At 32.6% G+C, this 72089-nt stretch overlaps 2 protein-coding genes across 2 annotated transcripts; both read right to left on the bottom strand.

Moving 5' to 3' along the window:
- Positions 1-25216: 25216 nt before the first annotated feature.
- Cyp6v1 (Cytochrome P450 6v1) lies at positions 25217-38113 on the bottom strand. Its single transcript, XM_075302305.1, has 3 exons — positions 37071-38113; positions 33478-34293; positions 25217-25689 (listed from the first exon to the last, which is right to left on the bottom strand). The coding sequence occupies exons 1-3, from the start codon at positions 37536-37538 to the stop codon at positions 25414-25416; spliced, it is 1560 nt and encodes a 519-aa protein (XP_075158420.1). The 5' UTR covers positions 37539-38113; the 3' UTR covers positions 25217-25413.
- Positions 38114-39757: 1644 nt separating this feature from the next.
- On the bottom strand, positions 39758-40825 carry LOC142231387 (uncharacterized). The gene is made up of 2 exons (XM_075301996.1): positions 40037-40825; positions 39758-39811 (listed from the first exon to the last, which is right to left on the bottom strand). The coding sequence occupies exons 1-2, from the start codon at positions 40823-40825 to the stop codon at positions 39758-39760; spliced, it is 843 nt and encodes a 280-aa protein (XP_075158111.1).
- Positions 40826-72089: the final 31264 nt, after the last annotated feature.

Here is a 72089-nt window from a genome sequence, read left to right as displayed (position 1 = left end):
TCGGAAGGTCAAATCTGGGAATCGATTTATATGGGGGCTATATATAATTATGGACCGATATGGACCTATTTTTGCATGGTTGTTAGATACGATATACTAAAGCACGTACCAAATTTTAACCGGATCGGATTAAATTTGCTCTTCCAAGAGGCTCCGGAGGTCAAATCTGGCGATCGGTTTATATGGGGGCTATATATAATTATGGACCGATATGGACCAATTTTTGCATGGTTGTTAGAGACAATATACTAACACCACGTATCAAATTTCAACCGAATCGGATGAATTTTGCTCCTCTAAAAGGATCCGGAGGTCAAATCTGGGGATCGGTTTATATGGGGGCTATATGTAATTATAGACCTATATGGACCAATTTTTGCGTGGTTGTTAGAGACCATATACTGACAAATTTCAAGTGGATCGGATGAATTTTGCTTCTCGAAGGGGCTCCGGAGGACAAATTTGGGGATCGATTTATATGGGGGCTATATATAATTATGGAACGATATGGACCAATTTTGGCATGGTTGTTAGAGACAATATACCAACACCATGTACCAAATTTCAGCTGGATTGGAGGAAATTTGGTTCTCTTAGAGGCTCCGCAAGCCAAATCTGGGGATCGGTTTATATGGGGGCTATATGTAATTATGGACCGATATGGGCCAATTTTTGCATGGTTGTTATAGACTATATTCTAACACCACATACCAAATTTCAACCGGATCGGATGAATTTTGCTTCTCCAAGAGGCTCCGGAGGTCAAATCTGGGGATCGGTTTATATGGGGGCTATATATAATTGTGGATCAATGTGGACCAATTTTTGCATGGTTGATAGAGACCATATACTAACACCATGCACCAAATTTCAGCCGGATCGGATGAAATTTGCTTCTCTTAAAGCAATCGCAAGCCAAATTTGGGGGTCCGTTTATATGGGAGCTATACGAAAAAGTGGAACGATATGGCCCATTTGCAATACCATCTGACCTACATCAATAACAACTACTTGTGCCAAGTTTCAAGTCGATAGCTTGTTTCGCTTGGAAGTTAGCGTGATTTCAACAGACGGACGGACGGACGGACGGACATGCTCAGATCGACTCAGAATTTCACCACGACCCAGAATATATATAGTTTATGGGGTCTTAGAGCAATATTTCGATGTGTTACAAACGGAATGACAAAGTTAATATACCCCCATCCTATGGTGGAGGGTATAAAAAATTAAGAATTAATAATATTATTTAAATTTAGCCCGAAAAATGCTAAATCCTATCTAAAACAAGTATATACGGCCGTAAGTTCGGCCAGGCCGAACCTTATGTACCCTCCATCATGGATTGCGTAGAAACTTCATCTAAACACTGCCATCCACAATCGAATTACTTAAGTTGCGGTAACGCTTGCCGATGGCAAGGTATCTTAAAACCTTCTAACACCATCTTCTAAATTGTATGTAAGTCCATACGTGGTATATATGAAATCAAAAAAGATCGATCCAATACGTATATAATTCAGTTTGACAAAGTAGACATAAAATTTTGACAAAATTTTCTACAGAAATAAAATTTTCACAAAATTTTCTATAGATATAAAAATTTTGACAAAATTTTCTATAGAAAGAACATTTTGACAAAAATTTCTACAGAAATAAAATTTTAACAAAATTTTCTATAGAAATAAACTTTTGACAAAATTTTCTATAGAAATAAAATCTTGGTAGATTATTTTTGGCTCGAGTGGCAACCATGATTATGAACCGAATAAAATTTGAACAAAATTTTCTATAGAAATAAAATTTTGACAAAATTTTCTATAGAAATAAAATTTTGACAATGATGAAAATTTTATTATGAACCGAATAAAATTTTAACAAAATTTTCTCTAGAAATAAAATTTTGACAAAATTTTCTATAGAAATAAAATTTTGACAAAATTTTCTATAGAAATAAAATTTTGGTAGATTATTTTTGGCTCTAGTGGCAACTATGATTATGAACCGATATGGACCAATTTTTGTGTGATTGGACCAATTTTGGTATGGTTGTTAGCGACCATATATTAACACCACGTTCCTAATTTGAACCGGATCGGATGAATTTTGCTCCTCCAAGAGGCTCCGGAGGTCAAATCTGGAGAACTTTTTATATGGGGGCTATATATAATTATGGACCCTATATGGACAAATTCTGGCACGCTTGTTAAAGATCATATACTAACACCATGTTCCAAATTACAACCGGATTGGATGAAATTTGCTTCTCTTGGAGACTTCGCAAGCCAAATCTGGGGATCGGTTTATATGGGGGCTATATATAATTATGAACCCATGTGGACCAATTTTTGCATGGTTGTTAGAGACCATATACCAATATCATGTACCAAATTTTAGGCGGATCGGATGAAATTTGCTTCTCTTTGAGGCTCCGCACCCCAAATCTGGGGACCGGTTTATATGGGCGCTATATATAACTATGGACCGATGTGGACCAATTTTTGCACGGTTATTAGAGACCATATACCAATAGCATGTACCAAATTTCAGCCGGATCGGATACAATTTGCTCTTCTTTGAGGCTTCGCAAGCCAACACTGGAGATCGGTTTATATGGGGTCTATATATAATTATGGACCGATGTGGACCAATTTTTGCATGGTTGTTAGAGACCATATACCAACATCATGTACCAAATTTCAGCCGAATCGGATGAAATTTGCTTCTCTTTGAGGCTCCGCAAGCCAAATCTGGGGATCGGTTTATATGGGGGCTATATATAATTATGGGCCGATGTGGACCAATTTTTGCACGATTGTTAGAGACCATATACCAACACCATGTACCAAATTACAGCCGGAACGGATGAAATATGCTTCTCTTAGAGGCTCCACAAGCCAAATCTGGGTATCGGTTTATATGGGGGCTATATATAATTAAGGACCGATATGAACCAATTTTTGCATGGTTGTTAGAGACCATATACCAACATCATGTACCAAATTTCAGCCGGATCGGATGAAATTTTCTTCTCTTTGAGGCTCCGCAAGCCAAATCTGGAGATCGGTTTATATGGGGGCTATATATAATTATGGACCGATGTGAACCAATTTTTGCGTGGTTGTTAGAGACCATATACCAACACCATGTACCAAATTTCAGCCGGATCGCATGAAATTTGCTTCTCTTTTAGGCTCCGCAAGCCAAATCTGGGGATCGGTTTATATGGGGGCTATATATAATTATGGACCGATGTGGACCAATTTTTGCATGGTTGTTAGAGACCATATACCAACACCATATACCAAATTTCAGCCGGATCGGATGAAATATGCTTCTGTTAGAGGCTCCACAAGCCAAATCTGAGGGTCCCTTTATATGGGGGCTATACGTAACAGTGGACCGATATGGCCCATTTTCAATACCATCCGACCTACATCGATAACAACTACTTGTACCAAGTTTCAAGTCGATAGCTTGTTTCGTTCGGAAGTTAGCGTGATTTCAACAGACGGACGGACGGATGGACGGACGGACGGACATGCTTAGATCGACTCAGAATTTCACCACGACCCAGAATATATACTTTATGGGGTCTTAGAGCACTATTTCGATGTGTTACAAACGGAATGACAAAGTTAATATACCCCCATCCTATGATGGAGGGTATAAAAATTGCAAATTTTTTGAAAATACTTGATGGCATACGTTCCAGACAAGCGTTATATTACAATAAAAATTAAAAAAAAATAAATTATTTATTTGTCAAAATATCACAAAATTTCTTAATTAACATCCAAAACACTGAATTCGCTTCACAATTCTGTGCAGCGGCTGCTGAAATGGTGGATATCCATCCAATGCCAAGCCCATGTTAAATTCATCGCGTCTACGTCAATTTGGCACCACTTCCGGACCCAAAAATAGAACATTTTCACTACATTTTTGGCGACGCCTTTTTTGCTGGGGTTATTTTAACTTTCTTTGTTTCATATACGTTAAAAACAGAGTAAAGGTAGAATTACATACCATGCATTCAATGCGTACAATGCGTCCGATGATTGAAGAGTTGAAATTTCTCTTTGAAATCAGAAGCTCGAATAGTCTGCCGCAAACAGAAAAAAATCAACCCTTCCATCAACGTACGGATTGACGCATGGTATGTAATTCTACCTTAAAGTTTAAGTTGCATACCATGCGTTAATGCGTCCGTTGATTGAAGAATTGAATTTTCTCTTTGAAACAAGTGTTTTGTTAGGGTGCTTCAAACTGAAAAATATCAACCCTTCCATCAACGCACGGATTAACGCATGATAACTCAACCTCCCAGCAAAAAAAAATTGAAAGTTCTTCCAAAGGCACAACTTTAAAAGCACTTCCAGAAGATGTACTCCCAATGATGTTCTTTATTTTAACTCCCCAGGAAGTTCTTTTAATTCAATTTTTTATAACTTGGTTTTTTCATACTTTTGTTGGGTAATTTTAACTTTTTGTGCTTCAAAGAGGTTAAAAACAGAGAATTCATAAAATGGTACAAATCATTTAAATTTTGTCGAAAAAAAAATGCCAAATCCAATCTGAAACAATTTTGAATTTTTGAAAATATTTGAGGTCAAACGTTTCCGACAAGCGTTAGAATCCATTAAAATTTTTAAAAAATTATAAAAATTATTTATTTGACAAAATATCACAGAATTTTTTAATTTACATCCAAAACATTGAATTCGGATCACACCTAAAGAAGTGGTGCAAATTCAGTGCAACGGCTGCTGAAATGGAGGACTTCCGTCCTATGACAAGCCCATGTTAAATTCATCGCTTCTGCGTAAATTTTGCGCCACTTCCGGATCCAAAAATAATATTTTCCCTACTTTTTGGCGATGCTTTGCACAGGGAGTAGAATTAACATTACAACTATGCTTGCTAAATTTGGCTGAAATCGGTTCAGATTTTGATATAGCTCCCATATATATCTTTCGTCCTATTTACACTTATATGACAAGAGAGGTCAAATTTTTAATCCAATTTACGTGAAACTTTCACATGGAATAAAATTGACACTGTAGCTATGTATGCCAAATTTGGTTAACATCGGTTCAGATTTACATATAGCTCCCCCACCCAGAGAAATGATTGGTTAGAATTCGAGTACGACAACAAATAGATAGTGGAGACCTACAATTTTTAGTTGTTTGGAATAAATGCTACACTGAAAAAAAATATTTTCGTGAGGTCAAAGATTTCATGTCTTTAAAATACGAATGCAAATTTTGCTTGGCATAGAAGACGCATTAATCTAGTATAAAGTTTTTCCTTGACCAAAGGTCTATAAACTTTTCAATGAAGTCGTATTATCCTTATAATTAAGTGATTTCACTTAAAAATGGGTATCATAACATGAAAGAAAAAATGTTTGGGGTAAGGTCAACTTGACTTTAATAATTCAAAAAAATTCTTTAAATTTAATGAAATTGTCTTTAAATTTGATGTCTTTTTGCATCTTGACTACAAAGCAAAAAATCGTTCAAATATAGGACATGTTTTTCAACACTTTATTTTAAAGACGTTTTTTACTTGAAACACAGCATAAATTCTACTGGAAGTCGAGTCTTAATTTGGAAAATAAAGTTGTCGTTAACTCGTTTTTAAAACACTTTAATAGCATATGAAGGAAAAAAGCTGAAAAAGCGAAAAATTAAAATTTGCTTCCTAGAAGCAAGTACACAAACCCCCAATTTAAAAGAGAATTGTGTCTTAAAAGTATCCTTACTTGTATTCTGCGCTTCTTTGGCTCGAAATCAATACCAAAATTGTTAAAGTAAAGACAATCTTTGGAACCGGGCATTCTTTTTTTCAGTGTGGGTATTTAAGATTCGGCCCGGACGAACTTACTTCTGTATACACCTGTTTTACTTTACATTGTGTTCCACCCCAGAGCATTAGCCGACTTAAATTTAAAGTCTATATATTTTTTTATTAATCTCCAACAGAGTATGTTTTACTTGGAATTTTTCAAAGCCCTATTATCAAAATACCCGAACGTTTTTAAAGTGAACAAGTAAGTAAAGTCTAAAGTCGGGCGGGGCCGACTATATTATACCCTTCACCCCTATGTAGGCCAAAATTTGTGTTACCATCTCAACTACTTCACATTTGTTGGAAGCTATATAAAGGAGACAATTTTTATACTTCTACAAAATCTCTAGAATTTAAAATTTAAATCGGCTAACGCTATCCAGTTAATTGGAGGAAATTTCCATTGAAAATGGGTCTAAAATGTGTAACAGTCTACCTTATTTCCCCAACTCTAGTGTACGTATATATGGGAGCTACACACAGAGAAGAGGTTGGTTGGATATCGGTTGAAGTAATGAAAATTCTACATTTATAAGTAAATATCAATTATCCCAATCTATGTACTACTAGCGTAACCCGGCCCGCTTCGCTGCGCTTTCCAAAGCGTATTTGTTGGAATATTTTGCGTTAACTTAGTGAACCACATCCTTCGCGCTGAAAACAAATTCGAAAAGATTTGAATTCTTTCAAACAAATTCGACTACGTGCGGCGGATATGCATATGTAAAACGGTTCGTCTTAAAAAATGTCGGGGAGAGGGTGTACCCCTTCCTCCAAATGTTTTAAATAATGTTCTGTATTCAAGTAGTTGGACAGTCTTCTATATTTCTTGTGAATTTTAAGTGTGGTTTGTCAAGGAAAGGTATCCTTCTCCTCAACATATGTGAAAATTAAGCACTATATTATAATAACATACATACAGAGAATTACTGTTTCCCATCCAATAAATCGGAAAAGGCAAAAGTAGTAAAAAATTTTACCACATTAACATTTGTTAAAATGTTGGAAAATGATGCGTTGGCTGCCAATTTCACGTAAATTTAAGTTATTTACTAAAAAAAGTCTGGCAGAAGCCTGTGCATAAAATATGTCATAAAATTTTGTACCCAGTTCCCATTTACAGAAAACCTTCTACTTTCAATTTAAGAAAAAAAAACGGACAAAAGAGAACCCTCTCCCCACCCCGGCTCTACTCCGACCTGATATCGGACTATCATATACCCTATATTAATTTCACAAACTATTCAATGGTCCCTATAAATTCTATCGAAGTAAATTGACAAAGTTTATTTGAGTTTTCCCCTTCCCCAACCAGATATCGAAAAATCATATACTATTTTAAAAATCATGTATACATTTAATCACCTCCTCCCACGTTCCCTGTAAATTTCAAGTAGATCGGAGATGTTTAAATTTTGCTCTATTGTTTTAAAGGGACGTCACTTTCCCCGATACAATATCGACAAACACCGTAGTGAAAGCACCCCTAACTTTCCCTGAAAATTCTTGAAACTTTCCTTCAAGTGTGGAGCAAGGAAGTTTGCCTCTTCGTTCATAACCTTCCTCCACTGCCTTTGTTAATTTCAAGAAAACTTAAGAATTTTTTTTTAGCTTTAGAGGAGGACCTCCTCCCCGACCAAATGCCGAAAAGTGATGTAGCGTATCTTTTGTAAACGTCCCAGAAAATGTCAAGCAAATTATAAGCCTAAAGGGTCGACCTCTCTTCCATTCAAATATCACAAAATCAGGTATCAACTATTACGGTTGACGGAGGTTACGATCTCTCCCCAGTCCTCTGTAAACTTCAAGTAACTCGGTAAAAGTTCAATTGTTTCTCTATATGTACTTAAGAGAAGCGGATGTCTCCCTATGCCCTTTTATTTTTATTAAAAAATCAAGAACCTGATATAAATTTCATAACCCATTTTTCCGTAAAATTTCAGTCGGGGGAGTTTAGTTTTGTTTGTACTTTGAACCAAAAAAATTCGGGCAAAGGGGTGGTCCTCCTCCCCGACCAAATATCGAAAAATAATATAGCGGATTTTTGTCTAGATGCCAACCCCAACATTCAATGAAAATTTCAAGCAAATCGCATAATTTTGTTTCAAGTTTCAAAAAGTAGGGCAAGGGGGAGGTCCCCCTCCCCTTCCACATATGAAATCATCGGGTACCCCATATTAATTAATAACCTCACCATATGTTCTCTGTAAATCTCAGATAATTTAGAGAATTTTAGTTTTGTCACTGTACTTAAAAAAAGTCGAACAAAGGGGAGGCCCCCCTCCGCCACCAAATATCGAAATAAAAAGTAGCGGATCTTTGTCTAGATGCCAACCCCAATCTTCAATGAAAATTTCAAGCAAATCGGTCAACTTTGGTCTAATTTTCAAAAAGTCGGACAAAGGGGAGGTTCCTCTCCGCGACCATATGTCAAAAAATGAGGTACCCTATTTTCAGCACATGAGTGCCCCCCACGATCTCTGAAAGTTTCAAGTAAATCGGTTCAGCCGTTTTCGCGCCAACCCGGAACATACAAATAAACAAACAAACAAACAAACAAATAAACAAACATAATTTGAATTTTATATATATATACACGCTCAAAAAAAATCGCTTCTTTAACATATGTTCCAAACATATTTTGCAGGAAGCACATATATTATTGCATACTGCCGAAACATTAATATGTTTGTTTTATGTGAACATATTATATGTTTGGAAGCATTTTGAGCCAAAAATATTATATGCTTGGAAGAATTTTTCCCAAACACGTTTGTGCTCATTCCCTAACATACTCGTAATTTTCACTTCCACGAAATTTTTTAGTTATTGGAACCTTTCTCTGTAATACAAATAATGTTGAAGAAATTATTCACTTTTATAAATTTTTTAAATTTTACCTTTCGCCTGCACGGAGAATCGAACCGAGGAACATACAGTTTGTAAGCCAACACACTATCCACTGGGCTACGTAGCTGTTATAGTCACCAGTAGATAATTATCGTTTTAAGTTACATTTATATAGCATAGTTTGCAGCGCCCACGAGCCCATGCAAACATAACATTATTTAACAGAACATACATTTGTTTGCCACGTGGAGCAGTGGTTAGCATGTCTGCCTTGAATGCAAAGGGTCGTGGGTTCAATCCCTGCTCCGACCGAACATTTTTTTTTTTTTTTTTTTTTTTTTTTTTTTAATTTACACATTTATATTTATACTATATTAATTTTTTTTAAATGAAACTTCGAAATGTGTGTTATTAAAGATTTATAGTCAGTAACAGTGCTTGATATAAACGAAATTGACTGATTTTTGGATAAAATATTATTTTTTATTGCAAAAATAACAATCTTGTAATAAAAAACTGTTTTTGTACAAAACTTTAAAATTTGGAAGGAATTCAAAAACTAACAAAAGAAGAACGTGGAGTCGAGTATAAACATACATACATAATTTTATAATATAAACATAAATTTATTTAGGAGTGAACAGTTTTTTACTAGCATTTAACACCATCGCTCTAAAATTCCTTTTATTTTTCTTTAATAATTCATTTTAAAGAAAATAAACTTTTTAAATTATTTTAGCTGTAAAACTCGAACTTAATGCCCGCTTTTATATTTGATGGTGTCCGTCAACTCCTCGTGGACTACTTTTTAATAAAGAGGAACTAAAGTTTGTTTTTTTACATTTTACTGTGTAATTTTTCACTATTTCCTCCTTATTTCATTTTACTGTCCCAACTCTAAAAAGAGTATAGTGCCCTTTCGTTATTTTTATGAAGACCCCTGATTTCTTTTAACGAACCAAGAAAAAAATTGTGCCCATAATGCCAAAATGATAAACAAAACACATGTCCACACATACATAAAATGCTGCTCTCAAGGCGAAAACATAAGCTATTTGTTTTTCAAATGTCTATTATCTTGGTTCAGAATGTATATTCTCTTTATTCAAATTAAATAATATTTAGACTTAAACATATCAAATTTTTGGCCTTATCATAAAACAGTTTTCCGAAACAACGTACAAGCGGTTTCACAGAAATTGTTCTCTTTTGACTCTTTTGCTGTGTTATATTGATATCTTTTGTCAACTCTCCCGGTTTCCATCTCTATTTCTCTCTATACTCTCTGTCGCTTTGAATAAAATATCACAACATATGTATGTTTAGTCGAAATTTGTAAATTTATATATGTTTGTATTCACACATATGACTTTTATGAAACATTGATACCCCAAACATAATATATTCTAACATATTAACATAGATGTCCCAAACATTTAGTGTTAGTTTAGGAACATTACATGTTCGCACTTAAATATATTGTGGTTTAAAATCGTGCCCGAAACACATTTTGTTTATATCGGAACATATGAAAAACATATTTTTCTAACAGTGTAGATATAGATAGATATAGATATTTGCAATCATACGTTGGTCTTTACTATAATAATTCTACTATTTCAATGGATTCACGTTTGTGATAGACGACAGACAGTTGTAGGAACTGAATATCTCTACTTTGAAAAATTATGCTTGAATTCGGATGACACGACCTGCCGTAATTAATTGTCGTAACTGTCACTTAGTTATCACCACTTACGGACGGTTTTCACAACCGAATGTCATTTGAATTATTTTACAAATGTCATTTCTATTAAAATATTAATTTCATATCTAAAGGAGACTTATTTTTTGACTTCAAATTAAAACGGCAGAATTTTCAGCTGCCGTAATTCTTTAATCATCTAAGCATGCACTAAATGATCTGGAGAATTCGGTATTTAACAGATAGGATGATAAATACACTTCCTCAATGGTCAGTGAGTCAAATATGCAGGGAAGCCAGGTTATATTACATGTCAGAATAACATCACAAATTGAAACAGCAGCTGTGTAAAATGTACCTCCATGATTGTACAAAAACAACCTTAAAAGTTGGACACACCATGTAGGTCCAGATTACATTATATGCTCCAAACCGGATTGGGATACACCCCAATTTGTAATACTGTATGTTTAATTTTTCTTAATTCCTTTGCATGATAAAACAGATGCGTTGCTACATTTCAACAGGTATTTATCCCTAGCATCGTCCAGTCCATGATTTGACCAGTGAATCAAAATCGGTTTCTTTTAATTTATTAAAATACTGACCAGAGATGTTTATAACAGAAATCCATGCCGAAGGAAATATGAACTTTCGCGATACCTGGCGAAGTCCGAAAAATGTTTTGAGGTATTTTGGACTAATTATTGACGTTCATATACATATTTATACAAAAGTTTCTATACTCCGATAAATGTATTTCAGATTTACTTCTGAACCATTCGAACCGACCTTTCTACGTTAAGATTATAGTAAGAATCAACATGATGTGTCCACAAATGGGGTGGTCCGTAAATGTTTATAATCTGCTACAGTTACAATAGTACCGATTTTCACCATTTTACGTCCAAATCAGCTAAACAGGTGCAGATGTTCATGTCATATGTTACGTGATATTCGGCCCGGCCGACTTTTCTGTCGTAATTAGTTGTTTTTTATATGAATATATATAAGAATCAATTTATTAATAAATTTTTATTTTATTTGTAGTAAAAAAATCATAAAGTGAATTTGCATCATTTGATATCAAATACATTGTATTTAAATTTATATGCACCATTATACATATATTTAAATAAAATAAAATATAATATTTATTTGGGAAGGAATTAGTTTTTAATTTGGCTATGAGTATTGTTAAGGTTGGGCAGCACAACCGAATGAAGAAGGTAGCTACAACCGATGTCGTTGGCAGACCCAACCAATACCATATGAGATATTAGTTGTGACGACCGAATCAGTCGGGTGACACAACTGCCAACTAATAGTTGCTACAACTGCCAAAAGGAGGTTGGCAATAAATTCGATTGTCACAACCAATCTGTATTCTCTGTGTATATATAATTTGAACCGATTTTGACTAAATTTGACATGTATAGTTAGAATAATAGTTCTGCTATCTATGCAATGATGAAATGAAATTTCACGTAAATGGGAGTATAACTTTGACCCCCCCTAGTCATATGAGTGCAAATCGGACGGAAGATATATATGGGGCCATATCTAAATCTGAACCGATTTCAACCAAATTTGGCACAATTACCAATACTACTAAACGTACACCCTGTGCGAAATTTGAAGCAAATCACGGCAAAACCCTGGATTTTGAGGCCATATAAGTTCAAATCGGATGAAAGATATATATGGTAGCTATATCTAAATCTGAATCGATTTTCACCATATTTGGCACATACAATAGTATCGCTAAAAGTACCGCTTGTGCAAAATTTGAAGTAAGTCAGGGAAAAACTCTGGCTTTTGAGACCATATAAGTCCAAATCGGGCGAAAGATATATATGTGAGCTATATCTAAATCTGAACCGATTTTAACAAAATTTTACACACTTAACGATACTATTAAACGTACCCCTTGTGCAAAATTTGAAGCAAATCACGGCAAAACTCTGGCTTTTGTGGCCATATAAGTTCAAATCGCACGAATGATATATATGGGAGCTATATCTAAATTTCAACCGATTTCAATCAAATTTACCAAGCATTGGTAGAATGTCAACTCTAGCCTCTGTGCAAAATTTCACGTAGATCGGTAGTAAACTTTGACCTCTGTGGTCATATGAGTCTTAATCGGACGAAAGATATATATGGGAGCTATATCTAAATCTGAACCGATTTGTCTGATATTTTGCAAGATTTTCGAGATTCATAAAATATTTGGATGTACGATATTTCAAGAAAATCGGTTGATAAACACGCTAACTATGACCAAATCGGGGATAAATATATATGGCAGCTATATCTAAATCTGAACCGATTTTTTCCAAAACCAATAGCGATTGTCTCTGTCCCAAGAAACGGCCCTATGCCAAATTTGAGGACGATGGGACTTAAATTGCGAGCTGTACTTTGTGCACAAAATTACATATACAGACGGACGGACGGACAGACAGACAGACGGACATCGCTAAATCGACTCAGAATTTAATTCTAAGCCGATCGGTATACTAAAAGATGGGTCTATGACCACTACTTCTTGGCGTTACATACAAATGCACAAACTTATTATACCCTGTACCACAGTAGTGGTGAAGGGTATAAAAATTGTAATGAAATTTTCTTTGTGTGGAAATATTTTTAAGGCGCCAATTGGTTACTTCCATTATTTGCAGCATATTCTCTAGGTCTCTCTTTCTAAACACATATATGTTTATAAGCTATTTCTAAATTAATATATGTTTGCATCTTTATTTACAAACATTTTATGTCCCAAACATAATATGTTCTAACATATTAACATATATGTCCCAAACATGTTATGCTAGATTATGAACATTATATGCTTGCACTTAAAAATATTGTGTTAAAAAATTTGAGTTCCAAACATATATTTTTACACCCAAACAAATGAAAAACAGTCTTTTTCGTCCGTGTACCACTATAATAGTTTCTTTTGGCGGACACCTCGTCGTAGCGCGTTACATGAAAGAATTTCCAGTGGATTTTATGAAACATTTTCTATAGAAATAAAATCTTAACAAAATTTATTTAAAGAAATAAAATTTTGACAAAAAATTCTATAGAACTAAAACATTGACAAACGTTTCTGAAGAAATAAAATTTTTACAAAATTATACAAAAAATAAAATTTTGCAAGTAGAATTTTAACAAAATTTTAAATAGAAACAAATCTTTGACAAAATTTTTATAGAAGTAAAATTTTGACAAAATTTTATATAGAAATAAAATGTCAACAATTTGAGAAAAAATTTCTTTTGAAATAAAATTTTTTATAGAAAAAAAATTTTTTTTTTTTTGACAAAAGAAATGAAACTTTGACAAAATTAAATTTTGACAAAATTTTCCATAGATATAGAATTTTAACAAAATTTTCTACAGACATAAAATTTTGACAAAATTTTCTATAGAAATAAGATATTAACAATATTTTCTATAGGAATAAAATTTAGACAAAATTTTCTATAGAAATAAAATATTGACAACATTTTCTATAGCAATAAAATTTTTACAAAATATAGAAATAAAATTTTGACAATTTTGATACAGAATTTTAACAAAATTTTCTATAAATAAAATTTTGACAAAATTTTCTATAGAAATAAAGTTATGACACAATTTCCTTTAGAAATAAAATTTTGACAACATTTTCTATAAAAACAACATTTTAACAAAATTTTATATAGAAATAATATTTTGACATTTTCTATTGACATAAAGTTTAAAAAAATAAATTTTTTCTATAGAAAATATTAATACAATTTTCTATAAAATTGCAATATTGACAAACTTTACGATAGGAGTAACATTTTGACCAAATTTTCTACAGAAATAAAATTTTCTGTAGGAATAAAATTTTGACAAAATTTTCTATAGTAATAAAATGTTTACAAAATTTTCTATAGAAATAAAATTTTGACAAAATTGTCTAGAGAAATAAATTTTTGACAAAATTTTCTATAGAAAAAAAATATTGAGAAAATTTTCTATCGAAATAAAATTTTCTACGGAAATAAAATTTTGACAAAATTTTCTATAGAAATAATATTTTGACCAAGTTTTATAGAAATAAAATTTGTTTTGTTATTGTTGGTTTTGTTCTTTAAGCATTGTTGTTGTTTTTTATTGCAGCTTAAAACCATACATTGACTAAACTACAAGTGTAGCTTAACCAACACACAAAAAAAAAATTTTCTGATTCAATCACCAAATTAATTGATCCAATTATTTTTTAATTGAAATGTCTTCAATCACGAAAATGATAGTATCAATCACAGTTTTAATTGGGCATAGAAAAAATTCTTGATTAAAAAATTAATTGATTTTTTCAGCAAATTTCAATTAATTTTTTAATTGATTCAATTAAAAATTTAATTGATGTTGATAACTATTTTTAATTAACTATTTTTAATTACTTTCTGAATTGGCTTAGAGTTTTTATTTGGATTAACAAATGATTGTTTGAAATACATTTTTAATTAGTCTTCCGAATTAGATTAAAAAGTTAATTTTTTAATTACAAATTTTAAAATTTTCAATCATTGACTTAATTAACTTAATGTTTCTATCATGATTAAAAAGTTAATTGTATCAATTAATTTATTAATTGAAAAAATTTTCAACTTCAATTAACTTTTTAATTGGAAATATTTTGGTGATATTTTTTCTGTGAACAGAGGAAAAGAATGTTTTTCAAATTTATTTGGAAGAGGAGGCACGCTCAAAATAAACCCAGCCAACTGAATTCAAATCGATGATTTGACAGTGGCATAGGAAAAGAGATATGTTTTTTTCGAATTTATTTCGGCATAAGCCGGCTATCAACGTAAAACCTTTTTTCGGAGGGTTCAAGTGTGGTTTTTGTTGGGTTTAATAAACTGTCTGAATTTATTCTCATAATTGGTTGATAGTTTTGCTGCAAGTAGAGGATGCTGATGAGGAATGTGGTAATTCCGAAACGTGCGTCCATCTAACCATCTTCCAGTCTATAGGGCTTTGCCCAAATAAATTTGACAAACATTGTTTTCCTCTGTTGGTTAAGCTACACTTGTAGTTTAGTCAATGTATGGTTTTAAGCTGCAAAAAAAAAACAATAACGAAATAAAATTTTGGCAAAATTATCTATAGGAAACTAATTTTGAGAAAATTTTCTACAAAAATAAAATTTTAACAAAATTTTCCATGAAAGTTAAATTTCCAAAAAAAATTCTATAGAAATAAAATTTTGACAAAATTTTCTATAAAAAGAAATTCTATAGAAATAAACTTTTGACACAATTTTTCATGAAAGTAAAATTTTAACATAATTTTCTATAGAAAAGAAATGTTGACAAAATTTTCTATTGAAATAAAATTTTGCTGACAAAATTTTCTATAGAAATAAAATTATAACAAAATTTTCTATAGAAATAAAATTTCGACAAAAGATTCTATAGGAATACAATTTTGACAAAAGATTCTATAGAAATAAAACATTGAAAAAAATTTTCTATAGAAATAAAATATTGACAAAAGTTTTTATAGGAATAAAATTTTGACAAAACTTTTTATAGAAATAAAAGTTTGATATAATATTTTATAGAATTAAAATTTTTACACAATTTTCCATGGAAGTAAAATTTAAAATACTTCTATAGAAATAAAATTTAAAAAAATTCTATAGAAATAAAATTTAAAAAAATTCTATAGAAATAATATTTTTACAAAATTTTCTACGGAAATAAAATTTATTGTTGTCTTTGATCTCAGCTTAAAACCATGCATTGACTAAACTTCAAGTGTAGCTTAACCAACAGAGGAAGAGTTTCGACAAAATTTTCTACGGAAATAAAATTTTGCTGACGAAATTATCTATAAATGTGAAAAATTTTAAAATTTTGAGAAAATTTTGTATGGAACTAAAATTGACACAATTCTGCAAGAAAAATTAAAAAAAAAATCTATAGGAATACAATTTTTACAAGATTTTCCATGGAAATAAAATTTTGACAAAATTTCCTACGGAAATAAAATTTTGAAAAAATTTCCTACGGAAATAAAATTTAGACAAAATTTTCTATAGCAATAAAATATTGAAAAATTTTCCATAGAAATAAAATTTTTAAATAAAATTTAGATCTATAAAAATAAAATTTTAAGATTTTTAAGATAATTCAAGAAAAATTAAAAAAAAAAATCTATAGGAATACAATCTTTACAAGATTTTCCATGGAAATAAAATTTTGACAAAATTTCTTACGGAAATAAAATTTTGAAAAAATTTCCAACGGAAATAAAATTTAGACAAAATTTTCTATAGCAATAAAATATTGAAAAATTTTCCATAGAAATAAAATTTTTAAATAAAATTTAGATCTATAAAAATAAAATTTTAAGAAAATTTTCTATGGAAATAAATTTTAAGAAAATTTTCTATGGAAATAAATTTTGACAAAATTTTCTATAAAAATAAAAAAATTCAACAAAATTTTCTATAGAAATAAAATTTTAAAAATACAATCTTGACAAACTTTTCAATAGAAATAAAATTTTGACAAAATTATCTATAGAAATAAAATTTTGATAAAAAGTAAAATTTTCCATAATAATATATATTTATTTGGTAGTTTTTTGTACAATTTTCTCCTAATTTTGGTAGATTATTTATGGCTCGAGTGGCAACCGTGAACTCAATCCTTTTGGCTGTTAATTGGTTTCAAAAACCAATATAAAATGATTTAAAATATTTTGATAAAGGTTAACGTTGCCCTGGGCTTCTCTCGTCTCTCATAAGAACGTAAATTCTGCCTTCAACCTGTGAGAACAAAAGTCGCGTGTCTTGTTTTTGGACACACATGAATTCCTATTTTGTTATTTTATGTACCTTGAACTCCGCTAGTTTCTAATTTTCAAAAAATATCTATCTTAGGAGTTCTAGATATTTCAACAAATTAATATAATCCCCACTTTCGATAATAATAAATAAGTGCACAATGTCAAGTGCAAAGTCCATGTTTGATTTAAATAAAGTAAGCGCCAATAGTTGACGTAGCCAGTTGTTGTTGACATGTGACGACGATTAGAAAAATTAACTGGATATTTAAGAAGCTGACATCAGCAGTTTACTAATGTATTAAGTTAACTGGTTTGTATTAGAGGTGTGCACGTGACACGAAATTGTCGTGACTCACGAAAATTTTCGTGATTCGTGCGTGAGTCGTGAGTCACGCTCATGACATGAGCGTGATTAACAAACCAAAATGTCGTGAGTGAGCGTGAGTCACGAAAATAATATCTTCGTGAGTGTGCGTGAGTAACGAATTACACTCACGAAAATATTCCTGCTCACCAACATAAGACGCTTAATAGTTAAATTCAATTACAATTTTAGTGACACCTGGGATGTTAAGAGTTTAATAACACTCTCGATTTTAATAATGCTCATGTTCGGTAAGGTAAATGAATCATAAAATTACTCGTGAGTCACGATAATTTTCGTGAGTTACGATATTTTTCGTGAGTCACGATATTTTTCGTGAGTCACGGTATTTTCGTGCGCGAGTGTGTACAAATTTTCCTTTCGTGCGTGAGTGTGTACAAATTTTCTTTTCGTGAGTGTGCGTATCGTGCGTGAGTGTGCGTGAGTATGATTTTTCTGCCGTGAGTGTGCGTGAGCGTGAGTAAACTATTACTCACATGCACACCTCTAGTTTGTATTAAAGAAAATCGGGTACATCACTAATCAGTCAGCAATATAATTAAAGGGTGATACTGTCAAAATTTGGTCAAGGGAAAATGCATGTAAATCGGCGAAATCGTTTATTTAAAAAATCAAATTAAATTTCTTTTTCAAGTTCAATTAGTATAAAATTCAGGAAAAGTATTCGGTTAGGCTTTCGCTTTTCCAAATCCGAATTGCCGGGCCTCACGCTTGACACCTGCCATCAGATTTTGTACAGCCACCTTGTCCACCTTCTTCGCCGCAGAAAGCCAGTTTGCCTTGAACTGCTGCTCGTCCTTAGCAGTTTTTTTTTGTCTTCTTTAGGTTCCGCTTGACAATAGCCCAGTATTTCTCAATTGGGTGGAGCTCTGGCGTGTTGGGAGGGTTCTTGTCCTTGGGAACCACCTGCACGTTGTTGACGGTGTACCACTCCATGGCCTTTTTACCGTAATAGCAAGATGCCAAATCCGGCCAATACAGTACGGAACAACCGTGTTTCTTCAGGAAAGGCAGCAGACGTTTATTCAAACACTCTTTCACGTAAATTTCTTGGTTGACAGTCCCGGAAGCTATGAAAATGCTGCTTTTCAAGCCACAGGTACAGATGGCTTGCCAAACCAGATATTTCTTTGCGAACTTCGACAGTTTTATGTGCTTGAAAATATCTGCTACCTTTCCCCTTCCTTTTGCCGTATAAAACTCCTGTCCCGGAATCTGCTTGTAGTCGGCTTTGACGTAGGTTTCGTCGTCCATTAACACGCAGTCAAACTTCGTCAGCATCGTCGTGTACAGCCTCCGGGATCGCGCTTTGGCCGTCGTATTTTGTTTATCATCGCGATTTGGAGTCACTACCTTCTTGTAAGTCGATAGTCCGGCTCGTTTTTTGGCTCCATGCACGTTTGTAGACGATACACCCAGCTTATTTGCGGCATCTCGGAGAGAGATTATTTCGCTTGAAACTACCGGCAACTCTCTTTGTCGTCCCAGCGGCTTCCGGTTTTCGATTTCCCCCCGATCCAGACTTCCTGACTGTCGACAAACGTTCCCCAAACACTTTAATTACATTTGTAACGGTTGACTTGGCAACTTTTAGCGATTTTGCCAGCTTTGCGTGCGAGTAGCTCGGATTTTCGCGATGCGCGAGCAAAATTTTGATACGCTGCTCTTCTTGCTTGGAGGCATTTTGACAACTGAGGAGAGAATTCCAAAATCAAAATAGGAGCAACATTCCACACACACACACACAACTTCAAAATGAGGGGTGTTCAGGTTTGTTAAATGCAAACTTGAAAGAAATACGTCAAGTTTATATTGACCAAATTTTCACCGTATCACCCTTTAATGAAACAATATATTTAATATTATAATCAGATTGTTATTATATAGTTTACGCTATTAATTTAAATTATTATAATACACTTATTATAGATTAATTTAATCATAATTAATTTTATTAATTAATTAGTTAATTTTTCCAATTACAATTAATTGAATTTCAAAAAAAATTTCAATTAAATTTTTAATTGGTTCAACAAATTGGTGATGGTGGGTACGGTGGTGGGTTTTTAAGATTCGGCCCGGCCGAATTTAATGCTGTATATACTTGTTTTAATTGACTTTGGTGATTGATACTATCATTTCTGTGATTGAAGACATTTCAATTAAAAATTAATTGAATCAATTAATTTCGTGATTGACGACAAAGAATATTTTTTCTGTGTACCCAAGACAGTAGCACTTCTAATATTATTCTTATATTTTACTACGTCTAATCTTGTAAATAAAAAAATAAATAAATAAAATAGCTTGCATAATCTATGATATTAGGGCAATATTTTTTTCAGTACATGTTCTACCTAAAAACCTTGTACAGATTAAAATTCTGGTGTTGGGCTAAAATGTTTCTGGTCGAGGGCTCCAACTTAACTAAACCAATGGTTACATGTGATTTTGAATAGCTCATGCCAACTATAGGAAATTTGTTTGCAGTTTATTATTAACTTTGGCCTTGTTCTTTACAACAAACAAAAAATTGCAATCTATTACTACTTTTCTTCGATAACATGCAATAAAATATTTAATTCCGTTGGAATATAAAATTATCTATAATCAATGTGCAATTACTGAACAATTTTTATTAATCTAATATTTATATATGTAACGACATTGTCGTAGATACGGGTTCCACTAACAAATTGTGCAAAAGCTGGCCATTGTTATTTGTTATTACACTCAAGAAAAACAAAATAAAACGAAACTTTTATTGTGCTGGTAAAAAGGAAAATTGTATAATTTTATTATTGTTAACAACTATTATTAACATTCAATCACTAAAGAAAAGTGATAACAATAACCTATTTATAATGGAAAGATATGAAGGTTCAAGTCCTACGTATTGTAACTTATTCATCGTCGTCGGAAGAACTACTATCCAATTGTGCATCCATAATGGTAAGGACAAAAAAAAATCGCATTTACTTTTATTTTAAAAATATGTAATCTCGTTTTTATTGTGGCGGCACTAAACATATGAAATACCTCTTCTTTGTAAATTAATCAGCTGTAGTGCAGATATTGAAAAACAACCACAATACACGCGTCCTATAACTAGTTGGCTGATAAGCCCCCGGTCTAACAAAGAAAAACACTATTTGCAAAATTCGTTTTTATTATTCAACATAGTTCCCTTCAAGAGCGATACAACGATTATAACGACCTTCCAATTTTTGTATATCATTTTGGTAGTACTCCTTCGGTTTTGCCTCAAAATAGGCCTCAGTTTCGGCGATCACCTCTTCATTGCAGCCAAATTTTTTCCCTGCGAGCATCCTTTTGAGGTCTGAGAACAAAAAAAAAATGCCGCTGGGGGCTAGATCTGGAGAATACGGTGTGTGGGGAAGCAATTCGAAGTCTAATTCATGAATTTTTGCCATCGTTCTCAATGACTTGTGGCACGGTGCGTTGTCTTGGTGGAACAACTCTTTTTTCTTCTTCATATGGGGCCGTTTTGCCGAGATTTCGACCTTCAAACGCTCCAGTAACGCCATATAATAGTCACCATTGATGGTTTTTCCCTTCTCAAGATAATCGATAAAAATTATTCCCTGCGCATCCCAAAAAACAGAGGCCATTACTTTGCCAGCGGACTTTTGAGTCTTTCCGCGCTTCGGAGACGGTTCACCGGTCGCTGTCCACTCAGCCGACTGTCGATTGGACTCAGGAGTGTAGTGATGGAGCCATGTTTCATCCATTGTCACATATCGACGGAAAAACTCGTGTGTATTACGAGTTAACAGATGCAAACACCGCTCAGAATTATCAACACGTTGTTGTTTTTGGTCAAATGTGAGCTCGCCCGGCACCCATTTTGCACAGAGCTTCCGCATATCCAAATATTGATGAATGATATGACCAACACGTTCCTTTGGCATCTGCTATCTCAATCAACTTCATTTTACGGTCATTCAAAATCATTTTGTGGATTTTTTTGATGTTTTCGTCGGTAACCACATCTATCGGGCGTCCACTGCGTTCACCGTCCTCCGTGCTCATTTCACCACGCTTGAATTGTGCATACCATTCTATTAGTGTTGATTTACCTGGGGCAGAGTCCGGTAACGCATTATCAAGCCAAGTTTTTGCTTCCACCGTATTTTTCCCTTCAGAAAACAGTATTTTATCAAAACACGAAATTCCTTTTTTTCAATTTTTTTCACAGTAACAAAAGTTGCTTCACAAATGACGCTCTATCTCACAAATTGACTTACAGACGTCAAATTTTGACACGAATCATTTGAAGGTTGGTACTATATAAAAATAATATGCATTTAATACTAGCGACGCCATCTATGTGTCAGACCGGGGACTTATCAGCCAACCTGTTACTCTCGTTTGTATTTTCAATTCGCCCTAAATAAAAGCGTGTTTAACAGCTGTTTCGATGTGCAACAATCTGCAATCTAAGCTACCCAGCAAAAAATACTTCAGCAGTAATAGTTAAGATGCGCTTTTTGGTATACAATAAAGTAGGCAGTGCATCCACACTGCATGAATCGCTGGCAGTAATGTAAACGAGTAATCAAAATAGTTCTTGATCATTCGTTTACGTTATTGCAACCAATTCATGCAGTATAGATGCATAAAAATTAGAGATGTTTTCATTCACGCCAACAATGCTATACTCAAGATTGTATCACTTCTGAGCAATATTTCTATTAAAATGAGCATTTATATCGGCGCTATGTAGAAGCCGCATGGTGTAAGTATATGGTCTCTAACAACCATGCAAAAATTGGTCCATATCGGTCCACTTTTACATATAGCCCCCATATAAACCGATCCCCCGATTTGGCTTGCGGAGGCTCTAAGAGAACCAAATTTCATCCGATCCGGCTGAAATTTGGTACATGGTGTTAGTATATGGTCTCTAACAACCATGCAAAAATTGGTCCATATCGGTTCATAATTACATATAGCCCCCATATAAACCGATCCCCCGATTTGGCTTGCGGAGCCTCTAAGAGAAGCAACTTTCATCCGATCCGGCTGAAATTTGGTACATGGTGTTGGTATATGTTCTCTAATAACCATGCAAAAATTGGTCCACATCGGCCCATAATTATATAGCCCCCATATAAACCGATCCCCAGATTTGACCTCCGGTGCCTCTTAGAGAACCAAAATTCATCCGATCCGGTTGAAATTTGGTACGTGGTATTAGTATATCGTCTCTAACAACCACGCAAGAATTGGTCCATATCGGTCCATAATTATATATAGCCCCCATATAAATCGATCCCCAGATTTGTCCTCCGGAGCCTCTTGGAGGAGCAAAATTCATCCGGTTGAAATTTGCAACGTGGTGTTAGTATAAGGCCGCTAATAACCATGCCAAAATTGATCCATATCGGTCTATAGTTATATATAACCGATCCCCAATCACACAAAAATTGGTCCATATCGGTTCATAATCATGGTTGCCACTCGAGCCAAAAATAATCTACCAAAATTTTATTTTTATAGAAAACATTGTCAAAATGTTATTTCTATCTACGGCCGTATATACTTGTTACGCTTAGAATTGAAAGCTATATTGGTGAACAATTTTTGACTTTTGACAAATAGAATAAAGTGATAGTTTTTCTGATATTTTTCCAGACACGCTGCCTCAATCAAAAATAAACACTGATAGTCGCTGGAGCATCAGCAGAATATAGCAGAACTGCAACTTATAAATCAACGTAATTCTTTTTAAGGTATTATGTTCAATGTGTTTTTATATTCGTATAAGTGTTATATCTGGAATAATTTATACATTTTTATTCAAATTAATAAACAACTAAACAATCGTATTTGATTCTTTTACAACTATCTTAAAATGCACTTTTTCGAATAATTTGAAGGGGCTCCTATTGGCGTCGTCTAAATTTATCTAGAAAGGCACCTAATAATTGCACTCATGCGATACTTTTTTGTAGTAACTTGGCTTGGTACAACTTCTCAATAGTGACGGCAATTTTAAGACGAGTTTTGGATATCGACTGTTTTCAACGTGGTGGGGATTCTCAGAAGTACCGTCAAGTTAAATAAAATGTTGGCAGGGTATGTTAATTTCCTATGAAAATTACCTACGAGAATCATTTCTCCCAAGTTGAACCAATTTTTCACCACCACTATGCATTATCTTCTCATATAGCTACAATACTTTTGTAGTAACTTGGCTTGGTACAACTTCTCAATAGTGACGGCACTTTTAAGACGAGTTTTGGATGTCGAGTGTTTTCAACGTGGTGGGGATTCTCAGAAGTACCGTCAAATTCAATCATTGTTGGCAGGTTTCCTATGAAAATTACCTACGAGAATCTAAATCTTATTTTTCGATTTCGGTTTCTAAAGTTTCTATTGTTCGAAAAGGAGACTTTCATGCCTGTTGTCATCATTCGTGCGGTGAAATACTAACTTAAACAAAATAAAGATTTTGTCACAAACCTAAGTTAATTTTACTGTTAGTTTAACAACGGACATTTTTTTCTGTGTACATATAATCCCCTAATTATTTTTATTTATAGTTGTCATCACGTTATCTCTGTTCAATTGTAAACATTGTTATAATCTAATTATAAAGTGTTACCTACAATTGCTATAATTACAGCAATCGCATTTTTAACCAATTAATAGCTATAAAAATGTCTAACATAGCTTATCATACTATACTGGCAACTCTGCCATGAGCATAAAATCTCATTTTCTTATATTAACACATTAAAGCTCATATAAAAATAACAGAGAGTACTTTATCAAGATGAGAGAGATTAACAGCAAACGTAAAGTAAGCACAAACAGCTCTCGCACACATCTGGTTTCTCACATGTCAACAAAAACACCCACTGTGCTGTACTCTTCATACATATGAATCATATGGAAAAATTAATTCAATGTTAAAACAAACAGTCAACATTGTACATTCGGTCAAAGTGACCTATTTATAAATTTACCCGACAAAGTATATATGTTTGTCGCTACATTCATCTTCGGCTATAATACAAATGAATTTTATTAAACAAGAATATAAAAACAAACAACAACAAGAAGAACAACCAACAAGTTTGCGGAATTTAACCGAAAGTGAATGAACGAAAGAATAAACAAAATGCCACATCTCTCTCCCTGCAAGCATATCTATGGGTGCTGAGAGGGTGTGAGCAGCAACAAAAACAACTTGTTAGAAAGCCGAAGCTCCCAAACGATCGGTCATAACATAATTTTTGCAAACATTCGTATTCGTTTGCTTAGAATTCCCCCACGTAACGGGGTTTCTTGCAATATCATCATCATCAGACCATACGGTTCAATACGCCAAACTGATAACGCATATCTATCATCCGGCCCAGCACTCACGAAGAACGAACACATCCCATACTCCACAAATAAATCGGTCGTTTGGCTTTTGATAAAAATCGCATGGAACTAGCATAACAAAATTTATGTCCATACCTACCCCAAGTACATTTCGAGAAGATTCTACATATTTTTCGCTTTCAGATAAGCACACAACTAAATAAGGAGTACACGAGTTTTGTTTTCTTGTTTTGATTATTTTTTGGGGTTTTTTTTCTTTTCGTAAAAAATTTTTTGGTTTTTTATTTATAAAAGGTGGCTCGCATTATGTTATTTTGTTTTTTTTTTAATATCTTTTTAATAATTAAATAATAAAAAATATTGGTGTACGTTGGTGTGTATGTATGTGTGTGTGTTCTATCTTACAAACTACTTAAATTTCAACAAGTCTTAAGTAAATACCACCCTCTTGGGTTAGGAGGGCGTAACGCTTATCAAATTTGATGCTATCGACAGTCTTATCACAGCATTCCACCCGATGACGCTTGAGGATGTGTAGCAGACCCAATTTGACCTGTAATAAGGCCAATGATTGGGCAATACAATGATGGGGTCCAGCGCCGAATGGCAGATATGTCATGGGTTTATGAGATTTCTTTTGGTCCGGCGAAAAACGTTCCGGATCAAAGAGTTCGGGTTCTGGCCAATACTGCAAGGAAATATAAATAAAATAAAAAAATTAGAATATTACATTATTAAAAAAAAAAAAATTTAAAGTATTTTAAAGTATTTAAACTATATATAGAGTATGTTATATTTAAAGTATATTTACGAATTTGTATAAAATATTTAAATATATTGGGTAGGCTGGCAACAGTTACCGGTGGCAACAGTTACCGGTTGTGGCAACAGTTACCGGTGGTAAGGTATATTAAACCTGCTTAACACTGTCTTCTAAATTGTTAGTACATATGAAGTCTATGTTAGATAGGTTAGGTATAGTGGCATCCCGATATTTACATAGACTATTCTGTCGATTGTGATCACAGTGGGGAACTTCTCTCCTATCACTGAGTTTTAGCTCAATGACAAGGGACCTAATGTTTATAGCTTATTCCGAACAGATTCCACATTGAAGCACTCAGAAGTGTCACCAGCATTACTCAGAGGGGATAATCCACCGATGAAAAATTTTGTTGGTGTTCAGTCGAAACTGAAACCCACGACCCTATGTATATAAGACGGGAATGCTAACCGTTACACCACGGTGTCTGATGTAATTTGCTCTTCCAAAAGACTTTGTAAGACAAATCAGCGGATCGGTTTATATTCCAACTGATTCGGATTCCGGAAATCAAATCTGGGGATGAGTTTATATGGGGGGCTCTATAACAGGTTGGCTGATAAGTCCCCGGTCTAACAAAGAAAAAGACATTTTTTTTGTCAAAATTCGTTTTTATTATTCAACATAGTTCCCTTCAAGAGCGATACAATGATTATAACGACCGTCCAATTTTTTGATACCATTTTGGTAGTACTCCTTCATTGCAGCCAAATTTTTTCCCTGCGAGCATCCTTTTGAGGTCTGAGAACAAGAAAAAGTCGCTGGGGGCCAGATCTGGAGAATACGGTGGGTGGGGAAGTAATTCGAAGCCCAATTCATGAATTTTTGCCAGCGTTCTCAATGACTTGTGGCACGGTGCTTTGTCTTGGTGGAACAATACTTTTTTCTTCTTCATACGGGGCCGTTTTGCCGCGATTTCGACCTTCAAACGCTGCAATAACGCCATATAATAGTCACTGTTGATGGTTTTTCCCTTCTCAAGATAGTCGATAAAAATTATTCCATGAGCATCCCAAAAAACAGAGGACATTACTTTGCCAGCGGACTTTAGAGTCTTTCCACCCTTCGGAGACGGTTCACCGGTCGCTGTCCACTCAGCCGACTGTCGATTGGACTGGAGTGTAGTGATGGAGCCATGTTTCATATATTGTCACATATCGACGGAAAAACTCGGGTGTATTACGAGTTAACAGCTGCAAACACCGGTCAGAATCATCAACACGTTGCTGTTTTTGGTCAAATGTAGCTCGCGCACAGAGCTTCCGCATATACAAATATTCATGAATGATATGACCAACATGTTCCTTTGATCTTTAAGGCCTCTGTTATCTCGATCAACTTCATTTTACGGTCATTCAAAATCATTTTGTGGATTTTTTTGATGTTTTCGTCGGTAACCACCTCTTTCGGGCGTCCACTGCGTACTCATTTCACCACACTTGAATTTTACATACCAATCAATTATTGTTGATTTCCCTGGGGCAGAGTCCAGAAATTCATTATCAAGCCAAGTTTTTGCTTCCACCGTAATTTTTCCCTTCAGAAAACAGTATTTTATCAAAACACGAAATTCCTTTTTTCCATTTTTTTCACAATAACAAAAGTTGCTTCACAAAAGACGCTCTATCTCACAAACTAATTGACTTACAGATGTCAAATTTTGACACGAATCATTTGAAGGTTGGTACTATATAAAAATACTATGCATTTAATACTAGCGACGCCATCTATGTGTCAGACCGGGGACTTATCAGCCAAACTGTTATTCTTGGGCCTGTCCTATTTACTATCTATATAAACGACTTGCCAGACACAGTCGTGTAGTGTAACATTCAAATATATCACCAGCCAGAGAGATTTTCTCTAATATCATGTAATTTTTGTCTGCGCTTCTCTAAAATATCATACAGTTTGCGTCGGCGTCACCCAGTTCAGTTCTCTGCCGGCTTTACGAAACGTAAGGAAAATAGGATTTATATATAATACAAATATATATACATATTTTCATTCAATTAAATTTTTTGGCAGACAATTTGAAATTATAACTGCCGATGCCTTTGTAAGCTATTTATCAAAACAGCGCTTCGACCGCAACGTCGTTAGTATCAAAGCTACAGGCATTGTGCGACATCTATTTGTTGTTTTTGTAGAAGAGAAATTTTCGTCCTCTTGTGTTTTTATTCTCTCTGGTTCAGATTTACACGAGTATCAAACTAAATAGTATTGACTCATGTGTTTAGAAAATGCGGGCCTACAGTACATCCCAAACTAGTCGTGCATGTTGACTGGTTCCAAATGCATCCAAAACTAAATGCATGATAATATCACACAATAGAAATTCAGAATTTGCTAACGTGTCTATTCGCTTATATATCGGCAACGATGCTATCGATTATGTCAACATCCATTTAAGCCTCGGAATGACCTTCAACTCGAAGTTTACCTGGTCAAGTCACATATGTTGCGCTGGCGGAAAAGTACATGGAATGCTTTGAAGTCTGTGAGCGGTACGTACAAGTACTTCGCTAAACATACGAATGATGATTGCTAAAGCTTCTTTATTACCAACCCTCTTATACGGATGTGATGTGATTCTTTCCAGTTGCAATTTTTCCGATACCTCAAGATTGAAAATAGCATATAATAATATAGCAAGTTATGTCTTCAACGAGGATCGCCGAGATAGGATCATAGAATCGGCAAACAAAACTTTTAATAGAACGTTTGAAAATTTACTGAAAGCGTAGTGCCTCATACTACTCCACAAAATAATTTACACAAAACATAACTTACATCCGATTTGCAAGATCGAAGAGAGGCCTAAAAATAATTCACCCTAGTATTAAATACCTTGTGTCTGAAAGGCAATTACTAAAAGTATATATATTCTGGGTCGTGGTAAAATTCTGAGTCGATCTGAGCATGTCCGTCCGTCCGTCCGTCTGTTGAAATCACGCTAACTTCCGAACGAAAGAAGCTATCGACTTGAAACTTGGCACAAGTAGTTGTTATTGATGTAGGTCGAATGGTATTGCAAATGGACCATATCGGTCCACTTTTACGTATAGCCCCCATATAAACGGAACCCAAATTTGGCTTGCGAGGCATCTAAGAGAAGCAAATTTCATCCGATCCGGCTGAAATTTGGTACATGGTGTTAGTATACGGTCTCGGTCCATAATTCTATATAGCCCTCATATAAACCGATCCCCCGATTTGGCTTGCGAGGCCTCTAAGAGAAGCAAATTTCATCCGATCCGTCTGAAATTTGGTACATGGTGTTAGTATATGGTCTCTAACAACCATGCAAAATTGGTCGACATCGGTCCATAATTATATATAGCCCTCATATAAACCGATCCCCCGATTTGGCTTGAGAGGCCTCTAAGAGAAGCAAATTTCATCCGATCCGTCTGAAATTTGGTACGTGGTGTTAGTATATGGCCTCAAACTCCCATGCAAAAATCGAAATCGGTCCATAATTATATATAGCCCCCATATAAACCGATCCCCAGATTTGACCTCCAGAGCCCCCTGGAAGAGCAAAATTCTTCCCATTCGGTTGAAATTTGGTACGTGATGTTAGTATATGGTATCCAACAACCATGCAGGAATTGGTTCCTATCAGCCCATAATTATGTATAGCTCCCATATAAACCGATCCCCAGATTTGGTTTTGGAGCCTTTTGGAGGAGCAAATTACATCCGAGTGAGTTGAAATTTGATACATAGTGCTAATATATGGTCGTTAACAACCATGCCTAACTAGGTCCATATCGGTCTATAGTTATATATATCCCTCAGATAAATCGATTACCAATCACACAAAAATTGGTCCATATCAAGTTCATAAATGTATATAGCCCCCATATAAGTGACCCCCATATTTCAATTCTGGCTCTCTACGTAACATGCAAAAAGTCCATATCGATTCGTAATTATTGGTAGACTTAACTATACATAACTTTTTTGTGTAATATACACCACGTATGGACTAACTTACAATTTAGAAAACGATGTTAAGAAGTTTTAAGATACCACAACCCAAGTATTTCGATTGTGGATGACAGTCTTTCTTTGAAGTTTCTACGCAATCCATGGTGGAGGGTACATAAGATTCGGCCTGGCCGAACTTACGGCCGTATATATTTGTTTATTTTTCAATGAATAGCTTTGCTGATATATCGCAAAAAGAGAATGAAAATTCTATAAAAGAGATCAGTTTCCTAATTTAAAATTTATAGACCTTCAAACAGGTCCTAAAAAATGTTTTCATTTTAAAGAATACTTAAGGGAAGCTAAACATGTTTGGATCCAAGTTTCTTTAGATTAAAGGATATTTATCAAGATATTTAGCATCAATTTAATGACGCAAATATCATAATTGATGTATGTATTATGATGTGTACTAAAATTTAGGTTCTATGATATTTCTTATCAAGTCAAAACTATTCATAGTTACATCCTTCATATTGATATATTTTAATTTAAAAGTAAATTATTGATTGATATATTTCAATTTAATAAAAAATCCTATTTTATATAGAAGAAAAATTCTTTAAAAATTAAACCACTGAAAATTAATCATTATGTCAATGAAAATGTTCATTACTTGTATGAAATGTTTCGTTATTTAACACAAAATTATTACAATAACAAAAATTTCATTGTATTTATGATTTTATACCTTTGGACAACTTTTAAAGAAAAAACAAGTAAGTAAAGTAGAAAGTCGGGCGGGGCCGAATATATCATACCCTAAACCACCATTACAGAATTAGTAATCATAAGCATTTGTGGGGTAACATATAGGTCTGGGAGATAAACCGCAGTTGCATATTTAAGAAATTTAAGGGGTACATGTCTATGGGTGCTTTGTATCAATCTGACTATTGCTCATAGTCAACGTTGCCGGGGAAAATGTTCGGTTTACCCTACAAGGACAAAAAAAGTTCCCTACTTTCCCAAACAATTTTCCCTACTATATTTTTCGTTAAATTTAAAAAAAAAATTACAAAACAAAAATGTTTCTAAGTACTTTATTATGTTAAAACATGAATATGCAACGTATATAACTTAGAATATAAATTTGTATTACCACCACGGTTCCCACAGTTGGTAGAATTCTACCCAAATTAGTAATCTTTTTTGTTAAATCTCTATAAAAATAAAATTTTGGAAAAAGTTTCTATAACAAATTTTTGTGAGAAATTTTTCTATAGAAATAAAATTTTGACAATAAATTCTATAGAAATAAAATTTTGAGAAAAAATTCCACAGAAATAAAATTTGAGAAAATTTTTTATAGAAATAATATTTTGAAAAAAATTTCTATAGAAATACAATTTTGACAAAATGTTCTATAGAAATCAAATGTTGACAAAATTTTCTACAGGAATAAAGTTTACCACACATTGTTAAAGATCAAGCCTTGCCGGCTTCAAATTTCCTCCTCTAGAGCCACCAAAATGTAAACATTATTACAAATTGTGTTGAGTGAAAATGTCCTACATTGTGGCCCTACGTCCCTACAAGACGCTAAATATTAGAAAAACCCTACATATAGGGAATTTCCCGTACTGGCTGTGTTGATATTGCGCCTACGGAGTTAGTATGCCACTAATATTGAGCCCATTATTAAAAAAGAGAAAATCGTTAAATTAGTGTGGGTAATAAATACAAATTTGTAAAAATCGAGCAATATTCTTATGTAAGAGCTACAAGTACGTATAAGTACGATCGGCTAGTACATCAAAATTTGAAATTTGAGCAACATTGGTTAATAAATAAGAGTACTATGGCCCAATTTGGGAAATCGAGTGATGCATATATATGGAAGCTATATCTAAATCTGAACCAATTTGCATAATATTTTGCGGGTTTGATTAATACCACAAAAGGTTACCTTGTGCAAGATTTGAGTAAGATCAGTTACGAAATGAGGCCTGTATGGTCAAACATAAGGTTATAAGGGCGAACATAAGGTTATGGGAGCTATATCTAAATGTGAACCGATTTCGATGAAATTTTGCACATATAGTTACTACTATAGAGGACTGGATCTAGCCAACTTTTAGTAAGATCGGTTAATAAATAAGGGTTCTATGGCCAAATTTGGGAAAATCGGGATATACATATATATGGGAGCTATAGCTAAATCTGAACCGATTTCGATGATTTTTTGCACATATAGTTAGTGCTATAGAAGATTATATTTAGCCAACCTTGAGTAAGATCGGTTGATAAATAAAGGTTTTGTGGCCAAATTTGGGAAAATCGGGCGATACATATATATGGGAGCTATATCTAAATCTGAACCGATTTGGATAAAATTTTGCAGACTTTATGGGCGATGGAAAAGATTACCTTTTGCCAAATTTGGTGACGATCCGTTTGAAAAAACGCGCAAAGTGACCCCATTTGTCGAAATCGGGCGATACATATATATGGGAGCTATATCTAAATTTGATCCGATTTCTTCCAAATTCAATAGCGTTCGTCCTTGTACCCAAAAAACTCCCAGTACCAAATTTCATCCAAATCGGTTAATAATTGCGACCGGAATCCTGTGAACAACAAATACATGGACAGACGGACGGACGGATGGACGGACGGACACCAAGCGCTAGATCGACTCAGGAGGTGATTCTGTGTCGATCGGTATATATTTTATTGGGTCTAAAATCAATATTTCTGGTAGGCACATTTTTTGGCCGATCAAACTTATTATACCCTGACCACTATGTGGTTTAGGGTATAAAAAATCGTCATTATTACTTTCTTTCTTATTAAGTCAACAATTTTCAACATATGAAAATTATGCATAATATACTGCAGTCATAGATACTATGAGCGATACTTATTCATATATTTTTGAATTTAATAATAAATCCAAATTTTTAGAAAAAAGATATACATTAAAATTAAGTCAACTAAAAATTATCATTACAACAATGAATAAGTTCGTCAATATAACTAAGCTTATTATTTCGGAATCTTTCTTATTAAGTCAACAGTTTTCGGCTTATGAAAATTATTCATAGTATACCAGCTTCATAGATATTATGAATGATACTTACAGTTTGTCAAGAAAGTGTTTTGACAATGGGATAAAAATTATGTTTTGTTCCAAAATTAAATATAATGAAATTTTAAAAAAATATTTTATTATGTATTTTGCAAAGTATACATACGTACACAGAATTAAAAATTTAATAAAATATTTAATATTTCAATTATTTCTAGAATTTGAAATATTTGGCAATGTCAAAAGACTTTCTTGACATACTGTATTTACATATATTTGAATTTAATTATAAATCCAAATGTTTAGAACAGAAAAATGCATTAAAATGAAGCCAACAAAAATGTATCATCATAACAATGAATAAGTTCATTAATGGTATGATTTTTTTTTCTTTATACAATAGAAAAATCATTACAACAACGAAAAGGTTAATTGAATTTATGAGACTTTTTCTTTGGCCACATTTTAGAGAAAAATTTTGTTATTATTACTAAGCTTATTAGAAATAGTTTATGAAAAGTTTCATTAACATGAAATTACATATGTTTTCATAAATATTATGATGTGTTTCATACATTTACTTTCTATATAAATATTTATATATTCAACAATCCTGGCCAACTCACCTGAGGATCGTAATGTAAAGCTAAATTAGATATATAGATGGGCATGCCCCTGCGTGCCATACATTCAGCATTTGGACGGAATGATACAAATCGCCTTCTATTCAATGGTGTGCATTCTCTCTCCAAAAATGGCACTATTGGATATTTCCTCAAAGTCTCATCCACTACCATACTCAAATAAGTCATACGTTCCACCAGCTCATAGGTGAGAGCACTGCCGTTGACCTTTATGGTCTGTGTTATTTCCGCTTGTAAACGCTCTTGCACCTTAGGATGGCGGGCCAATTCGTATAGGGCAAATGCCAAGCTAGACGAACATGTTTGTATACCAGCCAGCTGGAAAACAGCCGCCTGTGCCACCAAATAGTCTTGTGAATGGGCAAAATGTGATTTGTCCGGATTAAGTTCGGCCTCTTTTTTGAATGTCAACAGGGTTTCGATGAGATCATTACGCATGATACCGTTACGTTCACGATCCTCCAGAACGCCAACAACTAAACGACGTATAAATTCGGTATGATCAGAGGTAAACAGTTGTGGGCGTAGAAATTTAACTAACTTGGGTATTATGAAGATCAAGCATAGATCCACAGCACGCCTATAGGTTATGGCAAACATTTCATGACTATGCCCACCCAACTGGGAGCGCATGGTGTTACGCAGTGAATAACTTTTCAGACCAAAGGCAATGCTGGCAATCATATCAGTATTGTAGAGATCACAAATGTCCTTAATTTGAACAATGGGCCCATCGCTGTTATTACGTTTCATGTCTTTGGTAAGTTTGGCCAGATAGGTTTCTAAATCATAGCCAATCTAGGGAGAGTAATTGGAAAAAAGAAGAGGGAAATTTTACTTTTAGGATTTTGGTGTTTTAGAATAGAGTGGCAACCTTAAGTTTATGTCAGGTTAATGAGATGACAGAGCGATGGTGGAAGTAAATCGGACCAACTAAAACAGAGAGGGAGAGAGAGAGAGAAAGCCATGCATGCTTGACAGACAGTGTTGCCAGTAGTTTTCTAGGTTCTGGGCCTCAAAATTGGGAAGCTTTCGTCCCCTACGAATTAAGTCCCAAATAAATGTTTAATAATTTTTTTTACGAAAATCTAAACAACTTTTTAGCTATTGTATTTTAAATTCATGAAACAATTGAATATTTCAATTGATCTTTACCATACTCTGAATCAGGGATGGAAAATCCAATTTTTTTATTAGTAAAAAAAAAACATTTGAGTGAAAAATTACTTTCCAGTATTTGCTATTATTCAATCAAAACGTTCTTCATATACAAAAAATATCACAATGGACTGAATAGTCTAAGGGAGTCTGAATCTTAATCGGGCTGCCACTTTAACCTTACAAAAAATTGAAATTTATAATTAAATTTTATAAGGCACCATTTTATTTTTAATACTTTAAAGTGTTTTATATATTTTGTAAACAAAAACAGCTGTTAACTCCGTCAATGATCGAAATCTCGAAATTTTGCCAGAATAAACACTTGAAATTTATACACACAAAAAAATTTTTTTCTGATTCAATCACGAAATTAATTGATCCAATTTTTAATTGAAATGTCTTCAATGACAGAAATGATAGTATCAATTAAAAATTCATTGAAGGTCAATTAAAAATTTAATTGATCCAATTAAAAAATTAATTGATACTATTATTTTTGTGATTGATTTTTGTTTCAATTAAAAAAATTGTTGAATCAATTAAATTTTTAATTGAATATTTTTTAAAACTCAATTAAAAGTTTAATTGGAAAAATGTTCGTGAAATTTTTTTGTGTGTAGATATCGAATGAGAACGTAATATCGGAAAAAAATTTCCAATTAAAACTTTAATTGAATTTCAAAAAAAAAATATTTAATTAAAATTTTTATTGGTTCAAAAACTTTTTTAATTCAAACAAAAATCAATCAGAGACATTAATAATATCAATCTTAATCGGGCTGCCACTTTAACCTAACAAAAAATTGAAATTTATAATTAAATTTTATAAGGCACCATTTTATTTTTAATACTTTAAGGTGTTTTATATATTTTGTAAACAAAAACAGCTGTTAACTCCGTCAATGATCGAAATCTCGAAATTTTGCCAGAATAAACACTTGAAATTTATACACACAAAAAAAAATTTTTTCTGATTTAATCACGAAATTAATTGATCCAATTAATTTTTAATTGAAATGTCTTCAATGACAGAAATGATAGTATCAATTAAAAAATTCATTGAAGGTCAATTAAAAATGTAATTGATCCAATTAAAAAATTAATTGATACTATTATTTTTGTGATTGATTTTTGTTTCAATTAAAAAAATTGTTGAATCAATTAAATTTTTAATTGAATATTTTTTAAAACTCAATTAAAATTTTAATTGGAAAAATGTTCGTGAAATTTTTTTGTGTGTAGATATCGAATGAGAACGTTATATCGGAAAAAAATTTCCAATTAAAACTTTAATTGAATTTCAAAAAAAAAAAATATTTAATTAAAATTTTTATTGGTTCAAAAACTTTTTTAATTCAAACAAAAATCAATCAGAGACATTAATAATATCAATTTAATTTAATTTTAATTTTTCAATTGACTTTGGTGTGTGATACTATCATTTCTGTGATTGCAGAAAATTCAATTAAACATTAATTGGAGCAATTAATTTCGTAATTGAAGGCAAAAAATATTTGTTTTTCTGTGTAGTATACAAAATTTTGGTGCTAAAACAGCTGTTTAATTCGGACAAAAGAAGTTGTAGTTCTAACTATCGAGATTTTGGTACTAAAACCAGCTGTGCGATTCGTAAATAAACCAAATCTAAATTATTTGCCACTATGAACACTTGAGGTTTGTCAAGAGATTTTGGTGCTAAAAGTCGAGATTTAGTATCCAGTCTGTAAGTAGGCTTAGCTTTATTTCAAACATCTGTCGGAACAGACGTTTACAAATAGACTTCCACTGTTCTTATAGCCCATAACCATAATATATAAAGATTTTTATATTTTTAGGATTCACTATTGATTTTTGGTATAACCTTTAAGTGGAAAGTGAATTTTTTTGCGTACTTTCTGACGAGGAGTAAATTTTACCCACTTTTATATAAATATTTCCAAATGATTTTTTTTTAAATTTTTTTTATCATTTTTTGTATTTAATAAAAATAAAACAATATTTCGAAATATTATATGTACTTTCAAAAATTAACAGGTACTTTATTTAACAAGTCTTATATATAAAACAAAAACATATGTTGTAAATTTTGTGGGTAAATTTAACCACCACGGGGACATTTAAAGATAAATCACTTTGTAAGAATGTAGAAAAAAATATTTCACATTTATTCCAAACCTGATTTTCTATTCTGAAACGAAAAATTCGAAAATTTCTAGAAATTCCCCATACAATCTCCCCAATTCCCCAACTCGAAATTTTTACCCCCATCCTCGAACTAATAATTGCCAATTTGTGACAACAAAATCCCTATACTGGCAACACTGTTGATAGATTTGAGATAGAAATCTACAGATACAATATGCTATAGAATGATGATAATGATGATGCCAGATTGTTATAGGCATTTTAGGTACCTCTTCCATTAACGAAAACATTTGCCGTAGTTTGGCACTCGTAAAAACCGGTGACAATTTTGTTCGAATATCCCGCCACTCGGGATTACGGGCAAAAAATAAATTCAATGCCCCCATTTTATCCTGATGTGTATCACATTTCGAAAAGCGATGGGAAAAATTCACAAAATCCTCTACCAACACTTGCCGGATCACTTGTAGATCACGTAACAACAAAGCCGGCTGATGGAACAAATAAATCCCCACCAAGGGTTCTCGTACAAATCTCTCATTGAAGTAGAAATCACGTAGTTGTAGGGCAAACGAGTTTTGCATTTTCAAAACATCCTTGAGATTGCCCAACAGATGATTGGGGTGCACGAACTTGACACGACGGCGTTGCCAATAGACATAAGTACGACGCGACCATACTAAAAATGCCGTCAATATGGTAATCACAATCAGAAGAATTGTAGTGGCATCTACCATGGCCGCCCCCCTACACAACAACGACGAAGATGCGATTGCAACAAAATACCGACAAAACAAAAATGTCAAAGAACACAAGAGAGGATAGATGGTGGCGGCGTTGGGTACAACAACAACATACAATAACGTTGGAATAAAAACAAAACTATAAAAATAATAAAAGACCACTTTTGACACTTTCTTTGCGTCTATTGTTTTTCTTGCTCTTTCTTTATGTTTTGTTCTTCTTTGGCTGGCACTTTCTTTGGTTTATAAACAAAATCATAGGTAAATTTCTTTTGTTTTTTGCGGATTAAATATATTTGAATTGCAGATGCACTTGGAAATCTTGTAAAAAAAACAACAAAAAAGAAATATACAGCAATCGAGCAACAACAAAGGCGAACGCAACACCGACGACGACTATCTTGGAAGAACGAATGAAACACGCACGGCGTGTATACCGACTGCGAAGCTACTGACAAAATTTAATGAAAAACCGCAAAAAAACATTGAACGTCTGGTTTAGAATCGCGAAAGCACAGACTGTCAATTCTCTTCTGTAAATTGACAGCCATATGCTTTTGCTAGGGAGCGTTGTAGTAGAAGGTGCGACGTACAAGTATGTCCATACGACTACGTCATTTCACATTCGTAGTAAATCGTTTGGCTACCAACGCAAACATCGACTACCAGTACGATGATGTGGATGAGGGCAGCGTGAGTGGCAGAGTATACGAGTAAACTGAGTCTCACACGATGACGACGACCACCGACCGCCTGAACCACAAAATACACAATTTTTTTTTTAATAATAAAATATAAACAGGCAAGCATAGTCAGTCTCGCACAGTGTCGCGATCCAGTGTAAACCCATGAGCTTTGGTATTTCACAGTTATGAGACAAGTAGTTAGTGTTCAACGGTTTTCACGGCTGATTTGAACTTTCTGTATTGGATTGCTCTCGTTCAGTGCAAAATAGCCGACTCATATGTACTGTCCATCATGGATTGTGTAAAAAGTTATACAAAAGCCAGCCATCCACAATCGAATTACTTGGGCCGTGGTAGCACTTCCCGATGGCAAGGTATCTTAAATCTTCTTAACAGTCATCCTTCGTCAAAATGCGTTTTTAACGATTGGGAAATGATAAATTTAAGTTATAATAATTCAACCTTTTTATAAATTTTTATTTTGTACTAACTAAAAAACAAATTGAATAAGAAAATAAACTCAATTTTAGTTCTCATTTTTGCTCAAATCAAATCATGGGATATTTACATCATGTACCAAATGTCAATCGGATCGAATTAAAGTGGTTTCCCCAGGAGGCTCAATATTTTAGTATGGGGTTCGGGACATTGGAGTTAGACGCCATATATTGATGTCACGTACCAAATCTCAACCGGATCAGATTAAATTGTTTGTTTCATTCGGAAAATGGCGTGATTTCAACAGACAGACGCACAGATATCGCTAGATCGACTTTATGGGGTCGAATACCAATATTTCGATGTGTTCCAAATATGACAAAGTTAACATACTGATACAATGTGCTTAGATAAACTGACATGGTGAGCGGAAAATAACGGTAGGTGTGAACTAACATAGTTCAGCATGCTCATTTCAGTGACCCGTTCAATTGAACTAGTCCGTTCACGAACTACCCAACTCTAAATTTTTTCCAAGCCAAAGGTTTTTCATTAAATACATACATATCGAGCGATAAATCATAAATCAACTTTTGCCAAGTTTCCTTAAAATTGCTTCAGATTTAAATGCTTCCCATATTTTTTTACTCATATTGTGTTCCGCCCTAGTACATTAGCCGACTTAAATTTTGAGTTTATAGATTGTGTAGAAGTCTATCAAATTCTGTCCAGACCGGGTGATATTTAAATGTATGTATTTGGGACAAACCTTTATATATATCCACCAACACATTTGACGGATGTGATATGGTATCGAAAATTTAGTGGTGCAGAGTATAATATAGTCGGCCCGCCCGACTTTAGACTTTCCTTACTTGTTTTTTTGTAAAAGCGTTATTGTTGTTTTTGATTTCAGCTTAAAACCATGCATTGACTAAACTACAAGTGTAGCTTAACCAACAGAGGAAAAGTATGCTTGTCAAATTTATTTGGGCAAAGCCCTATAGACTGCATGATGGTTGGATGTACAACTGTTCGGAATTACCACATTTTTATTTATTTATTTATTTATTTATTCATTGAATCTTCCTAGTACATTAAGACATATGTCTTATAACTTTGCACTAGAATCATTTTTGTTAACTAGGGAAGAGTTATAAGTGCGGAAAGCAAATGTAGAACTATTATATAAGAGTATACAAATAAGCATTTAAATAACAATATTAAGCATTTTGAATACATACAATTTTGATACATAAAAAAATAATAAAAAATTAAATGTAGATTTAAATAAATGAAAATATTGAATATTAAAATATTACTGCAATAATATTTAATTATTTAATTGTTATTTAAATAAAAATTAACTAAATGACGTTTAAATTTTCCAGTGTTGTGGATTGTTTGGATATCATTAGGTACTTGGTTCCAGAGACGTATTGCTCGTATTATAAATTGTCTTTCTGATATCATTGATCTATGGGGAATCTGGCATATGTTGCGTCCTCTGTTAGATCTGCAGAATGTTAGATGATTATAAATATGTGTTGGTTCCATTGTTACGATAATCTTATGTAGGAATGTAACAGTTCTAAATATCAAATATTTGTCAAATGGCATTTTGAGAACTTGACTATTGTATGGTGAAACTCGGTCAAATCGTTTCAGACCAAAAACATAACGAGTTATACTATTAAATGTTGTTTTCAGTTTCTTAAAATCCTGAGTATTGCAGCCAGCAAAAATTTCGCAGCCATATAATAGGGTCGGTATTAAGTAAGATTTGGCCAAAAGCATTCTGATATTGAATGGTGTAAATGTAAAGGTAGCCCAGAGATTACGAAGCAGTCCATATATTTTGCCACACACTACACTTATGTGGTCAGTCCAATCCAAAAACTCATTAAATATTATTCCAAGATTTTTTGCTTTATTAACTGATTCAATTCTTTCCCCTGCCAAGAAAAGATTAAACTCCCCGACGTTAAGACTACGTTTGCGTATTAATATCATCTTGGACTTCTTTGGGTTAAGACTTAATCCATTTCCTTTTGCCCATCGGTGTATACTGCTGAGGTCATCAGAAATTTTTGCCACATAATCATTTAGAAAAGTAATATCACATGAAGCGTACAGTTGGACATCATCTGCATACATCCTAATGTTAGAATGTTGCACTTGTTGTGGAGGTCATTCGAATACATTGTATATAGTAACGGTCCAAGTATCGAACCTTGAGGTACACCCTTTCCTGTCGCAATGCAAGATGAACATCAATCAACTTGAACAGTGTATTGATATCTGCCGCATAAATATGATTCCATCAGTTCAATTGAAATAGCAGAAAAGTTAAACATATTCGCTAGTTTTTGGCAAAGTGTAGGGTGGTGGACACTGTCAAAAGCTTTAGAATGATCTAATAGAACCAATATAGATACTTGATTCTTGTCCAGACCTTCACGTATTGATTCTATGACTTCTAGTAGGGCTGTGACACAGCTATTTTTTGGTCGAAACCCGGATTGATGATCAGTTAGAAGTTTATGATGACAGATGAATTCAAATATTTGACAATGTAGTATTCTTTCTAATACTTTAGATAAGAATGGCAGTATGGCTATTGGCCTGTATTCAGTATTAGATTTAGGTATGGGCATAATTTTTGCACATTTCCATTCTTTGGGAAAACATCTTGTGGTTATTATGTGGTTCAATAAATGCGTTACATGTCTTAATATGGATGGCAATATAAGCTTAATGAATTTTGGGCTTAAATCATCACACCCAGTTGAATTTGATTTAATTCTCATGATATTTGCGTACACATCACTCTCGAGAACGCATTGGAAATTAAATTCATTTCTACAGTAGTTTGTTCTATTGTCACCATTGTAAAAATTGGTTTCAATATCTGGCACATTTATATTAGTAAACTGATAATTTAGCTGTTCGACATCTATATCGTTTAAGCTTTGTGTCGTTTCCATAGCCGCAATGTTACGTATCTCTCGCCAGGTTCCTTTTGCGCCAACAGCACTTGTAAATCTATTTAGGTAATAAGACTTATTATCACAGTTTATTTTGGCCACCACTGCCCTTTTGGCCGATTTGTACTGCAAATGAAGAGATGAAGTTTTATACCTTTTCCACTGCTTGTATAAATAATCCCGTTGTTGAATAAGTTGCTTAGCTTCATTCGAAAACCAAGGTCTCATATTATGCCTCACAACCTTTGTGATGAGGGGGACATGTCGGTCATATAGTTTCTGTATGTTGTTTGTTAAACATTTTAACTTATCATCAAGTGTTATATGATAATAAATTTCGTCCCAGTTTGTTTGAATGATGTCAGTTTCCAGAGAATGGTAGTTAATTTTGTTGAAAGCCCGATAAGAGATTTTCTCAACCGTATTCGGGCTAGCAACATTGTATTTCAGGAAGAGTATATCATGTCTCGAGAATCCAGACCCATTCAGTTGATCATAATTTAATATTTTGTCTTTTTTGTTAACATTCCTCATCAGCATCCTCTACTTGCAGCAAAACTATCAACCAATTAACAGAATATATTCGGGTAATTCACTCAACCCAAAGTGAACTACACTTGAACCTTCCGAAAAAAGGTTTGATATTCGGCTACTGACTAAACAAATTTGCAAGCATATGTCTTTTCCTTTGCCAAACTCCAATCATCGATTTGAATGTAGTTGTTAAATTTTCTACAATACTAAAAATGGTTAAAAAACTAAGCTAAAACTAAAAGATAAATGCATTCCACAAGATTATGTTGCGACCCTAATAAATGACTGAGCAGCCATGTAGCGGAAGCGTGACATATACAAAGCTGTTATAAGCGCAAATTAGAGAACCACATTTTGACCCGTGTCCCCACGAAATGATCTCAAAACAGTATAAGGATGTCTTAGCCAAGCAGAGTAAAATGCAAATTAGCCCATGGGTCTCCCCAACACGGCTGTCAGATTTTTTCGACAGACTAAGGACGTGAACAAGTCTGACAATTGGTCAACTGTTGTCATCGATAGGTGGTTTGCAATAAAAATTGTAGAGTTTTTTTCCGATCTTAGGAACAAACGCGACGAAACGAAAGTGAAATGAAACAACAAGAAAATTTTTAAAAAGAATTGTGTAAGACAGGACAGATATATAACCCCAAGTAATAATGGAATTTGGGCCTTCTTTTAATTTGTTACATAAATATGAAGCTGCAATGGTAAACACGAACGCGATTTATCCCAACCTAAAATAACTCGTGAAAACTGAGGTATAAGCATTATTGTACTTCGCTTTTATACACGGACGAAAAAGATTGTTTTTCATATGTTTGGCTATAAACATTATATGTTTGGAACACAAATTTTTAAACACAACATTTTTGAGTGCAAGCATATAATGTCCATAAACTAGCATAACATGTTTCGGACATATATGTTAATATGTTAGAACATATTATGTTTGGGACATAAAATGTTTGTAAATATAATATGCTTGGGTGCAAACATATATTAATTTAGAAATAGCCTATAAACATATATGTGTTTAGTAGCTTGGAGCGCTATTAAATAGGGAGCGATATTGAATTAAGTTGGTGGTTGTTGCTTGTTATTACAAAATTAATATTTTATTTTTCCTTTGGCAATTGATCAGCTACTTCTTTGATCCTTACAAACTGTGTGGTCCGCTGTTCGAATCCCCGTCCGGCAAAAGGTAAAATTAAAATAAAAAAAATCATAAAATTGAATAATTTCTTCTACAATGTTTGTATTACAGAAAAAGGTGCTAAGAACTAAAAATCTCGTGGAAGTGAGAAAGATGTGGGGGAATATACAATTGGGCAGAAACAAAATTTTGAGCATTCAGGTCGAAAACCTATGTTGTTAGCACCTATACTACCTGTTTATTTTCATAATTCATTATGATTGTAAATATATAAATAAATAAATAAAATTTTGAGCACAATATTGTTTGGGAAATTTTTTTTAAGCATATACTATTTTTGGGTGCAAAATGCTTCCAAACATATTATATGTTCACATAATAACATATTGTTTTTTGCAAGACAACATTATTGAATTTGGATGCAAAAATACAAAATGTTTGGAACTTAGACTACCCAAACATATATTGTTTAGACGGGATTGGAAGAGATCAAACATATAAATGTTTGGGCAATACCCAAAAATGTATATGCTTGAAGCAAAATATGTTTGGGAGTATATGTTACAGAAGCGATTTTTTGTGAGGGTGTACTTTCTATAACAAATTTAATAATATGTGATTGAATGCTAAAATATCCCCAAATCACGACTTTATCCCCAGTCAAATCCCCAACGTAAAACAAAATATTCCCAACCAACATATACTTCGACTAAAACTGCGACCTAGGCTTTGATTACAAAAATGTGTTCACGGACAGATGGACATGGCTATATCGACTCAGAAGCCCACCCTGAGCATTTGTGCCAAAGACACCATATGTCTATCTCGTCTCCTTCTGGGTGTTGCAAGCATATGCACTAATTTATAATACCCTGTTCCATAGTGTGGCCCAGGGTATAAAAAAAAATAAACTCATCTACAGGTTTTACTCTTCCATACAGTAAATATTGGGGATTTTCCCCCCAAGTCGGGGATATTCTTCCGTGAATGGGGACGAAATTTTTGGGTTTGGGATTTGATGGGAGAAATTCCAAAAATTTGGGAATTTTTGTGGGAATCTTCCAAATCTGTTCAATATATTAAATTGGGTTTAGAGTTAGGTTTTATATGAAATTCATTTACTCTGATTGCCTAAGAAATTTTTCCAAAAACGCCATAATGATCGATCAACCAATTTGTTTTTTTTTATTATTTGGAACTAAATTGTGATTTATAAATAAAAGGTTGGCTGACAAGTCCCCGGTCTAACAAAGGAAAACACATTTTTTGTCAAAATTCGTTTTTATTATTCAACATAGTTCCCTTCAAGAACGATACACCGATTATAACGACCTTCCAATTTTTTGATAACATTTTGGTAGTACTACTTCGGTTTTGCCTCAAAATAGGCCTTAGTTTCGGCGATCACCTCTTCATTGCAGCCAAATTTTTTTCCCTGCGAGCATCCTTTTGAGGTCTGAGAACAAGAAAAAGTCGCTGGGGGCCAGATCTGGAGACTACGGTGGGTGGGGAAGCAATTCGAAGCCCAATTCATGCAGTTTTGCCATCGTTCTCAATGATTTGTGGCACGGTGCGTTGTCTTGGTGGAACAACACTTTTCTTCTTCATATGGGACCGTTTTGCAGCGATTTCTACCTTCAAACGCTCCAATAACGCCATATAATAGTCACTGTTGATGGTTTTTCTCTTCTCAAGATAATCGATAAAAATTATTCCATGCGCATCCCAAAAAAACAGAGTCCATTACTTTGCCAGCGGACTTTTGAGTCTTTCCACGCTTCGGAGACGGTTCACCGGTCGCTGTCCACTTAGCCGATTGCACTCGGGAGTGTAGTGATGGAGCCATGTTTCATCCATTGTCTCATATCGACGGAAAAACTCGGGTGTATTACGAGTTAACAGCTGCAAACACCGCTCAGAATCATCAACACGTTGTTGTTGTTGGTCAAATGTCGCGGCACCCATTTTGCACAGAGCTTCCGCATATCCAAATATTGATGAATGATATGACCAACACGTTCCCTTGATATCTTTACGGCCTCTGCTATCTCGATCAACTTCATTTTACGGTCATTCAAAATAATTTTGTTGATTTTTTTGATGTTTTTGTCGGTAACCACCTCTTTCGGGCGTCCACTGCGTTCACCGTCCTCCGTGCTCATTTCACCACGCTTGATTTTTGCATACCAATCAATTATTGTTGATTTCCCTAGGACAGAGTCCGGAAACTCATTATCAAGCCAAGTTTTTGCTTCCACCGTATTTTTTCCCTTCAGAAAACAGTATTTTATCAAAACACGAAATTCCTTTTTTTCCATTTCTTTTTCAATAACAAAAGTTGCTTCACAAAGACGCTCTATCTCACAAACTAATTGACTTACAGGCGTCAAATTTTGACACGAATCATTTGAAGGTTGGTACTATATAAAAATAATATGCATTTAATACTAGCGACGCCATCTATGTGTCAGACCGGGGACTTATCAGCCAACCTGTAACACATGATAACCGAACTCCCATTTGTATTTCTCGAGCATTTAGAAGAATCCGATGTCCCTTTAGACCTATAACTAATTCTGATGAGGGTTTGTATCGGTTGATACCCGTTTTCTTGTTTTGGGTTCAAACTCCAAAAACTTCATCTTATTGTAACTCGTAAACAGGCATAACAAAATTTATTTTTTTTTTCAATTTTTAAATTATTACGGATTTCATACAGCAAAGTCTATTTATTCCTTTATATCTTTTTCAAACAAAAACTTGTCAAAAATGTATTGGGGATATTTTTTCGGGGAATTTTAATTTAAATTGGGAATTTTTGGGGACAAAAGCGTCCCAATTTGGGGAGATGAGCCAAAAAAATACTGGTACCACTGCTTCCATAACACTGTGCGTTTCTTGTTATGCTCAGAATATTCAAGTAAATTTTATCAATTGAAAGTTTAGTAGACTCCGTAGTGTTGCGCACACATATTTGCTACATACAAACGCTTCAATATGAATGCCAACAAGTACAATACATTAATATGAGAGAACTTAACAAAAGCCGGTTAGTGAGAGTGAACGAAAGTTCACTTTGTTTTTGAATTGCCAACAAAATTCGTTTGTTTAACAGCAGATGGATGTTGATGACAAACACGAATATATGGGAATTTATATAGTAAAGAGAGTTCGTCGTGTTTTTTTATGTAAACAAGAAATTTAAAGGAAATCGTTTTACAATTGTTAGAGGTAAAAGTTTTATATTATTTTCTTCTGTAGTAGTATTAAGATTAAACTTAGCCTCTCTTTTTACATATCAAGCAAGACTTGTTGTGGAAAATTGTTGAAACAGAAGTGATGATATCACTTTATGTTTCATGTGTTCGACAAGCCCCTGGTTATTGTTCAAATACTGTAGCAGTCGTGCAGAGACGATAATAAGCCTTTTGGGGTAATGCTTACTAAATATTTTATTAAGTCAAACATTTAGAAATGGACAAGAAACTTTTGTGATTATTAAAACAGTTTGTTCAGTGAACAAAATACCAATAAACATAAGGTTATTAGTACAGATTTTTTTTTGTTTCCATCACAAAATTAATTGATCCAATTAATTTTTAATTGAAATATTGAAATCACATATTAAGTAACAGTACCCAATTTCAACTAAAAAAATTATTGATGGAATTTCTTTTTGTTTTAAGTAAATAATCTGTGGAATCGATTTAACTTTTAATTGATATTTTTAATTCAATTAAAATTTTTATTGGAAACATTGCCATGATATTTTCATCGGCGTAGCTTATTAGTTTTGTTCATACTTTCAACGTACGAAGTTAACGATATTAAAATTTTACGTTCATTTTGCTAAAAATTGTACTAAATATAGTGTTGCAAAACAAAAACAGTACAAAAAGTATAAGCCAGCACATTCGCATACTATTTTCAGTACATTTGAAAAATCAGTACAATTGCCAAAAATCAGTGTGTGCACTGGTTCAATTTTTACATGATGGTACTCGATTTGCACAGTCGACTTTCCACTGATGAATTAACTTTGCCATATTCGACCTTTTTATGTTATACTCTCCACCAGAGGATGGGGGGTATTTAACTTTGTCATTCCGTTTGTAACACATCGAAATATTGCTCTAAGACCCCATAAAGTATATATATTCTGGGTCGTGGTGAAATTCTGAGTCGATCTAAGCATGTCCTTCCGTCCGTCTGTTGAAATCACACTAACTTCCGAACGAAACAAGCTATCGACTTCCAACTTGGCACAAGTAGTTGTTATTGATGTAGGTCAGATGGTATTGCAAATGGGCCATATCGGTCCACTTTTACGTATAGCCCCCATATAAACGGACCCGCAGATTTGGCTTGCGTAGCCTCTAAGAGTAGCATATTTCATCCGATCAAACTTAAATTTGGTACATGGTGTAAGTATAGGGTCTCTAACAACCGTGCAAAAATTGGTCCATATGGGTCCATAATTATATATAGCCCCCGTATAAACCGATCCTCAGATTTGACCTCCGGAGCCTCTTAGAGGAGCAAAATTCATTCGATCCGGTACGTGGTGTTAGTATATGGTCTCTAACAACCATGCAAAAATGGGTCCATATCGGTCCATAATTATATATATGTCAAATTTTGTTTCTATAGAAAATGTTTTCAAATTTTATTTCTATAGAAAAATTTGTCAAAATTTTATTTCCATAGAAAATTTTGTCAAAATTTTATTTCCATAGAAAATTTTGTCAAAATTTTATTTCCATAGAAAATTTTGTCAAAATTTTATTTCCATAGAAAATTTTGTCAAAATTTTATTTCTATAGAAAATTTTGTAAAAATTTTATTTCTATAGAAAATTTTGTAAAAATTTTATTTCTATAGAAAATTTTTGTCAAAATTTTATTTCTATAGAAAATTTTGTCAAAATTTTATTTCTATAGAAAATTTTTTTCAAAATTTTATTTCTATAGAAAATTTTTTTCAAAATTTTATTTCTATAGATTTTTTTTTTAAATTTTATTTCTATAGAAAATTTTTTCAAAATTTTATTTCTATAGAAAATTTTGTCAAAATTTTATTTCTATAGAAACTTTTGTCAAACTTTTATTTCTATAGAAAATTTTGTCAAACTTAATTTTATACGTATTTAATCGGCCTTTTTAGTTTAATATATACCACGTATGGACTACCTTGCAATTTAGAAGACGGTGTTAAGAAGATTTAAGATACCTTGCCATCGGCAAGTGTTACTGCAATCCAAGTAATTCGATTGTGGATGACAGTCTTCAGCAGAAGTTTCTACGCAATCCATGGTGGAGGTTACATAAGCTTCAGCCTGGCCGAACTTACGGCCGTATATACTTGTTCTGTCGATAATTTCCATCGATTATTATTTCCCTATTATACGAACTGCTATCAATGAGATTATTATTAATTATTATTAATTTTAATTATTAGTTATGATTATGACTCTGCGGTAAAGATATGCTAAAGCAGGTTTACACGACTGTTTATTAGGGATGACATTCGAGATTTTGTATTTGGATGCCGGGATTTTTTGGGATCCCGAAAAAAGTCCCAATGTTTAAAACTTGTGGAGATAACATGAGATAAATTCTTTATAACAAAGTGTGTCACTTTTATTTCAAGTAATTAATTGATGAAAATTAATTAAAGCAATTTCATTAATTAAAAAGTAAATGTGGTTAATTATTTTTTGTAGTTGATCAAGATTTTTTTCTGTGTATAGTTAACTGTGGTTAATTATTTTCCTAGTTGATCCAGATTTTTTTCTGTGTATAGTTCACTTTCACACCTAGTACTTTTTTTTGGAAAAATACGCGAACAGACCTTATAAAAATGAATAATACTTTTTTTCAGTCTAGGATAGAAACACTTAATGCCAAACAAGTGTTTGAAATGTATAGTTTGCTGAATTATATTTCCTGATATACATTTTTTGCTAATAATCTTGCATAATCAATTGTGATCTAAAGCCATATCCATTCTACCATAGTCGTCAGAAACAAGTCGTCCCATCTATAAGATCTTCCGCTTTGTATGTTTCCATTCACCATCACTTTTTATTCGCATCATATGTATATGTATGAATAAATCAAATAAACTATGCAATGAACCACTATTGATCAGCAAGCGACTTGTTTACCGACCGCACATCTGAAGTACAATGACCCCAAGAAGCGTACTTTTCACAATGCAGTTTTTTTATTACTATTGTCTGAGGACTTCATTGATCGTCAAGAGCATACCTCAACATAATAATGCAATTATATTTTATTTGCGAAAGCTTTTCGCCGGTAAACAATTTACTGCACAATTGATTTGTTTATAAATGTATTTAAAAATCGGCTTTTATTAAATTTACACTAAGGTAAACAATATGATGATCGGACTTCCTGCAGTTTAAAAATGTCCACGACCTCAACATGCCCATGTTATTAACATTTACGAGAATATACTAAGGTATATATGTGTTTACTTTCTCTCTAAGCTGCTCTCCCAATTGAGAGGAAGAGAAAGAGAGGTGGCACACAACATCAGTGCCATGTGTTCCGGTCTTGAACGCGTGAAAAGCTTAGTTGGTCGCATAAAAAATTAGTGGCGCATTAAATTTGTTTACAAAAATACACATCTACATAGCTGATGTGTGATTATGAACCCAAATATTCTATGGCAATAAAATATCAACAGTAGAAATTCTATTTAAATTGGTTCTCTCATTTCGAAATGTATTTGTATACATACATTATGGATTGATTATTTAAAAACATTGTTATTCCATCAAAATACGAAGAAAAGAGGGGAGAGAGAGACTGTCAACGTTCTGCTACCAAAAAAGCAATGAAAATCTTTAAAAAATCTAAAATTATTATTATTTTAAAATGAATTATTGACGACAATTTAATGCATTTATTTATTTATTAAACTTATACTAAGTATAAGAATAGTAGAGAATAATCTAGCATTAGCTACTTAGGCTATCAGCTATTATTACATTTAATTGTGAATCAAAGAAGTGGAAATTAAATCTGGCAACACTGATGAGATTTTCACTGTTGAGATGGCCTGGGTAGAACCAGTGTTGCCAATTTGGTGCTTTTAGCACCAAATATAGAATTTGATTGTTATGAAGTTGGTATTGATTATTTTTTAATTAATATTGTCATTTAGGGTATTCTGTAGGAAAGTCGAGTCATGAGTGTCGAATTTTTGAATTTGGTAAAGATGTCATTAAAAACGTTAGTATTAAATCCACATAAGCACGCACAACTGAAATAAGCAATAGACTCCTTCCATATATTAATATTTTGAAAGTTGAAAAACATCACTGATCAAAATGAATTGGACGAAAGCATTAAAACTGATGAAGGTGTATACTTGAATAGCGGTTCATAATGGTGAGTACTAAATTTGAGTTTTGCGCTAAAGTGAAAACTACAAAAATGGGCATAAAATTATGCATAGTTGCTGCAAATTTTATTATAACTTGATGGGGAGTAGCCAAAAGCAAATTTTCACAAAGTTTGTATTTCTTACAATGATTTATTAAAGGAAAGTAATTGTGAAAAAAATTACTATTTTAGCGGCTAATAATACCCACCTTAACTTCTGGAAATTCAATTCACAAAAGTTCTATAATACATCTTCGGAAGTTTTTTTTTTTTTTTTTTTTTTTTTTTTTTTTTTTTTTTTTTTAGTAGAGCATTTTCGATTTTGTGGTGGAAGGTGGTATGTTAGAATTTAGAATATTTTGTTTGGTGCTTTTTGGCCTTGGGGAGTTGGCAACACTGGGTAGAACACAAGTGCAACGATGTTCCGGACCAGAGAATGTAGCCGCCGAGTCGCGCTGCCAATTTTAGCCATTGCCGACCATTTTCCCAGTCGAAGCCGCCGCCGAATATGTCGATTCATCTCGACTCAAATGTAACCGCCAATTAATTAAAAATATTGATTTAAATCAGAAAAAGTATATACGGCCGTAAGTTCGGCCAGGCCGAATCTTATGTACCCTCCACCATGGATTGCGTAGAAACTTCTACGAAAGACTGTCATCCACAATCGAATTACTTGGGTTGTGGTATCTTAAAACTTCTTAACATCGTTTTCTCTACCATACGTGATAGAGAGCCAGAATTGAAATATAGGGGCTATATACAATTATGAACTTGATATGGACCAATGTTTTGTGATTGGGGATCGATTTATCTGAGGGCTATATAACTATAGACAGATATGAACCTAGTTAGGCATGGTTATTAACGGCCATATACTAGCACAATGTACCAAATTTTAACTGACTCGGATGAAATTTGCTCCTCCAAGAGGCTCCAAAACCAAATATCGGGATCGGTTTATATGTTGGCTATATATGATTATGGACTGATATGGACCACTTTTGGCATGGTTGTTAAATATCATATACTACCACCACGTACCAAATTTCAACCAGATCGGATGAATTTTGCTTCCCCAAAATTCACCGGAGGTCAAATCTGAGGATCGGTTTGTATGGCGGCTATATACCCAAATAAAAGTAGACTTCTAAAATCATATTTCAAATTCTTATTTCTAGCCTGAATCCGCACTTAAAATTTTAAGTACGCAAATACTATGTTATACTCATATTAAGTACAAAGTGTGCTTATCTGTGCAATTCAAGTGCTTAAAGTTCGATTTAAGCTTGTTTTGAGTTAAAATAAGAAAATTTGTACTTAATTCGTCTGTGAGAGTTAGCTAATGAGAGCGCAAAACAACGATTGCTCTCTTCGATACTCTCATAGATTTTCAACCCCCGAAAACTGTTTTTTTTTTCTTACATACAGAGAATTTTCAATTTAATGTTTGGCTTTTAGTGTTAGTGTTGTTGTTTGGCTTGCATTTCGTCTGCTATCTTAAGCCGACTACGGATTAAAATAAGAAAGCCTTAACTATACAGAATATATAAAGGTTTTTGGTTTATTGTTCGCATGTATGGATGAAGCATTGTGAGTGTGTTTGATTTCGAGCTTGTGTTTTTTGGAAGATAAATTAATAAATATTTAAAAAAATGGAAGTACATACAATATTTAAATGGTAAGTAATATTAAAGTTTATTATTTATATATTCCATGCATTTTACATTTTTCAGTTTTAAAGGAGCATCAATGGATTGTGTCGACCTATGTGTAAGTAGGGGCAAACTGACTATTTAATGCAACAAGACTTCGAAAAGTTGAATTCCGCTGAGTTGCTTGCTTCATGGTCCAAATTTTCTGCTGACTTGGTAAATTAAAATACATATATGTCTTCATATTTTGCATTTTATTATTTATTTTTTATATTTCTATTATTTGTTATATATTTGTTTTTATTAAAGAATGTATTTTGTACTTGAATAATTTACAGATATTATAAATATATGTATTTACTTTTTCACCTAGGTGTATTATATGTATTATGTATTGTCCCATTTAACGTCATTTTCTTTCCGTTACAAAAGTATGTATTGATATTAACAAATAATAATAATAAATATTTTTTAAAAATATACGAACCAATGTTTATTTTATGGGTACATGCACGGATGAAAAAGACTGTTTTTCATATGTTTGGCTATAAACATTATATGTTTGGAACACAAATTTTTAAACACAATATTTTTGAGTGCAAGCACATAATGTTCATAAACTAGCATAACATGTTTGGGACATATATGTTAATATGTTAGAACATATTATGTTTGGGACATAAAATGTTTGTAAATATAATATGCTTGGATGCAAACATATATTCATTTAGAAATAGCCTATAAACATATATGTGTTTAGTATCTAGGAACGCTATTTAACAGGGAGCGATATTGAATTAAGTTGGTTGCTTGTTATTACAAAATTAACATTTTATTTTTCCTTGGGCAATTGATCAGCTACTTCTTTGATCCTTACAAAGTGCATGGTCCGCGGTTCGATTCTTCGTCCAGGTAAAAAAAATTAAAAAAAGGTAAAAAAAATTTAAAAATTTATAAAATCGTATAATTTCTTCTACATTGTTGGTATTACAGGAAAATGTGTTAAGAACTAAAAAACCTCGTGGATGTGAGGAAGATGTGAGGGAAAATGCTATTAACAAGAAAACAATGTTTTTTTGAGTTTGTTTTTATGAAATTGTTTTTACATCCTGGAAAAGAATAAACGTTTATCACAAAAAGTATATACACAGAGAATACAGATTGGTTGTGACGATCGAATTTATTGCCAACCTCCTTTTGGAAGTTGTATCAACTACCAGTTGGCAGTTGTGATACCCAACAAATTCGGTCGACTCAATCGAATGATGAAAAACCCAAATAATACTATATATGGAGTTGGTTGTGTCAGACGATGAAATTTGTCGTTGCTCCCTTCTTCCTTTGGTTGTATCTCCCAACTTTAAAGCACCATGACCGAATTGAATAACAAAATCCCACAAAATACTGGATTTTATTTATATTTTTTAGATGATAGGAAGGTACATATACTTAAATACAATATATTAATACATTATAAAAAATGTTCACCCTTAAAAGTATACCCTCCAGCATGAATAGGTTGGGGAATCGACAGATAATGGAGCTAAATCTTTGGTACTCTTAGCATATTAGTATTTATAGGTGTTGTCCGAACTGTCTATAGCCCATCTAAAACACACAATAAATTAAGTAAAGAAATTAGTGTGGGGTTTTAAAAACGACATACGAACCTATCCCCGATGGTCACTTTCTTGGGGTTTCATATATATAAGGCAGATGTAGAGATGGTTTTTTTCAGAGCCGCCGTGTTAAACACAATGAAATTATTCCATATTGAGGATGCGCACCGTAGCATTGAGTATCCTGAAGCAATTTGTTTGCAATATAGCCAATATTGCTGTGTATTATTTTAGTTTCACAGCCAATATAGTGTACTAAGGCTAGTTTCGCACGGCGCGAGTTGTTCACGACAATATTTTATAGGCAGTCCACGGATGAGGCAGATAAATTTCGAAACGAATAAGAAATATTTCGTTTTCAGTTGTAGTTATTTCATATTAAAAAAACACACTATACTTCAACGTTGATGGTAATAATTTTCAACCTATCTGTTTTCTGTGTGTACTTTTCTTCCAAATACACTTCCTTACAGCGAAAAGCAAATCAGAAACGAACTTTGTTTGTCTAAAATTTCGTTTGGGAGGAAAGAATTATTTTTTTGCGTGTATATAATTATGGACTGATATGAACCAATTCCTGCATGGTTGTTGGATAACATATACTAACATCACGTACCAAATTTCAACTGAATCAGATGAATTTTGGTCTTCCAAGGGGCTCCGTCGTATTGTTCGGATATTGCTCCTCACTGATATAAACACCAACAGATCTCACTCCATTCGATATTTGGTGTGAATGTGGTACATCATTCATTTTATTAATATCGAAATCATAGCACTTATAGTATCAGATTAATCAAATATATGGGAATGCAGCTTATGCCAATTTATTGCCCCCAATGATAAAAATACAAACAAAACACTCTTCGTTGGGGATATTAATTTTGCCAAAATATTTTGGCAAATGCCAAGATAAGATTACAAATTCGACCTTAGAAGTGCCGTATCATGGTGATAATTGTTTTGATGGGGCTCGATTAATACTATAATGCCCCACGTTAAAATATTCAGGTTGTATCATAAAAAACAAGAAAGCTCTACACACTCGCAAAAAAAAAATGAAACGAAATTTAAGACCAACAAACATTCACCCAGAGAAGGAATATGATCACCTCAAGAGCAAAATGTTATTTTTGGGTGGTGACCATGTAACATGGTTTTCGCAACCATGTTATTTTTTCGGAAATCATGTATCTGATTTCGGAAAGCAGGTTATATTTGACGGGAAAATAACATTTTAGTGACAAACATGTTACATGGTCACCATACAAAAATAACATTTTGCTCTTGAAACATGTTTGAGGTGATCATATTCCTTCTCTGCGTGTTGTTTGGATTTTTTTTGTCGCAGTGAAAAAGTTTATTGGGAAGAAATATATTATTTTTGTGATAAACGTTGACGTTTGAATTTTGAATTTTGTGACTAAGCATATCTTCCTATTATCTTTCTTACTTCGCTTAATGTATTTAGTTCTCACCACTACCTCTGCTGTAGTACAAACAAATCATGTGAAGTGATTTGCCTTACGGAGCCTCCTGGAAGAGCAACTATTATCCGACCCATTTGAAATTTGGTACGTGGTTTTTGTATATGTCCCCTAACAACCATGCGAATATTGGTCCATATCGATTCATAATTGTATATAGCCACCATATAAACCGATCCACAAAACTGACCTCCGGAACCTCTGGGATTAGTAATGTTAGTATACGCTACGTGATGTTAGTATATGCCCTCTACAAACCATGCAAAAAATGGTTCATGTCGGTCTATATTCCCAGCAAAAAAAGAGCTTCCAACAAGTATGTACGGCCGTAAGTTCGGCCAGGCCGAAGCTTATGTACCCTCCATCATGGATTGCGTAGAAACTTCTTCTAAACACTGCCATCCACAATCGAATTACTTAAGTTGCGGTAACGCTTACCGATGGCAAGGTATCTTAAAACCTCCTAACACCATCTTCTAAATTGTATGTAAGTCCATACGTGGTATATATTAAATCAAAAAAGATCGATCCAATAGGTATATAATTCAGTTTGACAAAGTAGACATAAAATTTTGACAAAATTTTCTACACAAATAAAATTTTAACAAAATTTTCTATAGAAATAAAATTTTCACAAAATTTTCTATAGAAATAAACTTTTGACAAAATTTTCTATAGAAATAAAATCTTTGTAGATTATTTTTGGCTCGAGTGGCAACCATGATTATGAACCGAATAAAATTTGAACAAAATTTTCTATATAAATAAAATTTTGACAATGATGAAAATTTTATTATGAACCGAATAAAATTTTAACAAAATTTTCTCTAGAAATAAAATTTTGACAAAATGTTCTATAGGAATAAAATTTTGACAAAATTTTCTATAGAAATAAAATTTTGGTAGACTATTTTTGGCTCTAGTGGCAACCATGATTATGAACCGATATGGACCAATTTTTGTGTGATTGGACCAATTTTGGTATGGTTGTTAGCGACCATATACTAACACCACGTTCCTAATTTGAACCGGATCGGATGAATTTTGCTCCTCCAAGAGGCTCCGGAGGTCAAATCTGGAGAACGTTTTATATGGGGGCTATATATAATTATGGACCGATATGAACCAATTCTGGCACGGTTGTTAAATATCATATACTAACACCATGTTCCAAATTACAACCGGATTGGATGAAATTTGCTTCTCTTGGAGACTTCGCAAGCCAAATCTGGGGATCGGTTTATATGGGGGCTATATATAATTATGAACCGATGTGGACCAATTTTTACATGATTGTTAGAGACCACATACAAACACCATGTACCAAATTTCAGCCGGATCGGATGAAATATGCTTCTCTTAGAGGCTCCACAAGCCAAATCTGGGGATCGGTTTATATGGGGGCTATATATAATTAAGAACCGATATGGACCAATTTTTGCATGGTTGTTAGAGACCATATACCAACATCATGTACCAAATTTCAGCCGGATCGGATGCAATTTGCTTCTCTTTTAGGCTCCGAAAGCCAAATTTGGGGATCGGTTTATATGGGGGCTATATATAATTATGGACCGATGTAGACCAATTTTTGCATGGTTGTTAGAGACCGTATACCAACATCATGTGCCAAATTTCAGCCGGATCGGATGAAATTTGCTTCTCTTTTAGGCTCCGAAAGCCAAATTTGGGGATCGGTTTATATGGGGGCTATACGTAAAAGTGGACCGATATGACCCATTTTCAATACCATCCGACCTACATCGATAGCAACTACTTGTGCCAAGTTTCAAGTCGATAGCTTGTTTCGTTCGGAAGTTAGCGTGATTTCAACAGACGGACGGACGGACATGCTTAGATCGACTCAGAATTTCACCACGACCCAGAATATATATACTTTATGGGGTCTTAGAGCAATATTTCGATGTGTTACAAACGGAATGACAAAGTTAATATACCCCCATCCTATGATGGAGGGTATAAAAAAGTAGTTTGGATCCCCTATTTGTGATCCGGAAGTAGTGCAAACTTGGTTCATCTCCAATAAATTTGACATGGGCTTGGCATAGGACGGAAGTACTCCATTTATGGAACGATTGCATTGCTTTAGTTCATTTGGATGAAGAAATTTAGAAAATTAAAAAAAAAAAAAACAATTTTTTTATACCCTCCACCATAAGATGGGGGTATATTAACATTGTTATTCCGTTTGTAACACATCGAAATATTGGTCTAAGACCCGCAATCTATCGACTTGAAACTTGGCATAAGTAGTTGTTATTGATGTAGGTCGGATGGTATTGCAAATGGGCCATGTTGGACCACTCCTTATAAACCGATACCAGATTTGGTTTGCGGAGCCTCTACGAGAAGCAAATTTCATCCGCTCTGGCTGAAATTTGATACATTGTGTTAGTATATGGTCTCTTACAAGCATGCAAAAATTGGTCCATAATTATATAGCCCCCATATAAACCGTTCCCTAGACTTGACCTCAGGATCCTCTTGGTGGAGCAAAATTCATCCGATACCAAAATTTTATTTTTATACGAAATTTTGTCAAAATTTTATTTCTATAGAAAATTTGGTCAAAATTTTATTTCTATAGGAAATTTTGTCAGAAATTTATTTCTATAGGAAATTTTGTCAAAATTTTATTTCTATAGAAAATTTTATTTCCGTAGAAAACTTTGTAAAAATTTTATTTCTATAGAAAATTTTGTCACAATTTTATTTCTATAGAAAATTTTGTCAAAATTTTATTTCCTTAGAAAATTTTGTAAAAATTTTATTTCCATATAAAATTTTGTAAAAATTTTATTTCTATAGGAAATTTTGTCACAATTTTATTTCTATAGAAAATTTTGTCAAAAATGTATCTATAGAAAATTTTGTCAAAAACTTATTTCTATAGAAAATTTTCTCAAAGTTTTATTCCTATAGAATATTTTGTTAAAATTTTATTTCTATAGAAAATTTTCTGAAAATTTTATTTCTAGAGAAAATTTTGTCAAAATTTTATTTCTATAGAAAATTTTGTCAAAATTTTATTTCTATAGAAAATTTTGTCAAAAATTTCAACTAATTCGGAGCAAAAAATTAGCCTCTGTGGTCATATGAGTGTAAATCGGGCGAAAGCTATATATGGGAGATATATCTAAATCTGAACCGATTTCAACCAAATTTGGCACGCATAGCAACAATGCTAATTCAACTAAATCGGAGCACAAAATTAGCCTCTATGGTCATATGAGTGTAAATCGGGCGAAATCTATATATGGGAGATATATCTAAATCTGAACCGATTTCAACCAAATTTGGCACGCATAGCTACAATGCTAATTCTACTCCCTGTGCAAAATTTCAATTAAATCGGAGTAAAAGATTGGCCACTGTGGTCATATGAGTGTAAATCGGGCGAACGATATATATGGGAGCTATATCTAAATCTGTACCGATTTCAATAAAATGTGGCACACTTGACTACACTACTAATTGTACTCCAAGTGCAAAATTTCAACCAAATTGGGGTAAAACTCTGGCTTCTGGGACCGTATTAGTCCATTAGGCGAAAGCTATATATGGGAGCTATATCTAAATCTGAACCGATTTCAATAAAATTTGGCACACTTGACTATAGTACTAATTGTTCTTCTTGTGTAAAATTTTAAGCAAATTAGGGTAAAACTCTGGCTTCTGGGGCCATATAAGCAGAGATGGTCTGTATCAAACTTTTTTAGGTTTGCGACTGTCGTAAAGTTGTAAACGTCGTAAACGTCACATAAAAGTAAAAAAAGTCGCAAACTGAAAATACTTTAGTCGCGTCAGCTAGGCAGCGAATGCGAGACGATGGTATGTGCGAAGAAGTTTCAATTCTTAGAAATATTCACAATTTTCGGTTTTAGTCCCCACATTTTTCCTATTGCCTTTTGCACGAGTACAGGGTAACCGTGGATTTTCTCGTCCTTTCTTAGCTTTCAAGTTCAGTTTCCTGTCTAATATAACCCCTAGGTATTTTGCACACTCACCAACGGGAATTTCGATACCACCTAAGAAAATAGGCTTGACCATGGGAAAACTTTCACAAATTTCTGCAGAAACTAACAGCGAATGCTGTCAAACTAAATTAAAAAATGTTCAGGATTTCTTCTATTCAAAATTTGGTTTTCTACAGTAGGTTTACGACTTTTGCGACATACGTATTATACCGTCGCAAATGTATGTCGCAAAAGTCACAGTTTGTGACAGGCCAACCCTGCATATAAGTCCATATAGGGCGAAATATATATATGGGAGCTATATCGAAATCATAACCGATTTCCTCCAAATTTGAAGTCGATTGGACTATATCGACTCAGGAGCCCACCCTGAGCATCTTTGCCAAAGACACCATGTGTCTATCTCGTCTCATTCTGGGTGTTGCAAACATATGCACTAACTTATAATACCCTGTTCCACAGTGTGGCGTAGGGTATAAAAACTTCTCCAAAAACTTCCCAAAACTTTAATTTTCACTTAAAACGGCTTTCTAAGACCAAAAGGACTGCATCAGGAGTGGAAAAATTGATGGGGGTTTCTGGGATGCGCTTTAAAAGAAATGTTTGTGGAACAGCTTCCAATTTGCTGGGATTTATATATAAACTGATCTCCAGAGCATATAAACTGATCTCCAGATTCGACCTCCAAAGCCTCTTGGAAGATCAAATTTCATCCCATCCGATGGAAATTAATTCGATTGTGGATGAAAGTATTTAGTAAAATTTTGTACGCAATCCATGGTGGATGGTATATAAGATTCGGTCTGCCCGAAATTTCGGCTGTATTTACTTGATTTTCTTTGCGTCCAAGCACATATTGTAACGGCTTGTGTACATTTTTATTTTCCCTTTCTCCCAAAGCTTCCCATTTTAATGAAACTCATATAAAAGCGTGCTTGGATATTAGAGGGTTAAAAGCACACGGACAAAATGAATTTCTTTTCTCGGAAACGAAATTGTAGACCAACGAGGATATCTTTTGTTGCTATTTTTTTTTTTTTTTTCAGACCACAAAAAATCGTCATAGAACAAACGGGAACCATGAATAAAAATTGACTTACCTTTATATAGACAATATTTAAAAAGAAGTAAAACATTTCGTTGGTCTAAATTTTCGGAGGAAAGAATTATTTTGTTGCGTGCAAAGTTATCAACATTCCTTTGACACATCTTAAGTTGAGTCATTGTATACACTCATAAACTTATTTGGTTTCCAGATGTTAGCCAAAATATTGACCACTTAAGCTATAATCCTTTGAAGAAAATTATAAAAAAAAAATTAGGCCATATACTAATCAATTTTATATTAAACTCTATCATAAACTCACCGTAAATTAATTTATTATTTGTTTTGCATTAAAAAATTTTATCATCCTCTAACACACCTGTTTCGAAAATAAAAACTACAAACCAAAAGATAATGAAACAAACACCAATAAGTTAATAATTTAATCGAATAATTGCGTTATGCTTTTTGGAGCAACACAAATTTTTAATAAAAATGTTGACGCATAATTCGTTCATTTCAAAAATAGACCATATTTTTTTGTTAAACAATTTTCAAAAGCAATTATTATTGCCATAATGTGATAATCTCTTTGACCCACAAAAAAGCCAAATCGCAGAACTAATTTTTGTTTTAAAGAATGTCTGAAACGCATTAACCTCAGAATTTTTTTTTTATAAAACTCGTATATTTTCATCCAATAATAAAACTTTGTATTAGTGGACTTTGTTCATAATCTTTGGCAGTTTGTTTAACTTCTCTATGCCATTTCACATGTATAGGGTGGCGGTATGAAAATGGGCCTCAAAATTTCACTGAAACCGCCTCACAATTGTGAGGCGGTGTCTTTTAATGAATAGGAGTCCCATGAAAATGAGCCCCAGGAAAATGTAACTGAAGCATGAAAATCGACACCAAAATAAAATTAGGGCTAATTTTCACTTTTGAATTAAAAGCAATGAACCCAACCTGGTAAAAATGAATCCTAACTGATGGAATAGTATGAAGTTTTAAGAAAAAACAAATTACGTTAGCTCCGCTTTGAAATATGTGGCAGGGTTGCCAGCATTGGGAAATTCCCCCAAAATTGGGGGAAGCTTTTGTGTGGATTGGGACGAAATTTGAATTGGTGGCTCGGAATTACCACAATTTTTTCGCGATATTTGTGTGTATTATTCAAAACATGTTTAACGTAATAATCAGGTTTGGAATTATGGCTTACATGAAATTCATTTTTTCTACAAAAGGACTCAAATAAGTACAGGGAATCCAGCGAATTTGGCAACTACACCCAAAAAAAATAATTCTTTCCTCTCAAAGGAAATTTCAGACAAACAAATACCGTTTCCCATTTGGTTTTCGCTGTAAAGAAACGTTTAAAGTTTAAACGTTTATTCTTTTACAAGATGTAAAAACAATTTAATACAATCTAGCTGAAAAAATCATTTCTGTCTAATAGCATCTTCCCTCACATGTTTTCCACTTCCAGGAGTTTTTTTTCAGTTGTTAGCACCTTTTTCTGTAATACAAACAATGTAGAAAAAATTATTCGATATTATACATTTTTATACCCTCCACCATAGGATGGGGGTATATTAACTTTGTCATTCCGTTTGTAACACATCGAAATATTGCTCTAAGACCCCATAAAGTATATATATTCTGGGTCGGGGTGAAATTCTGAGTCGATCTAAGCATGTCCGTCAGTCCCTCCGTCCGTCTGTTGAAATCGCGCTAACTTCCGAACGAAACAAGCTATCGACTTGAAACTTGGCACAAGTAGTTGTTATTGATGTAGGTCGGATGGTAATGCAAATGGGCCATATCCGACCACTTTTACGTATAGCCACCATATGAACCGATCCCCAGATTTGCCTTGCAGAGCCTCTTGGAGGCGCAAAATTCATCCGATGCGTTGAAATTTGGTACGTGGTGGTAGTATATGATCCCTAACAACCATGCAAACCGATCACCATATTTGACCTCCGGAGCCTTTTGAAGAAGCAATATTCATCCGAACCGGTTGAAATTTGGTACGTAGTGTTAGTATATTGTCTCTAACAACCATGCAAAAATTGGTCCATATCAGTCCATAATTATATATAGCTCCCATATAAACCGATCCCCAGATTTGACCTCTGGAGCCTCTTGAAGGAGCACAATTCATCCGATCCGGTTGAAATTTGGTACGTGGTGTTAGTATATTGTCTCTAACAAGCAAGCAAAAATTGGTCTATATCGGTCCATAATTATATATAGCCCCCATATAAACCGATCCCAAGATTTCACCTCTTGAGCCTCTTGAAGGAGCAAAATTAATCCGATCCGGTTGAAAGTTGGTTCGTGGTGTTAGTATATTGTCTCTAACAACCATGCAAAAATTGGTCTATATCGGTCCATAATTATATAGTTCCCATATAAACCGATCCCCAGATTTGACCTCTGGAGCCTCTTGAAGGAACAAAATTCATCCGATCCGGTTGAAATTTGGTACGTGGTGTTAGTATATGGTCTCTAACAACCATACAAAAATTGGTCCATATCAGTCTATAATTGTATATAGCCCCCATATAAACCGACCCAGATTTGACCTCCGGAGCCTCTTGGAGGAACAAATTTCATCCGATCCGGTTGAAATTTGGTACGTGGTGTTAGTATATCGTCTCTAACAACCACGCAAAAATTGGTCTATATCGGTCCATAATTATATATAGCCCCCATATAAACCGATCCCCAGATTTGACCTCCGGAGCCTCTTGAAGAAACAAATTTCATCCGATGCGGTTGAAATTTGGTACGTGGTGTTAGTATATGGTCTGTAACAACCATGCAAAAATTGGTCCATATCAGTCTATAATTGTATATAGCCCCCATATAAACCGACCCCAGATTTGACCTCCGGAGCCTCTTGGAGGAACAAATTTCATCCGATCCGGTTGAAATTTGGTACGTCGTGTTAGTATATGGTCTCTAACAATCATACAAAAATTGGTCCATATCGGTTTATAATTGTATATAGCCCCCATATAAACCGACCCCAGATTTGACCTCCGGAACCTCTTGGAGGAGCAAAATTCATCCGATTCGGTTGAAATTTGGTACTGTGCGCTAGTTAGGGCCGCTTACAGCCATACAAAATTTGTATCCATATGGGTCTATAGTTATATATAGCCGATGACCAATCACACAAAAATTGGTCCAAATCGCCAAAATAATCTACCAAAATTTTATTTCTATGGAAAATGTTGTCAAAATTTTATTTCTATAGAAAATTTTGGCAAAATTTTATTTCTATAGAAAATTTTGTCAAAATTGTATTTCTATAGAAAATGTTGTCAAAATTTTATTTCTATAGAAATAAAATTTTGGCAAAATTTTATTTCTATAGAAAATGTTGTCAAAATTTTATTTCTATAGACACGTATTTAATCGGCCCGTATGGACTAACTTACAATTTAGAAGACTATGTTTAGAAGTTGTAAGATACTTTGCCATCGGCAAGTGTTACCGCAACCCAAGAAATTCGATTATGGATGACAGTTTTGAGTAGAAGTTTCTACGCAATCCATGGTGGAGGGTACAAAGATTCGGCCTGGCCGAACTTACGGCCGTATATACTTCTTTAAATTATACCTTTCACCTGAACGGAGAATCGAACCGCGGACCATACAGTTTATAAGCCAACACACACTGTATTTCATAGAAACATACATTTATTTAGCTAACGTTGAAAAATGGTTAGCATGTTTGCCTTGCATACCTTGGGTTCAATCCCTGCTTAGACCGAACATAAAAAAGTTTTTTTTTTTTGTACATATATATACTACTTTATTAAATTGTTACCATGAAATGTGACAAAGACTTAAAATCAGAAAATATAAGTGTTTGATGTAAACGAAATAAACTGTGTTTTTGGTTAAAAAAATACTTTGTTTTTTGCAATTCATTTTGTTGTCAATTTTGTAACTGAAAATTTTTTTTGTGCTAAAAGTTTAAAATTTTCGACGAAATTCAAAAAATTATAACATAAGAAAAACATTTCCGGTTCACGTTTTTCAAACGTTTTTTTCTTTGCGTGTAACCAAGTATTTATATTTATATTATACAGCAAACACCACTTCTTTAATATTTTCATAAAAACTTTTCAACAAATTATTTTTTTTTTATGAGGGAATTTAATCTAAGCTCCCAAAATTCAAAAAACTCTAACATAAGAAAAACGTTTTCGGTACCCGTTTTCCAAACTTTTTTTTTTTTTTTTTTGGCGTGTGTATATATTTTTTTTTAATTTTTAATTATTACGGATTTTCTACAGAAAAATCCTTCTTTAATTTTTCCATAAAAACTTTTCAACAAGTTATTGGGATTTTTATGAGGGATTTGAATCTAAACCCCCAAAAAAGGCCACAAATGTGGGTCGACGAAATCGATTCCAAAGTTTTTTCTAAAATTTCTTTTTTTATTTACGAGTACGAATTTTCGAAATCGATTCCAAAGTTTTTTCTAAATTTTCTTTTTTTATTTACGAGTACGAATTTTCTTTCCATGAGTGTGCGTGAGTCCTATCAAAAATTATTGTACGTGAATGTGTATAAAATATTACCCACGTGCACACCTCTACTAGACATCCCAATTTTTATCCGCTTGGCCTGAAATTCAAAATTTAGTAGAATTTTGGTCCATAAATAAGTGTGGCGAATATGGTGTGAATCGTATAGATGATACTCGACCGAAAAATGACAAAGTTATAAGCAATTGACTGAGCAAATCCGATGTCAAATCATGCAAATATGAGCAACTCACTCACACAAACATGCATTTCTGTGTGGCCGAATGGCATTTTTGTGTGTGTGAGTTGCTCATATTTGCATGATTTGACATCGGAATTGTTCACTCAATTGATTATAATTTTGTCATTTTTCGGTCCTTTTTCTTCTAGTTGATCTTATTACTTACGTTAGAGTATCATCTATACGACCATGAACAGAATTTTTTTCAATGGGTTGTAAATTTCCGGCCGAAAAGGGTTACACTTGACCACTTAACTTATCCCAGATCCAATTATACATGATTATTCGTCAACTTAATAACTTTCATTTAAGTACCAACAACGATATAATCGAACATTTCTAACTTGAGATATAATTTGTTTAGTGAAAAAATATCGAATAACTATAAATAACGGGATATCTCAAAAACTGTTCCATAAAAAAATTGTTTTTCGAATTCAGTAAATAAAAATACTTAAGAAAAGTCACATCTCATCAAATGTACATGCAAAAAAAATATTTTGTAAACTAGTGTAATTGATATCATCTAAATCATTCCATTATGAATTGACAAATTACCACTCTGACATTCTATATTCCTAAAAAAAGGACATTCTTAACTTTTGGAATCCTTAAACACCCCTACGGGAAATTGGTGCAAATTGCCACTGACGGACCTATCACCGGACTGGTACCGGTGATCCAGTTTGTCGCAGTTTTTAAATAGTCATAATTTAATGATTTCCATACTTGCTTGATATAAAAATCTTATTGGATCTACACATTTAGTGAAGTAGAATTACCAGAATAACATATTGTTCAACATATTTCAAAAGTTTTTCATTTCTGGTGCGATTCCGATAACCAAACTGAAACAGATTCCTAAGAGTTTGTCAGAGACTGGTTCATGAGGACATGTCTATGGAGTGCTACTACTAAAATGTCCCAGGACGTGTCCTAAGGAAGGAGTCCAAGACGTGTAAATTTACCCCGTCAATGTCAAACCCATGTTAAAGTGACCGGTCCCTTCCATACGTCTTGACCAGAACTAGGACTGGTCCATGCACACCAGGGACTAGTCCTGTACCGGTCCTGTGGTTGATCCATTTCCCGTAGGGACCTTATTCTCAAATACACATACACTTCAAATGCTTCCTGTACGAAGGAATTGCCCCCACCAAATATGGTTTCCAAAAAAAGTGTAAAATTGTATCGTGTTCCTCCCTAACGGACGATTGCAATGACAATTTCCGGTTTCAATGACGGCTATGGAAGTGAACCCCAATAATGCATGGTGCAACGCTATATCAAACTATCAGCAAGTTCATTGCAATTAGAGCTCATTAAATTTGTAGCTGTTTGAGCCATGGTAGGTTATTTTTCCTTGGGTATGAAGACAAGCCATATTGGCTTGGAAACATGGTTGCCACTCGTTCCAAAAATAATATACCAAAATTTGAAGAACATTTTAACAAAAACCTATCAAATTAAAACAAAATCTTATTTTGAAATTTTTTGAAATGTGGTTAGTATAAAAAAAGGTTGGTTTATTCGAAAGAAATCTTTTATTTAGAATTTATAGAAAATTTTGTCGAAATGTTATTTTTATTGAAAATTTTTTCATAATTTTATTTCAATAGAAAATGTTGTCAAAATTTTTTTCTATATAATATTATGTCAACATTACATTTCTATAGAAAATTATGTCAACATTTTTTTTACAACAGAAAATATTGCCAAAATGTAGTTCTATAGAAGATTTGCAAAATTAAGTTCTATAGAAACCCAGCAAAAAAAGCGTCGCCAAAAAAGTAATGAAAATGTTCTTTTTGGATCCGGAAGTGGTGCAAAATTGACGCAGAAGCGATGAATTTAACATGGGCTTGTCATAGGACGGAAGTCCTCCATTTCAACAGCCGTCGCATTGAATTTGCATCACTTCTTTAGGTGTGATCCGAATTCAATGTTTTGGATGTAAATTAAAAAAATTTGTGATATTTTGTCAAATAAATAATTTTCATAATTTTTTATAATTTTTAATGGATTCTAACGCTTGTCGGAAATGTTTGACCTCAAATATTTTCTAAAATTCACAATTTTTTTCGATTGGATTTAGCATTTTTTTCGACAAAATTTTAATGATTTTTACCATTTTATGAATTCTTACTCTGTTTTTAACGTATTTGAAACAAAAAAAGTTTAAATTACCCATTAAAAGTATGAAAAAACCAAGTTATAAAAAATTGAATTAAAAGAACTTCCTGGGTAGTGAAAATAAAGAACATTATTGGGAGTGCATCTTCTGGAACTGCTTTTAAAGTTGTGCCTTTGGAAGAACTTCCAAATTGTTTTGCTGGGAAATAGTGTCAAAATTTTATTACTATAGAATTGTTTGTTTTATTTCTATAGGACATTTGATCAATATTATATTTTTATATTAAATTAATATTACAGTTTTTAGTATAAAAAGTCTTTTATATAGAATTTATAGAAAATTTTGTCAAAATTTTATTTTTTTAGAAAATTTTGTCAAAATTTTATTTCTATAGAAAATTTTGTCAAAATTTTATTACTATAGAAATTTTTGTCAAAATTTTATTACTATAGAAAATTTTGTTAAAATTTTATTTTTATGGAAATTTTTGTCAAATTTTTATTTTTATAGAAAATTTTGTCAAAATTTTATTTTTATAGAAAATTTTGTCAAAATTTTATTTTTATAGAAAATTTTGTCATAATTTTATTTAATAGAAAATTTTGTCAAAATTTTATTTCTATACAAAATTTTGTCAAAATTTTACTTCTATAGAAAATCATGTCAACATTTTTTTTTACGACAGAAAATATTGCCAAAATTTAGTTCTATAGAAGATTTGCAAAATTAAGTTCTATAGAAAATTGTGTCAACATTTTATTACTATAGAATGTGTTTGTTTTATTTTTATAGAACATTTTATCAGTATTATATTTTAATATTAAATTAGTATTAAAGTTTTTTAGTATAAAATGTTTTGTTTTATTCGAAAAAAATCTTTTATATAGAATTTATAGAAAATTTTGTCAATATTTTATTTCTATAGAAAATTTTGTCAACATTTTATTTCTATAGAACATTTTGTCAAAATTTTATTTTTATATGTCAATATTTTATTTCAACAGAAAATATTGCCAAAATGTAGCTCTAAAAAAGATTTGCAAAATTAAGTTCTACTCGTATACAAGATTTTATTTTTATTGAAAATTTTGTCGAAATTTTATTTCTATAGAAAATTATATCAAAATTTTATTTCTGTGGAAAATTTTGTCAAAATTTTAATTTTTATAGAAAATTTTGTTAAATTTTTTTTATAGAAAATTTTGTCAGCATTTTATTTTTGTAGAAAATTTTATCATAATTTTATTTTTATAGAAAATTTTGTAAACATTTTATTTCTATAGAAAATGTTGTTAAAATTTTATTTTCATACAAAAATTTGTCAAAATTTTATTTTTTAAAGAAAATTTTGTCAAAATTGTATTTTTTGAAAATTTTGTCAAAATTTTATTTTTTTGGAAAATTTTGTCGAAATTTTCTTTCTGTAAAAAATTGTGTCAAAATTTTATTTCTATAGAAAATTATATAAAAATTTTATTTCTATAGAACATTTTTGTCAAAATTTTATTTTTATAGAAAATTTTGTTAACATTTTATATTTATAGAAAATTTTGTCAAAATTTTATTTCTATAGAAAATTTTGGTAAAATTTTATTTTTAAAGAAAATTTTGTCAAAATTTTATTTTATAGAATATTTTGTTAAAATTTTATTTCTTTAATTTGGATTGTTGACCTGTATTTAACTATATTTTTGGTTTTAGTCCAGCTCGAGGTCATTAATGATAAAACTCCAGATGTTTTTTATTTGAGTTTTATTTTATTGAAGCCAATACTTCGATTTGACATCGTCAATATTCATCAGGGCCAGGTACTAAACAAATATATAACAAAATTTTTGTAAATTAAAATTTTATTTCTATAGAAAATTATGTCAACATTTAATGTCAACAGAAAATATTGTCAAAATGTAGTTCTATAGAAGATTCGCAAAATTAACTTCTATAGAAAAATTTGTCAAAATTTTCTTACTACCCAGCAAAAAAATTGGAAGTTGTTCCACAAACATTTCTTTTAAAGCCCATCCCAGAATCCCCCATCGAGTTTTTTCAACTTCCGATGCAGTCCTTTTGGACAAGTCAACAAACATTTCTTCTAAATCGCATCGTGGGATCCCCCCATGATTTTTTCCTCTTCCGATGCAGACCTTTTGGACAAGTGCACAAACATTTCTTCTAAAGCGCATCTTGGGATCCCCCAATGATTTTCTTCTACTTCCGATGCAGTCCTTGTGGACAAAATGTTGTCAAAATGTTATTTCTATAGAAAATAATGTCAACATTTTATTTCAACAGAAAATATTTTCCAAAATGTAGTTCCATAGAAGATTTGCAAAATTAAGTTCTATAGATAATTTTGTCAAAATTTTATTACTATAGAATGTGTTTGTTTTATTTTTATAGAACATTTTATCAATATTATATGTTTATATTAAATTAGTATTAAAGTTTTTTAGTATAAAAAGTTTTGTTTTATTCGAAAGAATTCTTTTATATAGAATTTATAGAAAATTTTGTCAAAATTATAGTTAGTTTTATTTCTATAGAAAATTATGTCAAAATGTTATTTCTATATAATATTTTGTCAAAATTTTAATTGTATAGAATATTTTGTTAAAATTTTATTTTTATAAAAAAAATTGTCAAAATGTTATTTATTGGAAAATCTAATTATACAATTATTATTACAATTGTTGCATTACTATGTAACAAAACGAAATAAAAATAAGATTATGGGACTTGTAAGTTATATGAAAAGATGGTATACAGTGGGAGAAAAGATGATTCAATTTGTAAGAGGAAAATTCCCGAATGTTTTCTCCATAAGGAGTTAGCATAAAGTTATCTCTCCCAGCCAGATCTATACTAAAGGCTGTGGAAAGGTTCATTCGCCCGAACCGAAACATGTACAGTCCAGGCGTGTATAGATTTGTATCTGGCGTTTTCTTTTCAATGGCTCTATTAACCATGTTCCTTAATCTATATCTGTCCATAAAGCTCGAATAATAATTGTATAAATAGTTATTTTTATTTATAGAAAATTTTGTCGAAGTTTTATTTCTATAGAATTTTTTTTTTAATTTTATAGAAAATTTTATTTCTATAGAAAATTTTGTCAAAATTTTATTTCTATAGAAAATTTTGTCAAAATTTTATTTCTGTAGAAAATTATGTCAAATTTTATATACTATAGAAAATTTTTGACAAAATTTTATTTTTATAGAAAATTTTGTTAATATTTTATTTTTATGGAAATTTTTTTTAAAATGTTATTTTTATAGAAAATTTTGCCAAAATTTTATTTTTTTGGAAAATTTTGTCGAAATTTTATTTCTATAGAAAATTATGTCAAAATTTTATTTTTATAGAAATTATGTCAAATTTTATATCTATAGAATTTTTTTGTCAAAATTTTATTTTTATAGAAAATTTTGTTAACATTTTATTTTTATAGAAAATTTGATGTCAACAGAAAATATTGCCAAAATATAGTTCTATAAAAGATTTGCAAAATTAACTTCTATAGAAAATTTTGTCAAAATTGTATTACTATAGAATGTGTCTGTTTTATTTCTATAGATCATTTTATAAAAATTATATTTTTATATTAAATTATATTAAATTATTTTTTATAAAAATTTTTAAGTATAAAATTTTTGTTTTATTCGAAAAAAAAAATCTTTTATATAGAATTTATAGAAAATTTTATTTCTATAGAAAAATTTGTCGTAATTGTCGTTATAATTATCAGAGTAATTTTATTTTATAGAAAATTTTGTCAAAATTTTATTACTATAGAATGTGTTTGTTTTATTTCTATAGAACATATTATCAATATTATAGTTTTATATTAAATTAGTATTAAAGTTTCTTAGTATAAAAATTTTTTTATTCGAAAGAATTCTTTTATATAGAATTTACAGAAAATTTTTTCAAAATTATAGTTATTTTTATTTATATATTTTTTTTAATATATTTTTTTATTATATTTTCTATAGAAAACTATGTCGACATTTTATTTCAACAGAAAATTTTGTCAAAATGTTGTTCTATAGAAGATTTGCAATATTAAGTTCTACACAAAATTTTGTCAAAATTTTTATTACTATAGAATGTGTTTTTTTATTTCTATAGAACAATTTATCAAAATTATATTTCTATAGAAAATTTTTGCAAAACTGTATTTCTGTAGAAAATTTTTGCAAAATTGTATTTCTGCAGAAATTTTTGGTAAAATTTTAGTGCTATAGAAAATTGAAGTAGCTCTTAATTGAAGAGGAACATTTTGCAAAATTTACCAAAACATCAAGAATTCTACCAATCTGCCATACAGTGAAAAATCTACCATTTTTGAGAGAATTCTACCAACTCTGGCAACCGTGCTTGGAAAACGTATTACAAACCAATTTAATTTAATTGTTGTTATTTGCATGAAGTGTTTGTATCGTTGTCAATGGGTTTGCTTGGAACTGAACACCATGAACTCTAAAGGAATTGATTAACGGACATATGGATAGACTTGGTGTCTTCCTTATTTTCTCCAACAATTTTCTTGTTGTCATTGGTCTTTCGCACACACGCATCTACACTGCCGGCTTTGTGTCATG

The sequence above is a fragment of the Haematobia irritans genome, chromosome 3 (assembly GCF_050003625.1).
Source record: "Haematobia irritans isolate KBUSLIRL chromosome 3, ASM5000362v1, whole genome shotgun sequence".
NCBI classification, from domain to species: Eukaryota; Metazoa; Arthropoda; class Insecta; order Diptera; family Muscidae; genus Haematobia; species Haematobia irritans.
The sequence above is the reverse complement of the archived record's forward strand: the minus strand, read 5'-3'. Positions and strand labels throughout refer to the sequence as shown.

What these genes read in the sequence shown, in the direction of transcription:
- Cyp6v1 (XM_075302305.1), bottom strand. Translation starts at nt 37,538, where the DNA reads ATGGTAGATGCCACTACAATTCTTCTGATTGTGATTACCATATTGACG. An exon ending in TGTTTTCGTTAATGGAAGAG is followed by an intron (nt 34,294 to 37,070) that starts GTACCTAAAATG and finishes TACTCTCCCTAG; the next exon opens with ATTGGCTATGATTTAGAAAC. An exon ending in CTTTACATTACGATCCTCAG is followed by an intron (nt 25,690 to 33,477) that starts GTGAGTTGGCCA and finishes ATTTCCTTGCAG; the next exon opens with TATTGGCCAGAACCCGAACT.
- LOC142231387 (XM_075301996.1), bottom strand. Translation starts at nt 40,825, where the DNA reads ATGTATGCAGATGATGTCCAACTGTACGCTTCATGTGATATTACTTTT. An exon ending in GAAAATTTAAACGTCATTTA is followed by an intron (nt 39,812 to 40,036) that starts GTTAATTTTTAT and finishes ACTCTTCCCTAG; the next exon opens with TTAACAAAAATGATTCTAGT.